Here is a 72089-nt window from a genome sequence, read left to right on the forward strand (position 1 = left end):
GCAGGCTTCATGACAACGGGCCGCAGAGCAGTTTCGAGCAGACGAAACTGAAGACTGCGCGGCGGCCCATACAGCGGCGGCGCGGTGGGGTCACGTGGTGCAGTGACGCTGGGCCGACTTCGATTTTACTTTTTATGTATAGGCTTCACGTTTCACCGGCGGCGCCGTCTCCTAACTTTCTCTTCCTCCATGACCACACGGGCTGAGGTTTTAAGTATTAAGTAACGTCACACACGCGGAAGTCTCCCGTGGAACACTGAAACTTTCTTGGCAAAAAACTCTGCAGCATTGCAACAGGTATCCCCTAATTTTTCTTCCGCCAAAGCTACGCTGTGTATCGCAGAGATGAAAAATCCCACCAGAGGGCCAGCCTTTATTCCGAAGGCCTACTTCCTCTTCCTCTTTTATTCCGAAGAGAGCATAACGAAATAAGTGCCACTGAAATGGCTGTCTGGGCGTGTTGGTTAGGCGTTGTCAGGATGAAAAGACAGCGCAGCTTGAACAGGGACGAAATGAAGACACGACACACATGAGCGCAGAAGACACTGCAGTGTTCTTCTTGTCCGCCTGAGCTACTTTTCCTTCTGGAAGATGAAGAAGTCGGGCTCGCGAGCAATAGCTGCACGTTCGCGGCCGACGGCCATTTTGAACGATTAAGGGCAATTCGTGTGGGACCACCGCCACCACCGGTCGCTATGGCCAGCAGGACGGCAGCCTCCGAGGCCCGCCTTCGAGACCCGCAGCCCACCGCCGTGGGGAGAGGCCGACGCTCGGAGCCCGAGTGCGCCCACCTGTGCCGGCGTGCCACCCAGGCCGCGCTGGGAGTGGCCGTTGTGGCGCTGGCCATGATCAACGGAGCCCTGCTCACCTCCTACTTCGCCGGTTCCGCCAGCGGGGCCGAGGCAGCCCTGCGCCACTTCAGGTATGACGCCCCTTTCCAAATGCTTCTCTCCTACAGGCAGAATTGCGCGTTAAAATGGAGCACAGTTATAACCGAAGAGCTAGGCTGCGCAAAAAAAAAAACGCAGTGTGTCGAGTGCCGACCGACAGAGCTCTAGCTCAGCGCTGCAGCCATAGGTACAATGTAGTGCCGCCCGACGACATTGGAATTCTGGAAGCTTGCCTGGCAGAAGGCTGATCCTTCCTGATGCATTTGGCGGTCGTTCGAGTCTGGCTCTTGCCCCGTTTAGTTTCGATGTTTAGTTAAATAATACATTTTATCGCTTAACTAAGGAGTTTTAGCGTTTTAAACAGTTGCTTCGTGTTCGTAAAGGTAGGTTTCGTAACGTTTCGTGAGGGAAAGCGAAGTAATTACAAACACGTTATTTATTTTTGCGAAACGCTGGTGGACGTCGCTTTAGTGGAGTACGTATTATACCGCAGTTACAAAGCTGGGCGAGTTCGGAAGGATGCATTGGGAAACGAAGCGCGAAAAAAAAAAATAACGGCAAAGCGGGAGGAACAATACAATTTCCGTCCTGTTCTCCGGGTTGTTCGTTTTTTTTTCCGCGGTTCGTTTCACCATACATGTATAGTATTGTCGGACGGCACAGTCGACACGTCCAAAAATATTTGCTATGCAGTAAAGTATTGTGCGTAGAAGACATTGCGGAATGATGTTTGAGGGACTGGAGACTAAAGCGACCTGCCGATCTGTTCACCTTGTTCTTTAGAGTTTTTGGTCGTCTGAATGCTTTCTGCGTGAACTGTGCTTCACCCTGCAAGACAGTTCTTAAAAAGATTTTTTTAAAGCGAAGCTTTGTTTGTTTAACTGATGGCCGTGTCGTAACCAAAATGCGCTGCAGAAAAGCCAACCTTCCGGAATGGGATGGCGCATGATGGTGACGACACAAGATAAGCACGCTTTTCGTGGTCAGATTCGAACCTGGGTCCCTGGTCATGAAGCCGACGGCTATTCGATTGCGACATTCTCACACGGTCAATGATGAGGGGGGAGCGGGGGGGGGGGGGGCTATTAGCTTTATCATGAGCGATCCCTTTAGTCTGAGTTTGGACTTCGACTAGCAGGCAGTTTGAACATTGATCGTTGCGCTTGGACTTCGACTATCAGGTGGTTTGCATTTTGATCGTTGACGCTTTGGCTTTGATTGCCACGGCATTGATTTTAGACTTGCGTTTCAACTTTCGTTGTCGTTAGGAGGAGGGGATTTGATTTTTGTAGAAGTTTGCAGAATTTTGTGAAATTTCAGAACTCTTTCAGTGTATACACCACTCCTCTTACATACACGTAAATGTTTTAGATATGCTACCATTCGCAAAAGAAAATTAGGAATCAAAGTATTATGAATACTTATTTCTTAACGCGCTGTCGGAGCTCCCAAGGCGAGTTCCAGCAATAAACGCAATCTGAATCTTCACTATAAAGGTTTAAGATGTTGATTTCAGCACGAACATGAGCGCAAGAACACTCCTTCAGCTTTACTTTCCCACAGAGGAGCGCATACCCGTAGTGGTATACTAGCCAACTCTTTGATGTTAGGCACAACGTAACGGTTTACAAAATTGTGGCTTCACTCTACGAAGCTGGTCATAAGGCGCGCTGCATTAGAGGACTGCAGGTCAATTTTGCCCAACTGGGGATCTTTAATGTGCGGCGACATCTCGACACACGGGCGTTTTCGCTTTTCGCCTCCATCTGAAATGCGGCCACGAAGGCCAGGAACCGAGCCCGTATCTTCGGGCTCAGCAGTACAACGCATTAGCCACAGAGCCACCATGGCGTTTATAACGTTACGGTCTACGATCTAACGCCGTTACGGGTGCGCGCTACTGTGCGTATAATCAGTGTGACGTTGCTTCGCAAGTCAAGGGACTTCAGACATCACGTTACGCCTTGAGGTTTGACGACGTTAACAACTTGAAGGGCAGCGTAGTGTAGTCGAATACACGAGAAAAGGAAGAAGACAGGACGACGTTGGACTCAAAACTAATTTTATTGACAGTATGATACATGGCATAAACACTAAGACGAAACCCACGTGCCTACACAATAAAATAGTTTTGCGTTTTCATTAAAATTAGTTGTGAGTTCAGCGTCGTGTTGTCTCCTTTGTTTTTCGTGTATTCGACTATACGCTCCCTCTCAAGATATTAAGCGGATACCAGCTTGCCCGAAGGTCCAATCTTGTGGCACTAACAGGTACCCGCACGTTCATGTGCGTGAGTTCGACGGTGCCAAAAGTTGAAGAACTGCGAAGGTAATTTTATCCCTCATTTAAGTGGGCGAGAGACAACATAGACCATCTCTAACGGAATAGGCGTCAGCCATTACTGAAATCCGGCGGTTCAAATGCAGATTGCATTTTCTCCGCACCATATACGTTCTAACGGTACATTTTGTCACGGGACGAAGATGACGAAGGGGCTGGGTCCTGCAGCGCGCTATGTTATGGCCACCATGCATGTTCTGTAAATAGATCGTTCATCATTCTTCGCTGTGGTACTTGTCATCTTTCCTGCCGCCACGTTATAATTTTATAGAAATTTTGCAACCGCGTGCTTTCTTGAGGGGTGTGTGTGGTCCTGATTTGTCGGCACGGGGGCTTCGTGGGATAGGAAAACATCACTTTCATCCCGCTTCGAGAGGTGATAAACATATACATAGAAAAATTAGTGCCCTTCCACTGTCTCAAAACGGATGACCTGCGAAGCTGGACGCAGTCCACGAAATGCACGAAACACGTTTGTTTGTGATTTTGGATTCAGCAATTGCCCTTAGCCCAATGAAACTTGGATGGATATGAGCTTCATTCTCACTCCCGCGTAGTAGGCATCTTACTGCCTGCGTAACACACCATCCTAATCCCCTCGACCACTGAGGAGATCGGACAGTTCGCATTGGGACGGTGGACGTACAAGTTTAAGCCCCCCGCCAGCCCAACCTCAGTGGAACCTATATCTTGAAACCTATATCTCCGCAATGGCTGATAACGACGGTAGCGCCCTTATCAGATGTTACCAGAGCAGCTTGCTGGCTTTGATCGCCTGAGCCGACAATTTTTTAGCATAAGGCTTTCCGCGCGATATTTTCGGTAGTGTCATCATCATTATCATCACGGGCCTGACTACGCCCACTGCAGGGCAAAGGCCTCCCCCATTATTCACCAATTACCCCCGTCCTGTGCTAATTAGTTTTATTAGCGTGAAATACACGTTAGTGTATTTGTGTATTTCACGCCTAATCACGCGTGGTTGGGGGGTGGGGGGGGGAGGGGGGCGTGCACGTGCATGCACTACCGAGCGGTCGTGCATCCGCTACCGATGACGTGCGCATTGTGCTGGCGGGAAATTTAAACGTGGAAGTCTCGCGGCTCAATGCGACCTGTCAGCTGCACTATATCATCCAGCGGTTTGGTCTTGGGTTGGTATGTTACGCACACAGTGAGATGCCTAAGACGCGGAACGTAAACGGGCAGCCAAAACGGTTCGTCCACTAGAATAGAGCTCGAGTCCTTCCAGGTTTTGACTCCCCATTGACAGACGCGTGTCGTTCAGTCGGAGATAAAACAGCGGGAATCCAAGGAGCGTCTCCCGGAAAAAAGCGCGAAAGCGAGCGAAAACAACAGAATGCCACTGCTGCTGCCGCTTCCACCACATGTTCCAGCACGCCGAGTAACTGGGAATCTCTCCCGGATGAAAAAACGTCGACGTAAGCCAATGTTTCTTGTTCAGCTTGAAGGGCCTTCAGAGAGACATTTTTGGCGGTGCCTTTCACTTCTAAGCACGCGCACATAACTGGTTATCAAGCAGGAGTAGGGAAGTGGATGGAAGGGGGGGTGCACGGGCAGATATCGGTTTCATGCTCTCACTGATGACATGTCCGTTGTGCTGGAGGGAGGTTCAAACGTGTATACGCTCACAACCCCAATGCGAACTTTCCGGTGTCGCCAGTGCTCCGCAGACGTGAGTGGTCCGTGTGTTACGCAGACACTAAGATGCCTGCGACGAGGGCGGGAAACATACAGCTCCATGTTTGTTCACTGGAATAAATTTCAAGTCCTTCAAATATTAAATGGGCTAAATGCTAATTACACGCTCGCCAATTACATACAAACGTGTTTTATTCGGCCCTCTTGGCGCGTCAAGGACACCTTGACAGCACTCTGGAGCTTCGTCTGTGCGGCCTCGATGGCTGGACATTACTAGCGTCCTTCCTGCCCTCCCCCTTCCCCTGCGGCTTCGGGCCATCTCTTCTTAATAAAGTTTTCTTCCTTCCTTCCTTCGTTTATCTCGTGTACAGCGTCCAGCTTCGCAGCTCATCCTTCTTGGCAGAGTGGAAGGGCGCTAATTTTTTAAGCGCAGAGGACTGGACCCAATTAAAGCCTGTGTTCCGTCGTAGCCGCTGTCGTCGCGGCGTAACCCAGATGCTTCGAAAGCCAAGTGGTGGTTTATGTAGTCATAAGCGTCCGAAACTCGTAGACCCCTGGCGCTTGGCATACATCTCCCCGTTGTTTAGCGCAAAGAAAACTGCAGCTTTGGTTCATTTGATGCAAAATATACGAATTAACCGGCAGAGCCCGTGTTCGTTTAGTTACGAACGCTCGTGGTGCTGGTTTTTACGATAGTACGCGAAAAAAAGTGGCAGTGTCCTACCAGCACGTGCGTAAGGGCAAGCACAAAAATACCAACTCCCGCTGGCGCTGTTTCAGGCAGGAAGCGCGCGAGCTCTGCGAGGGCGGGAAAATTGAATTGTATGGGTTGGTAGCAGTGAACGGATAACGGGGCTACAACCCAATATGGCGAATCATTGCTTTGCACTTCCTGCAGTTTTCACATTGAGTGGAACGGCTTTAATTTTTTTGTAAAGTTTCGCTGTCAGACAATCAAATCAACAGTGGAATCATTACGCGGTGATAAATATTTACGCCTAAAAAACACCGCAGTTCTGCCTTCGGTGCGTGTAAACCGTATTCGCATTCGAAAGATGCACAGGGAATACCTCAACACGAAAATTTTAGATCAGAGAGCTGGTTGTCCTGTAGTAACGCGTTTTCTTTAAAAAAAAACCTGCCTTATTCAGCCGTTTTTGGAATAACGGTGAACTGGTCTTATTGGGTCCTGCTTGTGGCTGCGCTGTCTTAATTAAAGTGTACCTTTTAAGTGCAATGCACTTCTTAAGCGACCCTGAACCTGCGTCCACCGGCGATGTCCGCGCACGTGGAGATTGGCGCGCGCAGCCTGGCCGCTGACATAGCACATACCCACCACGTGGGGGATTGGCCAGGAATCTCCTCGTCTTCCTTGGCAACGGGGGGAGATGGGCGCGCGCTGCCTTGCCGCTGACATGGCACATACCCACGTGGGGGATTGGCCAAGAATCGGGCGTGAGAAGGGCTAATGCACCTGCTTAAAGGAGTACTGACACGAAATTTCAAAGCTGGGATCCGCTCTAGCAATCAAGTACAACGACAACACAAATAGGTGTCTGTGAATAAATGCATATTTCTTTCTTTGTAGTTGTGTGTGTGTGTGTGTGATCTCTCTTTCGCGAACATTACCGAACCGCGCAAATTCAACTCGTGCATTCGCACTTTCACATTCTTCCCCTCGGGGAAATGCGGGTTTTTTTTCGAAATTAAAGAAAGTCGAGCCAGCACTGTGATTAGAAAACGATGGGGAAGTAGGAACAACACGGATGCTAAGTAAAGTATGAAGCTGTGCATTGGTTCTCTGTTTTCTAGTGTCTCTCGCGCAATGTACCTAGCCGAATTTTATTGTCCCAATTATCAGAAATTTATGCATTACAGAAGTTTTGTTTGACGCTTTCGCTATTGATAACGCAGGTGGAATTTGGGCAGTCCCGGCGTCACGACACCACATGAACCGGACCAGATTGCGGACAGCGATTCGGGACGCTTGGACGAGGAAAGCGAGCTGGTCGAGGCATTGGAAGGAGGGCCCCAGCGAAGCGCTGCAGGAGGGTTCGACACCGCGGAGGAAGGAGAAGGGCACGACGGAAACGATGGAGGTGAAACGAGAAGCACTTCTTCCGAGCAGCTTCCAAAAGTCACATCGAAGCTGCCGTTAAGGAGCCCGAGGAAACGAATCTCGAGACCCAGATCTCCGAAGTCTTTCCGAGATTCCCGACGAACCCGCTTGGAAGAGAGCAGCACGCGATGTTCGCAGCCGGAGTGCCTCTGGTACCTGCACCACATGAACACCAAGGTGGACTGGAGGGTGGATCCCTGCGACGACTTCTACGGCCACGTGTGCGCACCCCGCTGGTTCAAGCCCAACGCCAAGCCGACGTTCGAAGCAGAAAGCATCGAGAAGCTGATGAGCTGCCTCGACCTGAACTTACGTGTCGAGAAGCGCAGCCCTTTGCGCTGGGTCCGCAACGCTGTGTTCCTCTACCAGTCCTGCCTCAAGTCGAATGGCTCCCAGGCGGTGAGAGACAAGCTCTTCGCGAGGCTGCACCGCAGGCGTTCTTCTCCTGCGCCACCTCAAACGGAAGCCCCCGTGGTCATTTTCCACCTCGGGCTGCAGGAGATGATGCCGCAGCTGCAGAGCGAGTACCTGGAGCACGTGAACGTGCGCCCTCTGGCGAAGGTCTACCTCGCTCCGTCGGGAGGGAACGGTCAAGGTGCAGCTAGACGGTACGTTCCGCACGTACGCTCCCCCGAACTGCTCCTCAAGCGATTTTTCCTTCTGTACCCGGAACAATCCGAAAGGGACTACAAGCGCCTCATCGAGGAGTCCTTGAAGGACGTTCTCAACCCGTCGAAGGTCGCCGGCAAGATTGTATACATAGAGAAGCGGCTCATGAATATCGTTTCGGGAGCCGCCAACGCGCGGACGGTCACGGCGGAGGGAATGCGAAGCTTGGGGAACGCCACGCTGGGGTGGTTGTCGCACCTTTTCCCAAGCTCGTACGGGGGTCGATCGAACCTTAGAATCCTGGACCAGGACTACGTTTCGCGCATCGTCGACATGCTGAAGCAGGTGTGCACTCCGGCAGACCTGTCAGACTACTTCCGGTTCCGGGCGCTGGTGGAGTACTCGTCCTTGCTAAACATCACGCCACTGATTCCGCTCAGCTACGACACCCACGTGAGCGCCGTGCCCTTGCGGGTGGAGGGCTGTCTCCACCTGGTGGAAAACTTCTACAAGCACGGCATGCGCATCCTGGCCACAGAGGCACTCGGCGGCGACATCAGGGCCTGGCGAATCCCTCTTCGGCACGAGTTCGAGGCGCTCTTCACCGACGTTCGGCGAACTCTTCAGCGCTACGTCCGCTCCTGGTTCAGCAGCAGTTCTGTGGACGTTGCGGTGCGAAAGCTGCGCTCCATGAAGCTTGCTTACCTGGGAGCCAATGTGGCCCACCCGACGTCGTACGCCGCGTCCACGCCAGAGTTTACAAGCTTGGACCACTTCGGCGACCTGGTTTGGGACGTAGTGCGGAGAGACTTCAACAAGACTATGAACTACGACTCTCTCTTCAGGCCGTCTATTTTTACCACGTCGGTAGAGTACAACGCGGACACGAACACCCTCTACGTTCCCCACGCCCTGGTCACGATTCCCGCGCTGTTCTCGGAGACGCTGCACCCGATCTTCGTTCCAATCCTGGGTGCGAAGATGTTGCAGGCTCTCATGGCGGCCGTCGATGTACGGGGCTCCATTGTGGCTACGGACGACGGGGACTACACGAACTGGTGGCACCTGGTCGACCGGCTGAAGTACCGGAACCGGTCGGCGTGCTTCCGCAACCAGCTGGACCGCGAGATCCGGCGCGTTTCAGCACGCGCCAACTTCAGCGCCTTTCTCAACCTCTTTATTGCGGAAAACGCGGTTGTCGGGCCCCTTTTGGACCTTTACAAGCAGCGTGCTTCCGAGCGATTTCCGCAGGGCTTCGCACCATCCGGCGACAGCTTCGAGGGGGACCAGGTGTTCTACTACGTGTACGCCATGGGTCAGTGCGAGCATCCGCGCACTGAGGGCGTCCAGATCAGGTTCAGGCACGCCATTCCGGCCCGGATACGCGTCAACAGCGCCCTGGCCAACGATCCGGGATTCCAGAAAACATTTATGTGCAAGATACGCAGTCGGATGGCACCACTAAGGAGGTGCTCCTACTGGACGGCCTGAGCATAGACGACCCTGTGCACGGCCAGAACTAATTCAACACTTTAGAAATGACGCAGCAGCGAAGGTGTGCGCTTTTGGGACGCATTCATTAGGAGCAGTACCTATACGGCCATCCCTTGTTTGTGAAGATACGAGGTGCCGATTAGTGTTTTGTGATTACAAAAATACGCCGAATTTGCACTGAAACTTCGTTTTTTGTGTTTCCGGGAAGCATGCCCTCCTTTTTAGCAAAACTAGTGTAAATAGTGTCTTACACAGTGGTAATTCCACATTGTGAATTTCTACTGATTGCGTTTCTGTCTGGTCCTTTTATCTCAGGATTTTTTTTATTTCGAGCGAAACTTGTTTTTCTTTGTTTTGTTTTTTTTTGTTTTAGACCTTGAAAGCTTAGGAACGAAAATTGAGCTCATAGCGCAATAATTGATTTATAGCAATGACTGATAGGTCATTAGGAAATGAAAATTTCCCTTCGCAGTGCCTATTCTGTGGACCAGAGCGCAAAATAATATGCACTTTTATACGGTGGTCCTGACCACAGGGTTCTGTTCTGTTTTCAGGTACTGCAACAGCAGCTGCGCTCGTCGGCTTTCGTGGCGCAGTGGTTTTGGCTCTAACGCCCTGGGTTCGAGTGCCTGCAGTGCTGTTGATTTTTTTTTTTTTTTTGCCGTCCTCTCTCCCTGCTCTCTTAGGTCAATTCTACGCATTATTTATGTAAATAAGGGCGGATTGGTACCTTTGGGTTGCTTTAGAAAAATATATAAGGATCAACGTTACCATGATACGGTTCACAGAATAAATCTGAACCTTACACCATGGTCTGGACCGCAGAATTATTCTTAGCATTATCTTGGTTTTATGATAATAATAATCCACTGGTCCACAGAATTTCTTTCCTATTAGCATTCTTTCCTAATAATCTTTTCAGGTTACCAAAGTACGAGTGATCTATAAGCATGGTGAGAAAGATAATATAGGAAATTACCGCGCCGTGTCAATATTGCGTGTTTTTATAAGAGTGTGAAACCTTATTCACGGACGCATTCAGACGCTTTCTCTGCAAAATGACCCTACATCTGATTATCAGTTTACATTCATAAAAGGCCGGTCGACAGAAACAGCACTGCTAATGATATTGAACAATTTTGAGAATAAATTGCTGATACTAGAAATATATTTATATTTTAGTAAGGTATTTAACACGTCAATCGCTTAACATTGCTGGAAAAGTTACAAAAGTACGGTTTCCGCTGACCATCAAACTCATCCGATCATATTGTAACGAAGCCGTTGTTCATGGGACACGTCGTGGCGTCTTCCGCCTTCAATTTATCCGGAAGTAGTCCAAACTCCGCCCTTAGGCCTTGCTGTCGGGGCTGGCATGAGTTAGGCTTGGTTGACGGCTCGAACAGCATTCAGAGTGCATGTACCCCACACCTTCATCAGATATCACGAAGCCAAAGATGACGCAGTTGTCTTGAAACAATAAACAAGTTTATTGAAGCGCAATTGTGCTCCCCTAACAACTCGGAAAAATACACAGGCGACGACGCAGCAGTCAACAAAGTGACGTGCGCAGGCGAGTGCTCGAGAACAGAGTGCCGCGCCGTCAGCTCTACGGGCATTTATCTCAACGCGCGAGTGTTTCTCGAACCGTTCAATTACATCGAGAACACTGTAGATCAAACAAGACCATTCTACGCTAGTGGCGTTAGGGACAAACACTCGCCCTATCAAATGAGGTAACCCGTGTGGCATCAAAAATAAAGAATAGAACAAGCGCTCTACTTCGCACGCAGATAACAAAGCCCGGCGCTGCCTGGTGGTGTTGTGCCACAGCGCCTGGCCCAAATGCGTTGCACGAGCCGACGCGCTGACAGCGAGGCTGAGTCACGCCGCGCCCAACCCGCCAAGGCGCCTCTCCCTTTCTTCGCGGCGGCGCGGCCGAATCCCGCATCTGAGAACGCCCATATAAGGGCATGCCGCTACGCCTAGAGGCGAGGTCACGGAGACGGCGTGGGCGTCATCCTCCATTTCCCCATTGGCGGCGCAGCTGACTCACCGCTTCGCTACCATTCGTCGGAATTCAAACTTCAGACAGCGAGAGCCCTGATTGGAGCTATTCGAACTTCTCGAGGCCACAACGAACTTCCCGGGGTATAAAACAAGCCCGGAGGCTCTCATCGTCGGCATTCCTCTGCGGCTTCTCTCCGGCGCCACTTTTCGGAGGCTCCGCGTAAAAGGGTGCTGTCGCCTTTGTGCGAGTCATGTAGCGTTTGCTTACGCTGTACATACTGTATATAAATGTTACTTCAACTCTTCGTCGCCTCGAGGACTTCATCGCTCTGCTCTGCACCGCGTGGCTAGTCGCAACAGCGGTAAAAACAAAACGTAAACCAAAATACCTAATACATGATTCGTGCCAAGGTCTTCAAGGTAGATTTCAATTCACAGATCTAAACCAGCATTCATCATTGAAGCATTAAGTTTCTGTCACGCTACACAGGCCCATTCGTTATTGTTGATCGCTTGAGCGACGTCACGTACGTTCTGTCACGGCTCACTACGACTGGACGCCGGAGCAACAAGACGCAACTGGCTCACATCGCCCGCTTGAAGCCATTCATTCCACGCTGTGAACAGTGACTCACCCTGCGGGTTTCGTCTGTGAAGGGGGAATTGTAACGCCTCACATACATGGACATGTGCATGACGGATGGGCAATCCCTGGGCTAGAAGAGGAAGAGGAACGGTCCTCAGGCGTGTGCGTTTGGAGCCCCGCTCGTTCCTGTGAAGCTTCCCCGTCCTGCCCAGAAAATAAACCTCCCTTTTACCGTAACAATATATATATATATATATATATATATATATATATATATATATATATATATGTATATAAGAGAAGAAAAACTTCGAACAAGGTAAAAGCACGATTTGTGGCCTACGTTTCAGCAAAGAGAACTTGCTTTCCTCAGGGAAATCTCTCGCCTGGCAGGCAGGGTTTATATAGGGGTAGGACCCCAGGTGAAAGCAAGCTGATTGGTTTCGGAGTGTCTCGGGGGAGAGATTGAGGGGCCAAGAAGGTTGTCTAGTTTAAGCCGCGAAGTAGGTCACACGGAAGTCAGCTGGTGGTTGATATTCGTGGAATTTTTGGACAGAAAGGATGAGAGGGTGCTTATTGACCCGCCGCGGGGTATAGGAAAAGGATCTCAGAACCGCCGGAAGCAGACCAGGCGGTGAGGGTGGGGTCCTTATCAGAAACTATCTCCAAGCCTCAGGTCAAAAGAGACGGGGGAAAACTAACTAGGTCAAGAAAAAAATAAAAAAAGGAGAAAAAAACAGGGAGGGAAACCACATAAACCCATACACAAAAGAAAAAGCAATGGCCCGGCAACTGAAATGGCACGTGTCACCCACGGCAACATTCCTGGTACAGGCCTGTCCTGAAACTGTTGCCGTGGGTGACACGTGCCATTTCAGTTGCCGGGCCATTGCTTTTTCTTTTGTGTATGGGTTTATGTGGTTTCCCTCCCTGTTTTTTTCTCCTTTTTTATTTTTTTCTTGACCTAGTTAGTTTTCCCCCGTCTCTTTTGACCTGAGGCTTGGAGATAGTTTCTGATAAGGACCCCACCCTCCCCGCCTGGTCTGCTTCCGGCGGTTCTGAGATCCTTTTCCTATACCCCGCGGCGGGTCAATAAGCACCCTCTCATCCTTTCTGTCCAAAAATTCCACGAATATCAACCACCAGCTGACTTCCGTGTGACCTACTTCGCGGCTTAAACTAGACAACCTTCTTGGCCCCTCGATCTCTCCCCCGAGACACTCCGAAACCAATCAGCTTGCTTTCACCTGGGGTCCTACCCCTATATAAACCCTGCCTGCCAGGCGAGAGATTGCCCTGAGGAAAGCAAGTTCTCTTTGCTGAAACGTAGGCCACAATCGTGCTTTTACCTTGTTCGAAGTTTTTCTTCTCTTGTGTTCTCTACCATCTTCAAAGTTCTACTACTCCCTATATATATATATATATATATATATATATATATATATATATATATATATATATATATATATATATATATATATATATATATATATATATATATATATATATATATATATATATGTATATATATATATATGTATATATATATATATATATATATATATATATATATATATATATATATATATATATATATATATATAGGTTATTACAACTGGGTAATAACCTATAGACATATATATATATATATATATATATATGCTCATAAAACACTATTTCGGCGCACGTTAAAGATCCCCATGTGGTCGAAATTCATCCGGAGCCCTCCACTACGGCGCGCCTCATCGCCTGCGTTGCGTCGGTGCGTTAAACCTTACAATCAATCAATCTTATAAAACACTACCTAAAAATGGTTTCTTTCAGCTCACCGACTACTCCGTAAAACGTGTAAGTGTCCAAAATTTAGATTTGCTCCCTAAGGCGTTGATTAACAAAAACCCTAAAATTACGTTAAACCCGTAATTTTAGGGTTTCTCTCTAACAGCCTTACACATAAAACCCGTTACAGATCAGCAAATAGCAGTTGGTATTGTTTCGGAGAAACCAAAAAAGTTACTTTGTATACATTAACACTCGTTACACATAAGCAAAGAGCAGTTGGACATCTGCATTAGCCTGTGAGATCAAGAAGAGTTTTCGAAAGCAACGTTTTACCCTTTTTCAGGAAAACTGTATACCAATACTGCCGGTTTCATGCCGATGTCGTCCGGGGTCCCTAAAGGAAACTGGGTAATAACCTTTGTGCAAAGCCAACTCCCGCAGGAATGCTTCTTAGCTGTAAATTTATTGCAGATGCTGGAAAAGTCATACTCCAATTGTCCGCTAAAGCGATCCTATCATTACGGCTGGCTTCATTTAACCATCGTGATAAGTTCGCCGGCAATGCGTAAACAATTCGATTTTTTTGCCTCTTCTCAATGCTTGGCCATTTACGTTTCATAATTGGTTAGCCATGTAGTGGTAAACAATTAGGAATTCCCGCGATTTCTCAAATAATAAGAAAATCCGGACATAAAACGGTATTTTGCAAATTCACCATTGTGCAACAATAAAATTAACATCTGCATGCAGTTTCGCCATACGGGCTAAATGACGAAAACATTGTTTGGCACGGTTGCGCAAATAGGATCACCCTCAAATATAATTGCGCGTGAACCTAAAGATGTAGGAAAACGAGCTACCGTCAGAGTGCATACAGGAAATAAGAGCGGCTTCAGAAGCGCGTCTTTGTCGCACCCCACTTTTCTCATTCCGTTATTGGAAGTCGTTTTAAGAGCGCTGAAACAGCCACACTGATGAAGGGAAGGAAATCACCATTTCTGTTAGTTTAAATGCCGTGCTAAAAAACACGGCCGTATTTCACAATGAAGAAATAATTTTGTCGTTTCACAACATGCTCCCGGTGTACTCAGTAAGGAATGTGGTAAGCAAGCCTTGCTGGTCTTGCGAATAACCATGCAGTACTGGCCGCAAACTGCTTCATTTATCTGCCAGCCATGTCGCAGAGGTGCATGCGGGTGTTTGCCCGCTTTTTTTGTCACTTAGTCTATTATAGCGCAACGCAAAAGCTACCCAGAGTGCATTTGTATGGAAACCAGTGCAAACACGCAGTAAACAGAAAAGGAAGACACGGGCGTGAATGCGGAACTGAACATTCATTGAGAAATGGCAATTATGTAGCAAGACGCCATTAACCACGTGAAATCTTTTCGCTACCAGACTAAACTACGTTCCTATGTAAACAACAGTACATGTGCGCTGCACTGGGAATGAGGGATGAGAATCTCTATTAGCACACAATTACTCAGAGTTCTTGCTTAAAGCGACACATCCGGAATGCTTATGCGCTTCCTTTGTTTTGAACCATGACTTTGTGTAGCGCAAAAAAAAACGGACAAGGACAAAAGGAGGCGACTTGTAGCCTCCAAAATACAGGGAAGGAGCAGCCGTCTAGACATTGTTACGTGACGGGACAGTATGCCTTTCCCTGCAATCACTGTCGTACTTCACATCGTTGGTGGTGACACAACGTCCCTTCTGCCTGATAAGAAGAGAGAGACAGAGATAAAACTTTATTTAGTGGCCCGATATTGCTCAGAGGGTCAGCGGTCGAGCCCAGCTTGGACCCGACGGCGGCCGCTGTGCCGGGCCGTTAATGGAGGTGATTGCTGTGGCGGGTCTCGCTGAAGCACTGGAGGTTCCGCACGGATCGCCAGAGCCACAAGAGCCTTCTGGATGACCTTGATGAGGCTGAGCAGTGCGGCCTCCCAGTCTGATTACTCGTGAATAAAATTGTTGGTCTACATATTGGAGAAATGCCATAAGATGTGTTGCATGTTGGCCCCGACTCCGCAGGATGGACAGAACGGGCTGAATAAGGTAGGGTGTATTCTGGTGTACAGTGCTGGAGAAGGGAGGGTGTTCGTCTGTATTTGCCGTAGTATCGTCGCTTGGTATCGCGTGAGTGAGTCGTGCGGGTGTGGACAAATGCGTCTAGCGTCCTTGTAGGGAGTTAGGATATCTTAAAAACTCAGGAGGGGTGCTGAGTGAAGAGGAGCGGCAGGATGATCTGTCGCCTGGTTGGCGAGCTCGAGAAGAGAATCTCATAGCAACATCAGAACAGCGCGCCCAGATCTTCGTCTTGCACTGACTCCCCAGAAGGCAATTACGGCTGACTACTTCTAACCGCTGTTACATGCCTTATATTTATTTGGGAATACAGGCAGCAACAGTTATCACGTTGCGTTTTGGGACATATATAAGTTGTAACAACGATTAAATAGCAATTTCGCGGTTTTTCTCATTTGCCCTTGTCTGCCTGCGCTACCTTACAAACATATCTCAATGCAATCTGAAAGCGAATGTACCTAGAAAGTCTCCTTCCTGGTACAAAGACTAGTGTAAATTGTTTTTTTTTTTTGCTCACATAGTAACTTTGCGTGAAAAGCGATCTCAGTAGACAGAGGAAAAGCGTACACGTTTGAGGAATGGACAAAAATGGCAATATCCAGCCCTCATAGTGTGCAAGACACTAGTTGAAGGACCGCCTGAACAAGTAAATGTTATTCCACCGTGTGTTCGCCCTCTCGGAAAAGCCCACCGTTCGCACATTCAGCGACTACGGCCAAACTCTTTCTTAAGCGGTACCAAAAGAGGTTGGATATGTGCGTGACACAGGCCTTTTTAGGTGCTTCACGCAAGCGCATAAAATATTCGTGGCACGTATACACGCATTATAGCTAAGGTTTTGTTTGCGTAGGTTTTCCTTCTTCGCTGATACTGCTTAAAGAAAGCACAGAAGTGATTTTCCATGTGGTTCCGAAGCCAGACGTAGTTGCGTGCGCTATAAACGCGGAATCACTTACGTAAAATAAACCTTTAGCTTTACGGTTACTGAAATCTACATAATAACAGCGTGGTAAATGATGTTGGGACTTCAGAGAAGCGTTTGAAGGACCTGAGGCCCAGGCTAGGGTAATATAACACGTCCGTGCACAAAAAAAGAAGACCATGTCCCACTTTTATGCAAAAACTACTACAGTGAGCAGATTAAAAATACGAATTTCTTAAGCACGTGTATTTCTCATTATTATTCGAATAAGACCCTCCGGAAAGCAATTACTCATTTGAATGATGACGCCTGCGCTCACTTGATATTGCTACGCGGGTTACCATACCGGGCGGTAAGAAGAATAACATCGTCACAAAGCTAGCAGCGTGGTGGTAGCCGCCATGAGTAAATAGCCGACACTAAACAGCCGATACCCCTTCCCCTTTGTTCAACCACAATATTTTTTATCTCCTTCTGTAATTCCTTCCAAGCAACATTTTATTCGTGTGCCCGTGGGCCGCATTCCTTTAAGTGAACTTTTAACCCGTTCAAACGGTTTCCGTAACGCCAGGAGAGTGACGACACTGATGAAACCAAAGCTGGTGTGGCCAAAGATATTTCCTCGTGTAAGCTAAATTTAATTCCTCCAAAAGAATTCATCACTTACGAGGCTTTGTTTAGTTTGCTAGCGCCTTCTTTCCTTATTTATGAAGCTATTTTGTTAACTAACTTCTCCTTTGTGTATTTTGGCCATAGATATGTCTTCTAAGACCATTTAAAAATAAAAATAAAATAAGACACCCAGACAATCCAGTGAGATTCCTCGGGTTTCCTTTTTTCTGCCTGTAAAGCGTTCTTCCACTGGTTTGTTTATTCAACTGGCTTTAACAAGGCATTGAAGGTGGTTATAGGATGTTTAATAACTTTTGACGCTCACGATTGTAATTGTAATAGCAAACAATTTTACAGAGCTCGTGGAAGCCGAGGCAGATGATTCGATTGAGCCTGAATGTCGTACGAGGCGACAAATAAACCGAGGCGGAAGATGCACTCAAACTCAATTGTCGAAGTACACGAAATATCTCACAAGGCGAATGATTCGGTCACACGAAAAATCATGCCGTAAATGGGAAGTGAGACGTAATGTTCAGTCGAATGTCCTTCGAGGTGATGAGTACACGGAGAAAGAGGATGCAGTCACACCTAAATATAGGAGCAGATAAAATACCTAACGAGGCCAAGAATCAAACAAGACATAATATCCACAAGGCGGCAGGTTCGCCCGCGGCAAAAAAATCCAATCGAGCTTAAATGCCCAACGAGCCGGAAGATCCAACGAGACGAAAAATCAAATGCAACATGAATGTCGAACGAGATAGAAGCTCCACTGTTGGATCGTTTGTGTGCTCGTTGGAACGCGGTCACGTATAACACCAAGGAAACTCCCCGACACGCGAGCTGTGGCGAAACCTAGGACGTCTCTTAATCGGAGCCTCTGCGTTTGCTCTCAGTAACGGCGGGGATTGAAATGTGAGACTTCCCCAACTGGGCGGCAGACGGCGCACGCACTCCACGCAGTCTCGCCCCGTTTGTTTGCATTCTCCGCACCTGTCGGCTGCAAAGGAAACCGGCGGAGCGCCAACGGGCAAACTTGCTCTCTAGGAACTCACGGGGTGAACGCAAAGCGAGGAGGAACTCATCGAGAAACCTCAGACCAACACTGTGGTAACGCATTCTTCTTCTCTAAGAAATTATTCGCCCATATCGAACTTGCTTTTGATATATGGAGCTGTATGTGACTGTAGTTTCTATATGTAGCATCTTATGCAAATACCTCAAAGCTGTTTTACAAGGTTTTCCTTACACCAACCCCTGCTCGGGCCGGTACTTTGGTAAATTACCTGTTTTTACAGATTTATTAATGCATGTTGAAAGCTTTCATATATCGCATCAATTTTTGTTTTCGGGAAGTTCCCTTAAAGTACCCAAAAACCAACTCACGGATTTTGTCTTAAGAAAACTGTAAAACTGCAGACGTGTTTTTTTAACAAGTAAAGTGAATAAGATGTAATATCAACGGTCAACCCAAAGTGCTGTACATAGAGCATTCAAATTTCGAGATGTACATTCCTATCAGAGTTTCATGTTGCGTATTGCGCCTTCGCGTACGCTAAACGTTAAATATTTGCGGCTCTCTACGTTAGCACCGAGAGGGGAGTTTCAATACAGCGTTTCGTCGGCCTTGCTTTGCAATTCACTGGTGCTTACGTGGGCATCTGTTGAACCGAATGCGAAGTGACTGTTTGAGCTGTCGGCGCCATCTTCCATGTATTTTGAAGCGACCCGCCAATCTAGCCAGACGAGTACCTCGACGTTTCCACGACTACCGAAATCAGCGAAGCCAAAATCCTTGTCATTTGTACTGAGTGCCAAACGTGCATAACATAGTATTACCTTGCCCTATCTAAGCATACTTCCTTGTGAAGCATCAAAGCCCCGAGGCACTTGTTTTGCGATATAGCACACACCGTGAAAAAGGAAAAGCCACCCGCCGCGGTGGCTCAGTGGCTAAGGCGTTGCGCTGCTGAGCACGAGGTCGCGGGTTCGATTCCCGGCAGCGGTGGCCGCTTTTCTGATGGAGGCGAAAAGCAAAAACGCCCGTGTGTACGAGATTTCGGCGCACGTTAAAGATCCCCAGGTGGTCAAAATTAATCCGGAGCCCTCCACTACGGCGCGCCTCATCGCCTGCGTTGCGTCGGCGCGTTAAACCCTACAATCATCTAAAAAGGAAAAGCCAAGGTTGGACGAATACATTTTATTAAGTTCCAAAACAACCCTGAGTTTCGTTCCGAACAAGCACAACGTGATCGCTTGCAATGCCGCTGCGGATCGCAAATTAGCACGCGCTCTTCTGCCTGGTGCCCGTCGTAAAGATATACCCCGTCGCGATTTGCAGGGATGAAAAGCAAGTCATTTGTTTCAGGCGCAAGCCGAGAAAGCTATCACCCGCCAATACTGTACATACGTCGTTCAGGGTTTAGTATAGTTGTCCGAGAAAATTAATCCCAAACATTATAAGCACAGCCCAAACACTGGAGCAGACCAAGGCATTTAATTGTGAAGCCGAGGCTTCAACACCACGCATGCACTCAGCTTCTGCAGTCGGCCTGGCTGCAGGAGCTTCGTTGGGGTATCTAGCGATTCCACTTCGCATTCACGGCCCGCGAGAACAACGTGCATACCATGCGTCGATTTTAAAAAGACAGGAACGGAAAGCTTCCTCTATGCGCTTCGAGTTATTCTCCAGGAAGAGTGTATGTGTGTGCTGGGGCTCCGCGCTCCTTTAGGCCCGGTTGTAAAATCGGGATACGCAAGCGCCTAGCGTATGCGCTATGTGAGCAGTGCGAACGACTCAAAACGAACGTTAACTATTTGCGTAGGGCTGCCCACGCTACGGCTTCGTAATATTATACGTGGTTGGTTTAAGGACGTGTTCGCGTCATTTCTTGAACCACACTTGCCTTTGTACTGTAAATAACCTAGCAACCTTTTAATCTGTTATCGAGCTACCTTTTCGCTTATTACGCCTATCGACATTACACCATAATACGAGCGGGACAAAATCGCTCGCATTGTTTTTATAGTCGCTCATTAAGGCCGGTCTACGCTTTCCTTACTCTGGTGAGAGATTCCCTTTTATTATTTCGCAAGACAACTTGCTCTTTCGTACTACCGTCTCTTTTTCAACACGTTTAGCCAAGGCATTCAATTTTTGTGGGGTGCATTTAAATGAAACGTTTATAGATTGTGCTTCTACTACGGGAACACATTTAGGTGCTTGTTTTATAAAGCATAGTCCCTAACGAGGCATGCATATTGAGAACATTTAAAATGAAAGCCATTAGGACAATGAAGTGTCTATGGACACGCCTCCTTCCTAAATTGTATATTAATATTGCTCGAAATAAAGCAATATTTAGCCGAGCTGGATTTATTACCGATAGAAAAACAATATGAGGTGTAAAGGAGACTCTTGAGACCGCTAGCAGCATTATTAAAGCAAATGCCCCAAAAAGCTTTTGCAAGCAGTGATGAGTAGGATTCTATGTAGCTGGCCAATATCGGAAAAATAAGCGACAGGATAAACAGCGCGCGAACAAAGATACCCGTCAAACTCCTTTTGGACTCTTTCCTGTAATATTTCATTTTATTGTATTTTAATTGTCATTATTCCACGTTCAAAAAATCGAGGAAGCTCACACTCACACTTGAATGGAGCGAAGCTGTACGCAACTTTACCATCACGCAGGTCTAAGTCCCCGATTGCAGCCGATTTGCTTCTACTTCGCAGCCGCAGCGACCTTCACTCCACCATTCTTGCTACAAGTGTTAGTTTTTTTCTTGTTTTTTTTTTTTTTGGAAGGGATAGTCTTTGGACACAACCATGCAGAGTCGTACGCTATAACATGTCTTTGTCGCTCCGAGCAAGTGTTGCCACGATTACGGTGAACGCTGGAGTCTCTCGTTCCGACCAATTAAGAGGAGCCACGATTACGACGCACGCTGGAGTTTTTTTGGTTTTATTTTTTTTGTTAATCCTGGCCAATCTCCCTCAGTGGGTGTGCTTTGCTTGACAAACGTGCACACATCACGCTGGCCGGTCGACGCGAGGCACGCACACGTCAGCACTAGGTGTTTTCTTGGTTTGTTAGCTGCCAAGCGGTCGCCGCGATGCCCGCGCTCAGGTGCGCGCGCTCGGCAATTTCTAGGTTTTTTTTTTACCTGCGAAATCACAATTTTAAAGAAAATTCTACTAATTTCGCTTCGTTTCTTAGTACCGCATTTTCTCACTTTAGATATACTAACATTGTTTCTACTCCGCAAGCTCGGGACTGACAACCTCATTTCTTCAATTCACAACAGCAGCAAGCAACCAATTCCGTTAGCCTTGGGTCATATCCCACTGGTAAATTTGTTCGGTAGCATGAATTCCTTTCGCTAACTTTGATTATATGAACAGTTTATATTTATATGTATATGTATATATGTATATATATATATATATATATATATATATATGTATGTATGTATATATATATATATATATATATATATATATATATATATATATATATATATATATATATATATATATATATATATATATATATATATATATATATATATATATATATATCAGTGTGTCGAACCAAAAAAAAATACCGGTTCGGGAGCTTGAACCGGTTCGCGAACCGGCGGTTCGATGAGATGAATTATCACTGACATTAGAACAAAATCATTTAGCAGTTTAGAACGACAGTCAAATCAAAATACAAACAAAAATTCAAAATGCTGCTGTTCCGCAAGGGCAGCGGCGCAATTGGAAAGCAAACTTTAAGCAATTACGAGATATTAGAAAAACAGATGAAGTGGCGACGATTTACCACCTACTTTCTCGCCCAGATTTTATGATGTCCTAGCGACTATTCATAAAGCCACCGCCAAGAGATATGATGGTGGGATATATTTTCTGCCCTTCCATTTTTTGTTCAAATCGCAATCGTCCCATGGAATCGGCCATCACCCTAACCTTGAAGCCTTGATTGATTGTAGGGTTTAACGCACCGACGCAACGCAGGCGATGACGTTCGCCGTAGTAGAGGGTTCCAGATTAATTTTGACTACCCAGGGGATCTTTAACGTGCGCCCAAATCTCGTACACGCGAGCGTTTTTGCTTTTCGATCAGAGAAGCGGCCGCCGCGGCCGGGAATCGAGCCCGCGACCTCGTGCTCAGCAGCTCAACGCCTTAGCAACTGAGCCACCGCGACGGGCAACCTTGAAGCCTTAAATTTACGCCTGCGTACTGGCGCGTTCAAATACCAGCGCCTAATACCAATGGTGCACATTTTTTATATTTGTAACAAAACAGAAAAATTAGATTATCTGGTCACCCTGAATAACTTGTTAGCGGTCTTCTTATCGAATGTGTTCTCCACACTTTTGTTAAAAGTAAGTTTTAGTTAACGCTCAGTCACTGCATTATTGCTCTGACCACTGCAATTCCTTTTGCGATAGCTATACCGGATGTGTGCATTACAATCAGTATGTAATCGTACCGCCTGACCCCCGGCCATCGTTCCGTGTGCTACATTGCGGAATCTTATAACAGATTATTACAAAATCAAAGAGAAATTTGACGCGCGGAGCCCGAGATGGGACTTTTTGGGTAGGCGCTCTTTAATTCGTCCACAGCAGTACTCCCCTCAGGAACGGGTAGCATTAAGAGTAATGTAGCGAGTTGGGCAGTCAGTACAAATGCACCTTCGAAAAAAAGCAGAAAAGATGATTGCTGGGCGAATGGGGCAAACTGAGGTACTGGCCTGCCTTTTTGCAGGTGTCATCGGCTTTATTACTGTTTCTGCTTCCAAGACAAGGTCTCGGGCTGAAGTTTCTTGCCAAAGGATTAGGTGCGCACCTTAAATGTTTCCCCTGACAGATATGTTGTTATTTGTATCTGTAAAAAACGGAACTTGTCCACTGTAATGTCCTCAAAAACTGACCACGGAACTGAATTCCTTCGCATTCATAACCCGTTTGGTTGTGAAATGCGGGTGAAAGAAATGTGTAGAGCAATATCCACGTTTTGGTACTTTTTTTACTTATTCGGTTTCAGTTACTTTTTGCGTAATATTTTAAACAACGTGATTCGCCTTTTCTTTATTGTTGTTTTCCGTGTAACATATTTTTTTAAAAAAACAAACTGGCGCACCTAATGCCCCGTGCTATATTTCTGCTCCGAGGCGCAGCTTATGTTGCAGGCCGACAGACTTATTTTAACCAACTGGTAATATTAAACGTCGATCAAAATCTCGATACACGGACGTTCCCGATTTCCATCTACTTCAGAAAAAACGTCCCTGGGAAAGGGAGGTCGAGGCCACTTGTGGTCAGCAGGAAACGGCTTATTCCCTGAGCAGCTCCTGCGGTCACACTTGTCAAGTATTAACAATTTGCAGGTGTCGGGCCTTTTAAACAAATTATGAAATGCAAAATGTTTGCACTCATCGAGTGTGGGGTTTTGCTGTTGCGCAGTGGAGCACTCCTGCAGCCTGATTGCTCCAATAAAGTCGCAGTTAGGGAAGGATGGAAGGGCAAAGTCGTTTTATATCCCCTGCAAGCTGGCGAGAATGACATTTCGTTTGGTCAGCTTGCACTACGCTCGCGCTTCCAGCAGCAACAGACCATTGCTACAGTGGTGCTCGTTCATTTCCCCTGTGGTTATACAGAGCGTGATAATGTTCAATTGTCTGGAGGGGAAAGTTCGTGAGCGGGTATGAAGTTGATGGTACATGAAAGAAAAAAAACGCCGGATTGCATTGACTGTGCGATATCAACAACGGAGGGTCGAACCGTTTCACCGTTATTTCTTTTTTCGGTTCAGTTCCGGTTCGACACCCTGATATATATATATATATATATATATATATATATATATATATATATATATATATATATATATATATATATATATATATATAGGCGATGCGCAATAACATTGCCGCACACGTTTGTTCGAAATAAAATCGGTCGGAAATTGCCGAAACAGATACGCCATAGTTTACTTTTCCGGCAAAAATAATTAAATAATTTCATGTTCCTTTTGTCACGTCCGCCTCATTTATAATCGAGTTGAGCAAACGCATGTGCATCCACTTCTTTTTCTATGTGAGGTGTATTTTCGCTGGTATCCCTTACGAAAATATACACCTGTGGCCGATTGGTCCGTTCCGATTTCAAAAAACCTTGAACTTTATGCCGAAAAGCGGGCAGTTGCCCCCACCCTATCTGTCCAAACTGTACGACTGGCGTATTTATGTGCTATGACTTCTAATTTATACAGATTGGGTTATACGATATGCATGTCGATAAACTTGTCACATAAAAATACGAAGGCCTGTAAACGAAGAAGAAACCTTGATAGCGCCAAGTATTGGTACCTGCAGCCATGAAAGGATATAGTCAAGCTCCTGTTTGTCGCGCAGCACGCACGAGAAACGTGCATGTACGTGTAAAACTTCAAAACATTTCTGCGTGGAGCCGTACTCGTCATCTTAATTTAGCTACTCCCTCAAACCGCCACTGACGCAAAACAAAGAGCTCTACCCCCCTTTAGGATACTTTAAAGATACCAAAAGTAGCATGCACCAACGCTCCAGCTTGTGCATTCATCAAAGGCGAAATGCGGCGATGTTAGCATTCTCGAAAAGAATAAATCAACAAAAAGATTAACAAAATTTGGCGTTAGCGTAGTGTACAAAACAAGTAGTAGGGCATCGAGAAAATCGCTTCGGTAATGAAAGGCGAAATAAAATCACAAGAAAGCTCAAACAGCAAGCTCAACCAGCATTCCTCTCGATGAATCGATTACGCCCTAGAAGTGGCGATATCTTCTGTCACATCAGGTTTCGATAATCTCCCCCCTCACGTCGCGAAGGGTATTTCGAAAGAAAAAGAAACTGCACTTAGGAACCCAGCTGCCCATTGACGCTCCAATAAATGCTTGGTGTCCCAAAATGAACAATGGGATTACAAAAAATATAGTCCAAGGGGTTGTATTTTTTAAGGATTTCGCATTGGACCATCGCTGACTCGAATGCCGTTACATTATTGATGCAAAAGCGCATCGTATTGTATTCCTTTTTTTTTTCAGATCATGGCATTGATGCCCAATAGGTTAAGGGGCTAGAAAGGCGAAATGGAATTAGCGATTCACCGCAGCGGACGCACCGTGCGGGAGGCAGGCGGAAACCGGTTGAGAAAGGAGCGCGCGTCGCGCCGCACGGCGCAGGTAAACCACCCGGCATCGAACAAGCCAGATGCACTAGAAACGCGATGCGATACTATCACACTAGTGTAAACGACCTTTCACTTGTGGCGGCAATCACGCTTCTACCTTGGTGTCAATTATCTCTCCGCCGTGGCCAACGTTCACTTCCCAGAATAGTAGTGCGCGTAGCAATAACAGGAGATCGTGCTTCTGTCTCACTTTCAAATCAGCTACCGCTTTGTAAAAGCTCTACTTCGATCAACGTGTAGACTTTCTATCGCGGGGAGAGCGTCCTCCATGATTTTCAGAAAACGCAAGCTTAATCGTTTTCGCCGTGGGGTTCTATACGCGCGAAGGGGCATTGTGCTAGTGTAATCTCCAAATCAGGTTTTTCAGTGCGCTTTGCTAGAGTTAAAACAACCATTCCGAACGCGAAATTTACGGGGTCTCTAAGGTTGTCCCCAAAACGACTTGAAGGCGAAATCCTCAGCGGCAATGCTTTAAATACCGACACCTCATTTAAATTGACGTTCTCTTTTTCAGATTCACATCTACCGTAGACATATCCTTCTTCCCCATTCGGCTTGACTATCCGCACAAATATTGTTTGTCATGCACATTGTTCCCAACAGTCAGCCTAATTAGCGATGTTTGTTAGCTATTTATTTATTTATTCGCCTTCATTTTCAAACTTCAAGGGACTTTGAAACACTGACGATAAAGGCACGCACTCTTTCCTTCGTGCTTGGGAGCCCTGTTAAAGCTGTATCGCCAGCGCACAGCGGCACAGTGTTATTTGCTCGTCGCAGCGGATACTCCTTCAAGTTTACGCTTTGCTTTTGTTGCGATTTTATTTAAAGTGTCTATACAGCGCGTTCATTGCTGCAATAAAAGCAATCCGGCCAATAGCTGAAACACCGCTAGCATGATGTAATTAGAGCACGCAAAGAACTTCAAGACTGGGAAAGAGAGAAAAATCTTTCGAGCAAGTTTTTCAGTTATCTGGTCGGCGTAGAGCAGTACTTTTGGCTTAACTACATTGCGACAATTAGTTCTGAGTACTAGATACGTTTGTTTGCTACGTTCTGAAAGCATTTACGATTTAGAAAAAAGTCGAGAAGAAGTGTTGCAGGGTTCCTTTAGGTAGCTCACTCACACCTAATTTGCTTAATCATCTGCCACTGTGTAATCTTCACTAATCGTTTAATTATATATTTCTATAAGTCATCCGCTTCATTCGCTTAGTCGTCTATCTTACTTCGCTGATTCATCCAGTTTCTTTTTCTCTAAGTCACCCGCCTCGAATCATTTTGATTAACTTTGCACACTGTCATTCCCTGTGAATCACCTTGTTTCACTTAGATTTGGCTAATGCTCCATAATTTACATTCAGTATTCTTGATCCACTTATTAAACTTGGACTGCTCTAAAATTACATTTGATACAAGCTCTAGGCCACCCACTTTGATTCACTTTCATCCTTATTAATTCATTTGATTCCACTTAATTCACGTCCATCCCTCGTACTTTGTTCAGTCATCCTTGCAAACTCACTTTGAATCACTCTACTTACATTGATTTCTCTGAACTCACATTTATTGATATCAAATCAATTTAGTTACCGTTGATGCACTCTGGCTCCTCTGTATTGCGAATTTGCTTTGTCACTCTTCCTAATTAGTTAATTCATCCATTATTACCCTGTCATGCTTTTGCTACCTTTAATTTCCTGTAACTTACCGCAGGCGTACAGCACCTTACCGGAGTCGTACAAAACAATACTATGGGTGCAGAAGACCAGTTGTCGCTCGAGGACCTCGAAGATTGACTTAGCGACGAGACATACGTGGCTTTTACCTCAGTAACCTGATTAACATTTTGGTAAACGGTCAATGCGCAGTTTAATTTGAATGAAATTATACAGGGTTGCCGGAGTATAGCGTCACCAACTAGGTTTTGCTCGGTAATCGCAGGGCAAAACAGTTCTTTCCTTTGTTGCAACCAGTAGCAGGAAGGAACGGGCAACGTTTTAAAATAAAACCCGAGTTGCAGTGCACGTGTAGCGATTTGCGTATTTTATAAGCGGCGTTCTTTTTGCAAAGCGGAGACGTTCCCACTTGCGTAATGAACCTCCTAAAGAGACCCTTTTAAGCTCGTATTCTACTACCTTTGTCTACCACTTAGCGCAGGGCTGTACTCTATCATGTGTGCTAACACTAAATGTGGCCAAATGTGATTTTCTGCAAGCGTGCGGCGGCATGGTGTACACACTTGACTGTTCTGGTGGCTTATCAACTCTTTTCTTGTACTCTGTGAGAGTTTGACATTGCCAGCTTTGCCTTTTGATAATAGGCCTCCGCTTTCCCTTCCTGTGGTGTCATCATTGCTCTCAAAATGCTAGAGGCACGCGTTAAAAACAATTACAATCTCTGTGCAAGGAAGTGAAATTTCAGAATAATTTTGGGGGGGAATTGCACTTAAATATACTTGTAAACCACTGCAATCACGCAAAGGCAGGACAGAACAGCACTGAAATCGCAATAAAATCGTTACCAGGTGCGAACATTTCACGTGAACGTGCATTGCTCTGCCTCCAGCATATTAGTAAGGTCCTAAACACTCTTTCAAAAACAATATCATCCCGAATTGTTGTTTTACAAAGTCCTGAAATGACGTATTGAGCAAAGATGTGTTCCATGCGCGGAAGATGTGGTTATGTGGAATCTTCTTCCGGTGGTAATTGTGACATCGGGCAGACGCAACATTGTCTTACTAGCAACGAGATGAAACACAGCGGCCATTGCAGGAAAGCGCATATTCCCACATGGCCAACCACCAGCAAGCGGGTGGCTCATCCCCTGTATTTTAAGGCGCAGCAATAGTTTCAAAACAAAGGAAGCCGCGTTTCAGAGAAAAAGAAACAGGGGGAAGTGCATAGTCTGACTGTTACATTGTGACTTGTTCTTTTGTGCGGTATATAATGCCCTAATCACGTATTCACATTGCGGGGCATGGGTTCGCGAGTTCGTAGGTTTACTGTATTTTTTTCTAATGGTGAGAACAGTTCTCGTGACTAATAGCGCCTTTGTATGTAAATGTCATTCTGCGATGAACATTCATGCTGGGGCGTTCTCGGCTGTGTTGTCGTTTCCTTGTCTGCTTTGCTTGTGGACTTGCTCGTCCTCGCAAAAGTTGGACAACTGGCTAAACTTTATTATCTTCTACATACCGTGAGCAGCTTAAAAGATAACGGGCAAAAGAGAAAGAGAATATTCTTTAATGATACTGGTCAGTTTAGCGTGTGCAAGGCGCCTAGCTTGCTGCGCCAGATGTATGAACAAAAATGAAATCGATGAAGTGATGACTATGATGACAATGATGCGCTCATTAATAGAGTCCCGTTTAGAGAGTCTGGTCCAGTCCTGTGCTTCGCAGGAAAGACAATAAAGCTTTTGTCGCTCGAGATGCTCGTTTAGAGTTAGACCAAGGGCCTAACACATCACTTAGAATTAGTCCTCTAGAAAGCGGAAGTCCCAAGGACAGTAAAAGGGATGTCCTAGCTGCTCCATACCCCGTACATGTGCATAATACGTGGTGCAAGTCCTCGCGCATGCCACAAATGGTATTACATGCATCCCAGCGTCATTGAAAAAAATGCAGGGTTTCCTGGTTGGAATTGACTCAGGTTCATTTGTTTGAAAACGAGGATACTTATTACACTCTTCACTGGGTATGCCTCTATTTATTTCTTGGTTATTGACAGCCGTGTTATTCAAATTCAGCATCCACGTAAACAACAATTAATGGTCCCGTTCCCATTGCCAGCCACGGTGTCCTATTCTGTCTGTTATTAATATTGACCTGAAAGAATGCTAAAGGCCTGCCTAATCCTGGTGTACTGAGGAACACCAAATTTTGTCCTGCCGTTATCTCTGGCGCAGACTTGAGACGATAATATATTTTATTGACACTGAAGCTGCTTAGCAAAGCGTAAGTGGTTGGTGGCCGCAGTTAAAAAAACCAAGAAAATGCCGAGCGCTCGTGTGTGCGTGCCTTCCGGTGACCGCCCAGCGTCCCCGGCACACGTGTGTCAATCCAATCATACCCACTTAAGCAGATTACCCAAGATTGGCAAAAACAGACTGTCGTAACACTTACTCGGAACGAAAGAGAGTCCAGCGTTCGCCGTAATCATGGCAACACTTGCTTGGAACAAGAAAGACGCGTCATAGCGTACGCCCCTCCAAGGTGATGTCCAATGATTATCGCTTTAAAAAAAATAAAGCGAGCTCACACTCATAGCAACAATGATAAAGTAAAGGTCGTTGCGACAGCGAAGAAGAAGCAAATCGGCTGCAATCGTGGACATAAACCGTCGTGGTGGTCGTGAAGGTTGCGTACAGCTTCGCTGCCTTCAAGTCTTGCGCGTTAGCTTGAGCTACCTTCATGTTTTTTTCAGGTTTGCGGGCAAGAACAGTTGGCTTTTCTGAGGCAGTTCTCTTAAGTGCTGCTTCAAACAAGAATTGCCATACTAAACAGGCAGTTGGGCATCGTGCTGTTATGTGCCCAGAAATCCGTTTTTTTTCCTTTAAGGAGAAGCATGCCTACAAATGTTTTTTTAGAAATCTATAAAAGCAAACCTAAGGCGTTCTAGCAGTTCTAACCTAAGTTGTGAACATGGTCACAGCGAAATTACGGTCAAATTCAGCGCAATCCCAAACTTTTTCACAGGTGAGTAAATTACTGGTTTGTGCCTGTGTGTGCATCTGCTGCTGAGTCATTATATCTGAAAGTAACGGCAACATTGTATGTGGCTACAGTCAGAAGTACGCATCTGCTACTTGATAACTTTCCAGTCCTGTTATTTTAGGGAAATCAACTTAGCTGAGCTGTAACGGCAGAGTCATTTGCAATACTGGTGGCGTTTTTCACATATGGGGCAGGATAAGGTGGTGCGCGCCTTTTATGCCAGCCCTCTAGACGTGATTTGCTTGGTGCTAGTGCCTTCCTATTTTGATGGTGCTTATCCCACACGCGACCTATCAATAAAAAAATAAATAGAAAACCACCGCTTTTTTCAAAGAGCTTTCAAAGCCAACGTTTTTGCGTTGGTGTTGTGCAGGCAATCGTGCGGATGAAGATGTCATCAAAGCATTCTCGCCTTTGCATTTGTTCTGCTACCTTTACGAGCTTGTGATCACTCCGGCGAGAGAAAAGGGGAGAGTGCTGTACCAGCGTGCACAATAGTGGAGCGAAGGAACACAAAACGAACCAAGGTATAGAGGCTACAACTTCACTCGCGAGTTCTTTTCCGAAGGTGTTCGGGGCATTTCCCGCTGATGTGGGCACAACGTGCGCGAAACCGAAGCGGTAAAATAAAAATTAGCAGTGGCTTAGCTCGGCTATGCCAGGATATACGTAGCGTAAGCTAAGGTATAGCAATCCAATCCAATTCAATCCAATGCGATCCAGTCCAGTCCAGTCCAGCCCTGTCCTGTCCAATCTAATACAGTCCAGTCCAGTCCAGCCACTGCTCGTCGCGCATGCCCAGCACGGCTCTCCAGGAGCCACGCGAAACGGCTATCAAGCGGCTCCGCCACAGCGTCACACTTGGCTACTGCGCAACGGAGGCGCACAGCTGGGCGGGCGCCGGCGCCAGTGCGTCTGCCGCAGCTATGACATCACTCCTCTGGAATGCGCAGACCGGCGGATGTGTAGACCCAATTCTCTACACATCTGTTCTTCCATCCAATACAATCCAATTTAATCCAATCCAATCCAATGCTCCTCGCACTTGCGCAGCCCGGCCCTTCAAGGTCCACGCGAAACTGCTCAACCTCGGCCAGTCTAGCTTACGCTACAAAATAAAAGTGGCCGCGTGTCTACTCACTCCGCTGCAAAAGTCGAAATACGATGGTATTCTGCCACCCCTGCGACGCAAGTGCCTTTCTTCTCTCGCCGCCCACCTCTAATTGTCTTCCCCTCCCGTATCGCTGCTCCCTCGATACACACGGTCGAGGTTTGCTCTAGTCAATTTCATTTTCCCACATTCAACTGCAGGCGCGCCATCTGCTGGAACCTTTCGTTACTGTTAGACGTCTTAGAATGCCGTCAGGGGGTCTAGGGTCGGCAGCAAGCACTTTTTGCATTAAACAATGCTTTCCACGCGTATTTCTTTTATTGCGGAAGTTTGCTGCTCAGCGTAAGGTAAAATTAAATGTACAGATACACTCCGGATTCCCAAAGGAATCAGAGCAGGGGGCCATGCTGTGGACCTTGGGATACAGCTCGAAGTCAAATGACCAAGTATTTATAAATAAAAACACTGCAAATGATGTCACTTGCGTATAAGCGGTTTTTCTAATATATGCCTAATGTTTCGCTCTCCAGACATTCCATCGGAGGCGTCATGGTGTGTCGATGCTGATACTCACGGCAGCGATCTTCTTCCTGTATTAATTCAACACCAACGAATTTGCCTGACGCAGTAGCCAAGGATAGCATGCATTACAAACTGGGGTACTTTCCGCTTTCATAACGATCGTTCCAAAGGTGCCGCGGGCAAAATTGACCCCTTCGTAAAAGTGGGGAAATCTACTGTGTCAAAGGTTGCCAAGTAGGTTCCTGTTCCAAGCGCCAGTGCTGGTGTAAATGGAGAATACGCACGGCTGCGCGCAATTCGACGTCGTACTCAACGACGTTTTCGCCGCTCAGGAAAGCTAGAAGATTACCGCACCGCACAGAGAACCTTAATAAAAATGCGTAAGGAACTGCAGTCTTTAGGAAAACGTAGGTGGAGGTCATTTCGTGCCGCTTTATGTCCGAAGGCGTCAACGACCAAAGTGTGGGACACAATTCGCGCTCTTTGATCACCTGTGGCACCAAGAATGCCTTTTCAAGGATTAGTGCTATATAGAGGATTGTCCGAAACAGCTGTTGCAGATGAATTTTGTGCATGGATTACGATGCCTTTAGAGGTAATGGCCTGTGATGAGTTTATCACATCTCGCAATGCGGCTAGGTCATTCTTCCAGAAGTACACGACATCATGCCACACAGAGCTTGACGTCGCGTTCTCTCCGACTGAGCTCGAACAAGCATTGCGAAGGAGTCACCGCAATGCCGCCGCTGGACCAGACAACGTCACCTACGCTCTCCTTTGCAACCTTGGTACCCGTATGACCATCCATCGGCTACAATTTTTTCAATTAATTATAGAATTCTGAAGAGATCCCCGAGTATTGGAAGTTATCGAAGATTGTACCTCTCCTTAAAGGAGCCATGAAGACAAAATACAAGTTGGGTGTATTAGAAAGACTGCTTCGTCCCGATAACAATGATACCAATATCATCGCAATCTTCGATTAAATAACGGAGATATTAAAGAAAACGGGTGAAGCAGTCGCGACCCCGTAGCCAATTTCCCGCAACTTTTCTATGACGTCACTGAACCTTGTTTGTGCGATTGGCGGCCGGCTAACTCACCTGTCGCGACGACACATGACTGGACGTCTGTAATGGGGCCTCTAGTTCCATTTGACCGCATCACTTGAATGCTAACGTGCAGTTAACGCACTGAAAATTATGTTTTATTGTTGGCCCATATGGCGTCATTCTTGCTCATAACACGTCACTGTGGCGCAAATTTTGAAAGTTTTTAAATACTTCTTGCTTTTTTTTCGTTAAAAAAACATCTTTTGGGGCTGTAATGGAGCTGAGTGAGATACTGAATCCTAGTTCTTTCAAATTACACGAAGTTGTATTTCCTCTTCATGGCTCCTTTAAGCCAGAAAAATTACCACGAGCGATCGACTCGTTTCGGCCTGTCAGCTTGGCCAGGTGCGTAGCCAAGCTACATGAAAGGCTAATCACTGATAGATTGAATTGGTTTTTAGAAACATCTGGGCCTTTTCCATCATGTATGTCAGGATTCCAGCCACGTCGGTGCACCATGAACAGTGTCCTAGACCTGGTGACGTGCATTGAACAAGAGCGCTCTCAAAGAAACATGACAATAGCTGCTTTTTTGGATATTAGTCGAGTATTCAACAGCGCAAGTCATTACCCCATTCTTTAAGGTCTTGTCGAAATGGGAATTCGTGGCAAAATACTTCATTAGATTGAGAACTTCTTAAATAACAGAAGAATGTATATGTGCACCAGCCAAGGAGACAGCCAACATCATGCAATGGAACAATGGGTTCGTCAGGGAAGCGTGGTAAGTCCGCTGTTGTTTAATGTCGTAATGGCGAAGTTTCTAGCGTTCCTTTCCCCGCAGCTGCACGTAAGCATCTACGCTGATGACATTTGCATTTGGTGCCGCGGTGCTTGTTACTTGTCGATTCAAGCTGACCTCCAAGCCGGCATTGACAGCATTCAGAAGTATGTACGTGCGCGAGGAATCGATGTCTCTGCAACAAAATCTGGCGTGCTTGCTTTCACGCGAAAGAAGCTGCGTGGCTTATGGCTCACCATGGGTGGTCAGGAAATGTCACAAGTTTCTTGGGATATACATCGAAACATCGCTCACATGGTGCCGACATATGGATTATCTGCAGGAAAAGGCATCAAGCGTAGTGCATGCTTTGCGTTACCTCGCAGGCACTCGATGGGGTTGTTCGTCCGATTCTATGCTTCGACTGCATGCTGCACTTGTCCGTCAGGCCGTAGCATATTCTGTACCTGTTCTGCATGGTCTGTCAAATCGTCAAGATCAGCGACTGCAAGCATTGGTAACCAGAGGCCCCAGTCTCTGCCTCGGAGTGCCCAGGTCAACGTCTGGAAATATGGTCCTCGCGGAAGCAAGAGAGCCACCTTTAAATGCTTTGCGAGTGCAGGAGGTGTGCCGCCATTACCTGAGCCTGACTACGCAGCATGACTGGCAACCCTTGGGTTTCCCACCTTCAACAGCGTTCAGCCTCAAAGGTTCATAGGCCATCTTTGGTGATGTCATGGCCCTGCCCCCTGTGTTTCAATGGCAACACAGCACTGGGTTGCCTCCATGGACTGTTGTTCCCTGCATTCACACCAATGCTGATATCCCCGGGATGCCAAAAAAATTCTCTATATCTACAGTGGCAGCAAGGCAGATGACGCTCAAATACATGCATGAACGTTATGCTGATTATGTGCATATAACATCAATGAATCGTCGACAACCTCCTCGTCGTCGCCAGCTTTCACAATACCAATCCTCGATAAGGGAGTCAAGCTCTCGCACCCCGCCTCAGCGACAGCTGCAGAGATTCACGCAATATATCTTGCAATCACATTTTTCGCTACCATGACTTCACCGTATAAATGGGCACTTCTCACAGATCCAAAAGCCGCTCTTCAAGCCCTAAATCCAATTTTAGCTTGCAATCCTCACAATCTCTTGGCAAGTCACATCTGTGATGTGATTGCAACTGAAATAGGAAAAAGTCAGAGAATAACATTTCAGTTGATTCCCGGGCACATTGGAATAAGTGGCAATTCACGAGCTCACCAACTAGCAGCAACCGCTCATTCAAATTCCCCGTGTAACGTCGTGCCCTTTAACAGGGGTGATGTGAAAAATTATTTGAACAAACTGAGGACACACATTACTTTGGAAACCAGGTTGACCGATAAATATCATTCATCGCTGTTATACCAAGTGGACCCGTACCTTGCATACGCGTATGCGTCTCATTTCGGTCGTTCGGTCGTTATTACATCGCCTTCATCTTGACGTGGCTTACACCAAGCAATCCCTTTACCGTATTCGATTTGCTGATTACACCTGATGTGCTTGTGGACACCAAACTGAAGATGTGCGCCATGTCCTGCTTGAGTGCCCTTTATATGTGACCAAGCGGAAAAAATTAAGTGACAAGCTTGGCCTGCTATTTCGGACACCCCTATCTTTGCCGAAACTGTTGGGTCCGTGGGATAATGTACGCCACCAAACGAACGCCTTCCTTGCCTTAAGGGAGTTTTTTTCGAGTGACTAAGATTTGCGAACACTAATAAATGCATGTACATTCCTCTGAATAGGCGTGGAAACACACAAGGGTGTAGGTATATTGGTGAAAGTGTCTGTGTCGCATCGTGGATAGTTTGTATTGTTTGTATATACATGTATATAGGATTTTTACTATACTCCGCTGCTGTAATGAATCATGTGTATATATCTGTGTGTGCTTTTGTACTATACCGAGCAAGTAGTTACTGAGTGTACATGTGATCTTTGAGCCGCTGCTGTCTGAATGTACTAATTATAACCTTGTGGTTCCTTGGGGCAATTCTTTTGTATACTCCAGTGCCTAGAGTAGTAGCCAGCTCCTGTTTGGATTGGAGCTAAACTCTCCAATAAATAATTATTTCTCTCTCTCTCTCTCTCTCTCTCTCTCTCTCTCTCTCTCTCTCTCTCTCTCTCTCTCTCTCTCTCTCTCTCTCTCTCTCTCTCTCTCTCTCTCTTTCTGAACAATGTTGACAAGCATAAACTGTTTTTCTCAAGCTTAGTGGCTCGGACGCGTTTTCCTTATCTAAACTTCCCGTTCAAGAATTCTGTTGAATTTTGGCCGGAAGCCTGAATGGAAAGATAGACATAGAGAGACCAAAATATTCTGGTTTGTGCAGCCCAAGTAGGACTATCGTCTTTAAAACAAAAAATCCCGGGCCATCTCCAATAACGTGAATACTGGGCAGGGTCGAAGCATGCAGTGCCTAAGTGTATTCTTGACACCTTGGCTTTTTCGCCAACTGGGATGAAACCGTTTGTGGGTAGAGGTATACAGCTTTGCTCTAACTTCTCTGGACTTTGAAGCAGGAAGCTCTCTAGCGCGAGGCGGAAACGAGTGTCCCGGTTTTTTTTAGTACGCGTTACGAAGCCTTCCAGCGAGCGGCGCAAACAAGTTTCCCGATGTTTTATTACCGTGCCTACATGAGACGCTGATTACGACCGCGACGACGACAACAGGCATCAACAGCCCCAGCCCCTCAGGGGCTTCTCGCCCAAAAAGAACGCGAGATAAGCCTGGGGCCAAAATTCTCAGAGGTTGGAATACGGGACCGGTCCCGAAAGCGACAAAAACTGTTCATCTCATTTTGACATTTACGCGGCCTTAGAACGAGAGTAAGCTTGAGTAACGAGAGTAAGCTTGTCGCCACAAGATCAAGCTGCGGCTGTTTGAGAATAAAATAAGTTGGCTTTTGAAGCACTGCGTGTATTTTGTTGTTCTGGAAACTTCCGTTGCAGACAACTACGATTCAAACGGTTACTTTGGGCATGAGTGGCGCTCATTGAACTTTGAAGTCACAGCCTGCTTGAAGGCAACACAGCTCGCCACCGTTTTCCAAGAGTACTCTGATAAAAAGGGCCCTCAAGAAAATCAGAATGCCGCTGCAAATAACCGCCTTGAAAGTTCCAGACGCTCATGGGTAGAATAACGCACTCTTACCACTCCCTAGATTGTCTTGTGAATCAGTATATTCTCCTGAGCCTTAAACTCCTGAAACTGTGTTGTTTGACCGAGTTTCATACGTTAAACAGTGAATTCGAACTGATGTTAGTGAACCCGTCGAGGTCGTATGTCGTAATCTCTGCGAGTACTTTGACAATAAATGTCCTACAACCACAACAACAACGTCGTCGCAAGCAGTAAAGGCTCTCTGGATGGCTCAACTCTGACGTTTCCTCCTTTCGTATATGCGTTACTAAGAGCTTCTGAAGCTTTGTACGATTCTTCCAGTCTTCTTATTGATATTTTGACATTCCTATCAGCCGGTGCCAGCTCATATGAAGCAGCGTACTGATCCGGCATAGCGGAGCATACACTCTGTCTCCAAAAATGAACAAACACCCTCACTCGGCAGGTGCTGGCCTAGTCCGTTCTCCCCAAAGCCTGCTGCTAGGTGTTTTTTGTCACGGACCTCAGATTGCTGATACATGTTTAGCTTTTATTGTTTTTCTCGTGATTAGTCAATAGGAGCAGGCGGTGGAGTTTGCTTTTGTGGCTAGCAAAGTAGTTAAAGTAGTCGGGCACTCATTTTGCAAAGCATCGCTAAAGAAAGCAAAACTGTTCCAATTTACATTTGCAACTTCAGTCGAGATTTGATTTCTTTCTTTCAGCAAATGCTGTGTGCCGCTGAACAGTTTTTTTTTTCATTCGCAGGCCAAGGTATCGCCACCAATGACACTACAGCTCACGCTTCTCGGCCTGGCCACTTTTGGTTTTCTTCTGGCACTAGGTATGGCGCAATTGTGAAAACACAATTATATTTTAAGCGATCTCTACGCTGTCTTTAAGCGCACCACATTACAAATGCTTTTTGGAGGGAAAGATTTATTTGTTTTTTATATGAACTCATAACAAGCCCAACACAGCAAAATTAGTCAATATGCTCCACGGTTGACGAGGTCGCTTAGTGATAGTGTGACACTGTTGGAGTGACAGAAGGGCTTGACCTATATCTGTATCAGTACAGTATTATTATTTTGGAAAAATAATGTAAGTGCGGACTCCAGAATGGAAATATTCAATATGCTAGAGGAAGAGGAGGGTGTGGAAAAATCCTAGCTGTCGTGCACGGTGTACACATTTCTTTTTAAACCACTGAAGACTCCTCTGTGAGCAAACAAATGGTTCCTTAAACTGGCCAAGGTTTTTGCATACCGCGGTGTGGGTACATAGGCCAGGTTAGCTGCTAAGATGTAAGAAAGCATTGTAATTCATGCGATCAGTAGAAGCTTTTTATGAAAATTGTTATGAATAAATTTTTATTAAATGTACGCTGTGTGATCTATACACTACATTTACACCCTTCATTTACATAGCAAATGAATTTGTCGAATAAATTTTTGCGTGTCTTGAAAGGCAAGCTTTTTTTTTAAATGTGGAAAACTTCTCTTGGGCGTTGTAACATACTTCGAGGTCCACAAAGCATTGTGAGAAACGAGGGGGTCGTTTTGTTCTTGGTCTTGCAAGAAAGTACCACACTCCGGTACTAGTTAAAGACGAAAATAGCTAATGTAGCTTAGCACTCCCCCAAAGCGACGGACCCGGATGTCAACACGCGCGGTCGTTTTTAAAGGAGATTGCGGTTAATGCGTAACATTGTTTACCCTTTCTCATCTAGTTTCTTTTTTGTCGCCGCGGTAAGTTATAACCACATTAAATGTGAGGCGCTCAAGATGCCCGCATTTAGGCACTCTTATCCCTGTGCAGATGGACAGCCGGTGCAATTGCAAGGCGAAGGGGCGACTACCGTTGTACCCGAGTATATTCCAGCATGTCTTGCCTTGCAACGCTTGCTTAAAGGTGCTCTGGGGCACTAATTTCTTAAGCCTAATACTGAACGCTAAAACCAGATCTCCTAAAATCATATGTGGCGTGGGTCCAGCTTCTTCGCCACCCAATTAGTGACTCCCAGTTTGCTAGTATGTTCAAAGGAGGTTCATAGCTCGCCTTTCATTTCATTTCATTTCATTTATTAGTTCCTTAAGGACCCGAAGGCATTACATAAGGGGGGGGGGGGCAAATACATATAGGGAAGACAACCAAAAAGAAAGAAAAAAAAGAAAAATAGTGACTGACATGCATCAGTCAGCACAACTAACAACAACAACAACAAAGCAAAAAAAAGCAGATCAGAGAAAACTAATACCAAATTACCAAATACACATGTTCAGTTATAAGAAAAAAAAGCACAGGAAAAGAAAAGACAAGCAAGAGCAATTGTGCAGGTTCCAATTAGTAAGGATCTATATTGCCGCGAACCATACATTGGGTTTGTTTATTTGTGTTTTGCTTTTACCGCCGGCTGCGCCGGTCTGTGTTATCTCTGCGCCAAGGGAAGCGCGTGTTCCATTCTTTCTTTCTGTGCCGCATGTGTTATCTGTTGTGATAGGGAGAGCATTCCGATCTAACGTGAACAGCCCAGAATAATCTTCTTGGATCTACTATGTTCTCGATGCGAATCGACGTTTCGAGAACCACGCGCGCCAAAAGATAAAAAGCCTGCAGTGCGGACGCCGGGGCATTCGATTCTGCGACGCTCTCCGACGCACGTAACGTCACTTTGTTGACCACTGCTTCGCCGCCTCTGTATTCTTTTCAGTTGTTAGGGGAGCACAAGTTCGCTCCAATAAACTTGTTTCTTTTCCAAACAACTGCTTCCTCCTTGGCTACGTGACATCTGGTGGAGGTGCTGGGTACGCACCCTTCATGCCCACTACAACCTCTGGAAGCCGCCAAGCCAGTCCAACAAGAGCCAGCCTCCGCGTGCAAGATTTACCACCCGAGTTCGGTCTACTGCCGGAGAAGACGAAGAAGAAAAACGTCGCAACCAGCACCATGCTCAACCAAGCCAATCCTCCTGTCGTTCTGCAGCAGCCACGGGAACCGCCATCATTCCGAGGAGCCCCCGCAGAAGACCCAGAAGAATGGTTGGAGAAACTGGAGCGCGTCCGGAAATTCAACAGGTGGGACGACGCAGAAACGTTCCGGCACGTTTTCTTTTACTTGGAAGATTCGGCTCGCACTTGGTTCGAGAATCACGAGAGCTCCTTGACAAACTGGGCTCAGTTCAAAAGCGAGTTCACTAAGACCTTCACTACCGTCGTGCGGAAAGAAAGAGCCGCCCTTTTGTTGGAAACGCGCACGCAACACCCCAATGAAGGCGTCTTGATCTTCGTTGAGGAGATGAAGCAGCTATTTCGCCGCGCGGATCCCGAAATGACGGAAGAAAAGAAGTTGCGCTTCTTAATGCGCGGAGTGAAGGAGGAACTGTTTGCCGGACTTGTCCGAAATCCGCCCAAAACCGTCGCCGAATTCGTGACCGAAGCCAGCACCATTGAGAAAGCCCTCGAAATGCGTGCTAAGCAGTATGACCGCAACTTTGTTGGCGCGGCCAATGCGAACGACTTTGGCAGCACGCGGATCCCGGCCGACAGCCTACGCGAGACTATCCGCGCAATAGTGAGAGAGGAGCTGCGGAAACTTCTCCCAACGCCGCCGCAGGCCCAAGTCGCTTCTCTCACCGACGTCATTAGAGAAGAAGTGCAACAAGCGTTGGGAACTTCTACGCCATCCGAGGTACCCCAAGAGCTACAAGCTATGACATACTCCGCGGCTGTTCGTCGACCCCGCCCTGCTCCAACACGCCGTCAAGAGGCCCCGCCGTACCGCCGCCCACTGTCACCCGCCCGACCCCCGGTAGCCCGAAACCAGACGCCGAGGAAGATGGACGTATGGCGAACTCCCGATAACCGTCCTCTGTGCTACCACTGCGGAGAGGCCGACCACATTTACCGTCGCTGCCCATACAAGAGGCTCGGTTTGCGAGGGTTCTCCGTCGACGCCCCACGCCCCCGATACGGCCAGCGCCCTGCTGAGATCGAAGAATACCTCTCCAACACCAACCGAGGACCAGCCCGCTTCAACCGTTCACCGTCGCCCTACCCGTATCAGTCACCGAACCGCCGCAGCACTGCTGACTTCTCACGTGGAAGGTCCCCCAGCCCACGCGGGGGAAACTAAAAGCAGCAACTTCGGGAGGTAAAGTTGCACAACGGCGGAAAAATGAAAACCCTCCAACGACGCAAGGACTCGCCGAAGACAGTGATTCACGACATGCCTTCATCCCGACGACCCGACCTAACCCTGACGAGACTCCCGAACACGACGACAGCTATACGCCGCGACGCTTACCCGACCTGACCGAGACGTCCGCTGAGAAGATGTGGACAACGACGACGCACAGTGCCCGACCGTCAACACGCACAAGCCGAGATGCGACGCCCCGACGCACCCGGAACTCGAGGAAGGCGGCATCCGACGTCAAGGTGTCCATCGACGGTTTTGATGTAGTCGCCCTCGTAGACACGGGAGCCGACTACTCCGTAATGAGCGGACCATTTGCGTCTAAGCTGAAGAAAGTTATGACCAGATGGGACGGTCCGCACATACGCACAGCAGGAGGCCACCTCGTGACGCCAAGTGGAACGTGCACATCGCGCGTCACCATAGACGGCACAACGTACCCTGCGGCGTTCGTCGTTCTGCCTAACTGCTCCCGCGACGTGATTCTCGGAATGGACTTTTTGACGGACAACGGCGCAATAATTGACCTGCAGACCAAGTCGATAACATTTTCCTCCGATCACTCCACGACGCCGCAGCCGAACCCCGATCACCGTGCTGCTGTCAGGATCGCCGACGATCACATCACCCTGCCACCCCGCGCAAGCTTGATGATCGCCGTCTACTGTGAGGATGCTGCTTCTGACATCGACGCTATCGTAGAGAGTGATCGAAAGTTGCTTCTCGACCGCGGTGTCTCCGTCGCAAGAGGCATTGCGCACTTTAAGCAACGCCAATCTCACGTTTTGGTCACTAATTTCACCGAAGAGTACCAGCATTTAAACAAGGGAGCTGCAGTTGCGTTCCTCGAAGAAACGCAAGAAGCAAGTGATGTGATCGCGGTCGCCGACTTTGAACGCACACCCGTAGAAAGCTTCAAGCTCCCGCAGCCATTCGACGTGAATCCGGCGCTACCGCAAGAACAACGGAAAAAATTATTGGCTTTGCTGCGTCGCTATAGCGAATGTTTTTCGTCGAGCGCAAAACTACGTCAGACCCCTCTAGCGAAGCACCGAATAATAATCGAAGACGGAGCCCGACCTACCCGACAGTCACCGTACCGCGTCTCTTCACACGAACGGGAAGCCATCCGGACTCAAGTCGACGACATGCTCAGCGACGACATTATACAGCCATCGAAAAGCCCCTGGGCTGCGCCCGTCGTACTCGTAAAGAAAAAAGACGGCACATTAAGGTTTTGTGTTGACTACCGGCGACTCAACAAAATCACGAAAAAGGACGTGTACCCCCTCCCCCGAATCGACGACGCCCTCGACCACCTCTGCCACGCGAAGTACTTCTCATCGATGGACCTGAAGACCGGCTACTGGCAAATTGAAGTGGACGAGAGAGACCGAGAGAAGACTGCATTTATAACCCCAGACGGCCTATACGAGTTCAAGGTGATGCCGTTTGGGCTGTGCACAGCACCAGCGACGTTTCAAAGAGTCATGGACACTGTGCTAGCTGGCCTTAAGTGGCACACCTGCCTCGTATACCTCGACGACGTAGTGGTATTCGCCCGGACTTTCGACGAACACCTTGCAAGGTTGGAGTCTGTACTCGAGGCCATTCGTACGTCGGGGTTGACGCTGAAGCCTGAAAAGTGCCGTTTCGCATACGGGGAACTCAAGTTCTTGGGCCACGTCGTCAACGCCGCGGGAGTCCTACCTGACCCGGCAAAAACATCAGCCATTGCGAACTTCGCAAGGCCGAAAGACAAGAAGGGCGTGCGAAGATTTCTCGGGCTGTGCGCATACTACCGGCGCTTCGTCGCAAACTTCGCACGAATTGCAGAGCCACTCACGCGCTTGACGAAAGATAGCACCCCTTTCAGCTGGGAAAACGACCAAGAAAAAGCATTCAGCGAGCTGCAAAAACGCCTGCAAAGCCCGCCCGTGCTCGCTCATTTCGACGAAAATGCCGAAACGGAAATGCACACCGACGCCAGTGATATAGGCTTGGGTGCCGTCCTTGTCCAAAAGCAAAGCGGCTGCGAAAGGGTAATCGCCTATGCCAGCCGTGGTCTGTCGAAGGAGGAGAAAAACTATTCTGCCTCTGAGAAAGAGTGCCTGGCTATTATATGGGCGATTTCAAAATTTCGCCCATACGTGTATGGAAGGCCATTCAAGGTTGTAACAGACCACCATGCGCTGTGTTGGCTCGCCAATTTGAAGGACCCCTCTGGCCGTCTTGGGCGGTGGAGCTTGCGCCTGCAGGAGTTCGACGTTACAGTCGTTTATAAGTCCGGCAGGAAACACTCCGACGCCGACTGCCTGTCCCGCGCCCCCGTCGACCCACCACCACAAGACTCTGATGAAGACAGCGCGTTCTTCGGGATTGTGACGGAGAGCGACCTAGCCGCCCAGCAGCGTGCTGACCCCGACTTACGCGTCATAATCGAGTACCTCGAGGGATGCAACGTTGCCGTTCCTAGGACCTTCAAACGCAGCTTACCAGCATTCAGCCTGAGAAACTCCGTCCTTGTGAAGAAGAATTTCAGCCCCGGAACAAGAGCGAATTACCTTCTCGTCATCCCCGCGGACCTTCGTGACGAAATTTTGGAAGCGTGCCACGACGACCCGTCTTCCGGACATCTGGGCACAGCCCGCTCGATTGGAAAAATCAAGGCGAGGTACTACTGGCCCGGCCTTACCTCTGACGTCACCCACTACGTCCGGAGCTGCCGTGACTGCCAGCGACGAAAAACGCCGCCGACAAGACCCGCCGGACTTCTGCAACCGATCGCCGTCCCATCGAGACCATTTCAACAGATTGGAATGGACCTTTTAGGCCCGTTCCCTACGTCACGATCACAGAACAAGTGGATTGTCGTAGCGACAGACTACATGACGCGCTACGCAGAGACCGCCGCTCTTCCGAGGGGGACTGCACAAGAAGTGGCGAAGTTCTTTGTAAGCCAAGTTGTGCTGCGGCATGGAGCCCCGGAAGTCCTAATCACAGTCCGTGGAACGGCATTTACTGCGGAGCTGATGCAAGGAGTATTACGCTACAGCAACACGGATCACCGAAGAACGACGGCGTACCACCCCCAAACGAACGGACTAACAGAACGTCTGAACAAGACAATCGCAGATATGCTGTCAATGTACGTTGACGTTGAACATAAGACTTGGGACGAAGTGCTCCCGTATGTCACGTTTGCGTACAACACGGCTATCCAGGAGACGACGCAGCTGACGCCGTTCGAGCTTGTCTACGGTAGAAGGCCGACTACGATGCTCGACGCCATGCTTCCGCACGTAGAAGACGACGACCTCAACGCCGACGTCCACGGATATCTTCAACGTGCGGAGGAGGCCCGCCAGCTCGCTCGAGTTCGTATAACGAACCAGCAGCTGGTGGATGCGGGCCGCTACAACCTCCGACGCCGAGACGCCGAGTACCAACCAGGGGATCGTGTGTGGGTTTGGACTCCCATCCGACGACGCGGACTCAGTGAGAAGCTCCTGCGACGGTATTTCGGACCCTACCAGATTCTACGACGTGTTGGCCAACTTTCCTACGAAGTGATCCCCGATGGTGACTCCGGCACATCACGACAACGCACGCGGCCTGAAGTCGTCCACGTGGTTCGCTTAAAACCTTTCTACGGACGATGACGAACTTTTATTTTCATTTGTTCGGACTGTCGCTTATGTTAGCATCGGGTCGATGCACTCTTAGAGGGGGGGTAATGCCGCGAACCATACATTGGGTTTGTTTATTTGTGTTTTGCTTTTACCGCCGGCTGCGCCGGTCTGTGTTATCTCTGCGCCAAGGGAAGCGCGTGTTCCATTCTTTCTTTCTGTGCCGCATGTGTTATCTGTTGTGATAGGGAGAGCATTCCGATCTAACGTGAACAGCCCAGAATAATCTTCTTGGATCTACTATGTTCTCGATGCGAATCGACGTTTCGAGAACCACGCGCGCCAAAAGATAAAAAGCCTGCAGTGCGGACGCCGGGGCATTCGATTCTGCGACGCTCTCCGACGCACGTAACGTCACTTTGTTGACCACTGCTTCGCCGCCTCTGTATTCTTTTCAGTTGTTAGGGGAGCACAAGTTCGCTCCAATAAACTTGTTTCTTTTCCAAACAACTGCTTCCTCCTTGGCTACGTGACAATATTATGAATCAGCATTGATGTTCGGAGTGGTGATAATGATCGTCCAATTTTTTTTTCGAAAATATGCGCGGTCAGTGCATGATACTATATTGTCGGGTAGCGAATTCCAAAGGGTTATTGCATTGGGAAAGAATGAACTTGTGAATGCTGATGTTCGACCGGGTAACTGTGCTATTGGCTGGGTGTAATTTAGGCGCCCTGACGTGCGGTGGGATGGTTTTAATAATTTATGCCTGGATTTTGAATGATAGTACGCCCCATGAAGGAGGCATAAACGTGCGATATACTGGGCTTTGTACAAAGTCTGGAAATGTCAGGGGTAGTAACCACCCGCCGCGGTGGCTCAGTGGCTAAGGCGTTGCGCTGCTGAGCACGAGGATGCCGGTTCGATTCCCGGCCACACCGGCCGCTCTTCTGATGAAGGCGAAAAGCAAAAACACCCGTTTGTACGAGATTTCGGCGCACGTTAATGATCCCCAGGTGGTCGAAATTAAGCCGGAGCCCTCCACTACGGCGCCCCTCATCGCCTGTAGAGTGTCAGCACATTAAACCCTACAATCAATCAAGGGATAGTAACCGTTTGGCGTTAAAGGTAAAAATGGCGTTTTGAGTCCCCTCAAAGTGACAGTGTTATCAAAGCTCACCTATAGAATCAGTACGCTGCCACTGTTTGAATCTGAGCCATTTTGTACTTATTCCCTTTCTTAATTATGTGGCGCCAGCCAACATTAGTGATACTTTCAAAGAAATATAACGCAGTTTCTTGCTGACTAAAATCACTGACCCACTACTGTAAAATATACCACGTTACTTAATAACTTGTCGAAGATAGGAGGGATGCAAAATATTTAATCTCAATTTAGCGAAACTGGCGTCATCACGTTGTGGCTTAGCCTTGAATCTGTCTTTTGAAAATCCGCCTTATAAAACATCGTATGGAGAGGATCCAGTTCGCCAACTGAGTCAAGTATTCTTCCAGGCATCACCTTTTATTGGGCGGCACAATCAGAGAATTAACTCGGTCGAAATCGTGCTCAGGAACAACTGTGCCTCATGTAGCAGATTGTCGGCCCCAGAACATGGTGTCGGTGGCAGGACGCACGCAATTTAAACATCCTCTATCTTTTTGAAGTCGATCCGTTCTTTTTAGACAGCCGAAGAAGTTACAATGTGATTTAATTGTTTATAAAAGCGTGAATTTTGTCTTTACATGCCCCACTGTGATTACGAATTGCAGGAAGACATTTTCTGCAATTGTTCAGTGGTCCACAACTTCGTTGCCCTATGTATGAAAAGACTTAAATTACTCCAAACTGTAGCATGTACGTTCATCAAGATTTGTACTTAATCCTGCAATTGTTGAGTGCTCCACAACATGGTTGCTCTATGTACCAAAAGGCTTAAATTGCTCCAAACTGTAGCATATACGTTGATCAAGAATTGTTCCGTGCTCCACAACTTGGTTGCTCTATGTACAAAAAGACTTAAATTGCTCCAAACTGTAACAGGTACGTTGATCAAGAATTGTACTTATCAATAATTGTACTACATCCTAATCCCTTCGTAGTTCTTACATAGAACACCTGGTGCGATGGCATCACGAGTCAAAGTTCTTTCGTACGCTTCCTGTCGCACCAATCGTAAAGAATATGGAGTGACGTGGGAAGAGCGTAAGTAAACCAAGTGAAAGAAAAGGAAGCGCTAGCCGCGGTGTCAGGAAACTTGCGGGTGTCTCTTCTAGGAACTTCCTTGTTCTCTTCTTCTGATTGCTCACTTTGACAAACTGCGCCTCGCGTACTTGTTACATACCGCGGCGCTGCCGCCTAGAGCTTTCGGGAAATCACGTAATGCAAGAGAGTGGCCATGGGGGCTTTTCAAAGTCAGGACACACTCAAATTTTATGTGTCAGCGTATGGCCTCTCCCCTCCCGCGGCCTTCTCTTCTGAGTTATAAAACAGCGCTAGAAACAGGACTACAGAAAGGGCACTAAGACAGCGCCCTGTCTGTGTGCCCTTTCTGTAGTCCTGTTTCGTGCGCTGTTTTGTAAGTCAGTTATGTACCAACTGGCCCGACTTCAATCTGTGTTGAAGGCCTTCTCTTCGCTCGTGTTATCTGCACACGCCATAAATTAAAAGCCGAGAACGACGATAAAGAATGAGTGACATGGCCATAAGAGAGAGAGAGACAACCTTTAATAGAAAAGGATGACCACTGGTCACGATGGGGGAAAGGAATGGGGAGGGAGGGCAAGAGAAAATAAACAAATTAATGCTGGTCGTTCTCAGTACAGTCAATAACTGGGCCAGTTCTTGGAACCTGCAATTCATGGGCCAGTTCATGGTGATCGCAATGGGGTTTGTGCACATACACCAGTTTGTTCGGGGGAGGACCCGCTCAAACAACCCGTGCCAGACCGCTTTTAATTGAATAAACCGCTATTTCATATAATAGTTGTGCATCAGTTTGTTGGGGATCGGGATGGGGTTGGGGAGATTGAAATGTACGGTGCGTGGCGAAAGCTGGGCACCACCAAACTAGGTGTGTGAGGTCTGATGGAGTGGTGGTACGGCAGTAAGGACATCGAGGGGGCAGGTGAGGGGTATACCACTTGCGAAGTGTTTCAGGTGTGTACGCTGAATTTGCAATATATTTGTTAATAAAAATTTCGCCTGAGCGGGGAATAGGAGGTAGGCGACTGAGGTAGCCAGCTGGAGTTAGGGCTTTTAGACGTGTGCGTCGGTCCTTCTTGTGCTGGTGAACACGCATCGCTGGGGAGGGAGAGGGGGACCGCGACGGCCTTACCCCAGGCACCAGTGGAGGATAAGAGGGGGAACTCTCCTGAGCGGCCATATGAGCCGCCTGGTTGCCTGAAGAAAATGGTTCGTGGCCAGGTACCCAGTCGACGCGGATGTTGGTGTTGTTCCGTTTGAGGAGTTGAATTTGAAATAGAATTTCGTGGACGACAGGGTGGGTCGAATCATATGATCGCAAAGCTGTGAGGGCCTCGTACGAATCTGTGAGTATGCGTATGGAGGGCGGTAGAGGTGGGTCACAGTCAAAGGTGATAGCTGACACTGCGTTGTTAATAGCGTACAGCTCCGCATCGAGGCTGGAAAGTTCTTTGCCAAGTATGGTAGTGTACCCTGAGAGAACCGGTGCCTCAGGGCATGTCCAAGCAAGGCCCGCGCCGTACTGGTTTACGCTTGCGTCCGTGAAAATGTCCAGTTCGTTCTGAAGGCGATCCCTTTGGAGGCGTCGGATTCGCCGCTGTCGCAATAGAGTATTAGTACGCTCTATAGGTCTGGTATGCGTAGAAGTATCAATTGCTGGATGCTGCCAGGGTGCTAAAAGTGACTTAGACAGTGTTTGGGCTCAGACTCTCTTTTTATCTTTTTTTTAGAACGGGCGTACAACAATCCCCCAAAATATTTCGGATGTAATGATATAGTTTAGAATTTCTTAATCCGCATTATAAGCCCCGGCGACATTTAGTTATGGACAGGTTAATAAATTTATCAGTAAATCACAGTGTCACAATTAACCAAGTGAAGTCCGCCGTACAGTTTGCGTATATAATGTTTTAGCGTTGTTTTCGGGCAAGCGTTCCATCCACACAACCTGAGATTTAATTGTAAAATTTATGGTTAGAAAAAGAGAGCCTGATTACGCAAAATCAGCCGGCACGTTAAACCCTGCAATCAATCATAAACGCCCGAGCGTCAGGATTTGCCGGAAGTTACAGTTGTTAAGGCCGTGAAAATATTCCGGGGTGCCTTACAGCCCCTGTGAACTTGCGGCACGAAAAACCACTATTCTTTTTTTTTTAAGCAGGAACGTGTACAACCCACGTCTTCTTTCAATTTGTGCAGCCAGTTTCCAGTATTTGCAAACCGCCACTAGCCAACGCTCGTGTGTGCATGGCGCAATAAAAAAGAAATTGTGCAAACATTTTGAGACGTCTCGAGCAATGCGTAAGCCAGGTGCAGCCGCATGGCTTCCCCAGCTCAGCCCCATTGTAAAGCATTGAGTGAGAAGCCACGTGATGCCCTAGTGTTTGTGTTTGCCGCTGGTTTTAGCGAAAAATGGCGGCCAAATGGAGATATGTGAGGAGTTTCATCAATGTAGAAGAAGAGTATGCCGGTGTTTTGCGGTGTATCGGTGCTTGATTTCTCGTGTTCCTTATTCTTTGCGTCGAATCAGTGAATGAACTGCCGGACAGCCTCAAGCGTCGAGAAGAAAGAGCTAAAAAACCTCACTTGGTGGTCAATGTTCGGTGCCGTCATGGCATTCACAACGCATTCTGAAAATGAAAAGTCCAACATAATTTCTGATGTAGATATTAGTTTCTGTGCCAAGTATATTGTGTTCATGACTGCTAACCCATTTTTAATCACAGCGAGCAGTGCACGAGCTTTCTTCTTTGGACGTTGGACAATTCAGCAATATCTTTTACTTCGTAGTCAGCCGTTTGGCAACTGAACCGAACCGGGTGGGACAGCAGGGCTGTATTCAGGGGGGGGGGGGGGCATTTGTTACGGTTTCAGAACCACCTCCCCCCCCCACAAATTTTATGGGAGCTCTATCCCCCCATGACCCTTTCCTTTTGGCCCTTTTTTTTTTCGCCCGTGCTATTTACACAATGACGGCTGTCGGCTTTCGAGTGAATGTGCGTCTAAACTCGAGCAGTGCCACTCAATTTCTATAGTTCATTCATTTGGATTACCAGCCGCGGTGGCTCAGTGGCTAAGGCGCTGCGCTGCTGAGCACGAGGTCGCGGGTTCGATTCCCGGCCGCGGCGGCCGCTTTTCTGATTGAGGCGAAAAGCAAAAACGCCCTTGTGTACGAGATTTCTGCACACGTTGAAGATCCCCAGGTGGTCAAAATTAATCCGGAGTCCTCCACTACGGCGAGCCTCATCGCCTGCGTGGCGTCGGCGCGTTAAACCCCACAATCAATCAATCATTTCGATGCTGAGGTGAACGGACAATTTTGCGCGATGTTTGTGGTATAACCGGGCCCATATTTTATAGGTGCTGTATTTCCTCGCCAAGAAGTTTGGCATTCGATTTCACAGAGGGCGTTGTTTTTGTTTCAGTAAATATTTATAAATGTTCTGCTTCAATCGCGTTCTTCTTCGTAGGAATTCTTTTTTTTTCTACATTAACTTTCCTTACATATTAGGTCTTCCAATTACTGTGTGCACTGATATTTTTATGTGGATATTACCGTAAACAAAGCAGCTAACCATTCAGTAATATTAATGGAGTAAAATGACTACGTTATTATTTGAGAGCAGGGCCTTCTAATTGATTTTTTACCGGTGGCGTATAACACCTCCAGCACAATATTTATGCGTATGCCACTTTGTGACAATCTGGCAAAATTAAAATTTTGACATCCCTTTCTGCAGCTGTTGTCTGCGAGTGTTCCGAAAAGTTGTCAGCAGGGTTAGCAACATATTGTCGGTGCTAGCTACCAGTTCATGCACTTAGAAAAATAGGAATTTTTTCCGGGAAATTTAGACAGTGCGAAATCACACTTTAAAACTCTGCGTTACCGCTGAACGTCATCAACTTGCTGGAAAGCTTGGTATGCACCGAAATACGTTATTCCCTCGATGCCAAAAAGTCTGTATTTTACGGCCGATTTTGCTAGTGGGAGGCTTGATTACAAAGTAGCATACACCCAAAATTTTCCCGTACAATTTGGTGAATACCAGTGCTACAGAGCCCTAACTTTTTGGCAGTGCTGCTTCGTGTTTTGAAGGCATATCGTTTTTGCTGAACGTCAGCAGGAATGATTACAAAATTCCCTTGAGTCTGTTTAGATCTGAATCTTCCTCGTTGTTTAACGGTTCCGCACGTCTGAGAACGGCACGCCTTTCTTGCAATTGAAGGCTTATCGGCTTATCAGTATATTTTGCGGCTTTTAGGCACTCCTTCTATTGGTATGAATGACCACATGAGCCGCAGAGCCGCCATTTGCCTTCTAATCTACCATTATCACAGCCGGGTTAAACGTAACTCTTAACAAGGCAAAGGGGCAAGGAAGCAAAACACATCGACGCTAGCAACCGCAGTAGCGGCATTATTACTTAAGAAATTATGGGAGGAGATGAGAATGACGTACACTGACATCCAGAAATACAGTTTTATTTACGCAGTCTCCGTCTCCGAAAGCACTGCCAAATAATAGCCAGCATTGGTGTTTTTCTTATGGTGATGTCGGGAATAGCTAGCATGGGTCGCTGGCGTGGGTTCGAGAAAATAACAAAACCGTTCCCGCAATGAGGCGAAAGCATAATTTCCCATACTGATGTTGCAGGTCTGTTGCAAAAGCCCCGAAACGGATCCCATGGCATTATGAGAGAGCGAGAAAAAACTTTATTCGAAAACCTATCCCCTTCCTATATTTCGCAACCCACCTGGGCCATGAGCGGCCTCGTTAGTACAAACTATCATCATCATCAGTCTCAGAACCGGGTTAGTTCCGCCGCGACCTCCAGACCAGCACTCGGCTGGACTCCTCGGAGCTGCCCTGGGCTTGCTCCCATTGGGATCTGGAGGAAGAAAGTGGGGAGTGAGGGTCACCAGGACTCTCGCACATATATAGTGACAGGCACAGGCCCAGCTGACCAGACACAAAGTGTGTCCAGACAATGTTTCGCACAGAGAGTGTCCAGATGACCGCAGCTTGGGCAGCGGGGTGTGTGCAGTTGATGCGGATGCGTATTCATTAGCGCTCCAGAGCATGAGCTCCACAAATATTGAAACAGCAACGGACGGTGCTGCTAGACAACCCCTGTAGCTGTGAAAATCCACGACGCTAGCGCAGAATGCAGCTCTGGCTGCGGTGTTCGGTGGCAGCGACACGTCACATGTAGCACGAACACCACCTGGCGCCACAGCCGGTGGGGCCACAGCCACCGTTACTGGAAGGAACACTCAGTACTGGAAAGAGCATGGAAGGAGCACTCAGGGGCGTTTAATAACAGATCACTGCGCGTTCCCAACTCACATGTGGTGAGGTACCCTCAAAGCTCTTTAATTCCTATGTACTATTCTTTCCCGATACTCCGCCGCCCTTCCCCAACCATGTAACTCCCTGCATTAGCTCAAGAGGGCATAATTGGTTGATTTAACCCATGTAATCGTCAACATACCACAATTGAGGTAGTTGGTACAATACAATTTATATAGAAATTAAAATAAAAATAAAAAGTATAACGTGTACACACGAAATCAAAAATATGTATTTTTTTACATTCCCCTTGAAGAAACGACGACAAAAACAATAAAAGCTCGGCAAAAAAAACCACGGACACACGAATAAAGATTCATGAAAACGGACCAACTGTGGAACGCCCTGCATCTGCTTAGAAATAATTTCTTACCGCAGTTAACGCTATTATTTCGTATAAAAACGTAAATTGAAAAAGTATGTTCCAGAAAATTTCTGATAAAAAGGCATACCGAAAATAGAAAAAGCACAAACTTAAAAATGTGAGCTCATGTCAGAATACAAAGGCACTACGTCCTATTTTTATCCCATGTGATTGTTTTCCGTAAAGTGTAAATTGTTCGTCTACACGTTCGGTCTGTCGCCGGAGACGATCTGCTGGGTCGTAGCCGTAGTCAGCTCCGGTGTTGTAATATTTTTCATTTATTCAACATCGTCATAATCACCGTCACCATCATGATTGCCATCCTCGTCAGAATAGCCAATTGTCTTGTTCTCCCCACCTTCCATATTCCTAAGCCTCCGCTCTGGCTACCCCAAGAACGCGTCTCCCTGACTGGTTGGTTTGAAAGGTTGAAAAGCTCTGCGCGACGACTGCATCCGACGCTGGCTTTCCAGTGCGCTGAATCTTGCACTGTGTGAGATTACAGAGACCCGCAACGCTACGCTATGCTTTGTGGGAGGAGAAAACGCTAAGGCACATGTTGCTAGAAGGCTGTGGCAGCGAAAGAGCCCCAAAGCTATTTTTGAGTACGTTCAACGCAATTTCGCAGGCGATGGTACTGCATTTTTCTCCAGACGCTTGTTGACTACACAGAATATCTCTCTAGCAGCGCAACGATAGGGTACGCCTTGAAACTGAAGGCAACAATAAAAATGGGGACTAGATGTATGACTTAAGCGGAGAATCTCTCTTTTGTCTGGAAGGCTATAATTAGGACATGTCAGTTATAAGCAGGGTGTCGAACCGGAACCGAACCGAACCGAAAGTTGGAACTGAACCGGTATTTTTGCCGGAACTGAACCCGAACCGTTATTTTTTGAGCACGCATAACCCGAACCGGCACTGAACCGAAAAAAGAAATAACGGTTACCGGTTCATGCCGAAACGGTTCGACCCTCCGTTCTTGATATTGCACAGTCAATGCAATTCAGGTCTTTTTTCTTTCACGTACCATCAACTTCGTAAACGCTCGCGCACATTCCACGCCAGACAGTTGAACACTATCACGCTCTATGAAACAATGTAGCAATGGTTTGTTGCTGCTAAAACCACGAGCATAGTGCAAGCTGACCAAACGAAATTTCATTCTCGGCAGCTTGCAGGGGATATAAAACGACTTTGCCCTTCCCTAGCTGCGACTTTATTGGACCAATCAGGCTGCAGGAGTGTTCCACTGCGCAACAGCTAAAGCACACCGATGTGTGCAAACCTTTTGCATTTCATAATTTGTTTAAAAGGTCCAACACCTGCAAATTGTTAATACTTGACAAGTGTGACCGCAGGAGCTGCTCAGTGGCTAAGCCGTTTGCTGCTGAACACAAGTGGCCTCGATCTCCCTTCCCCACGACCGTTTTTCTGAAGTAGATGGAAATCGAGAACGTCGGTGTATCCAGATTTTGATCCACGTATAATATCACCAGCTGGTTAAAATAAGTCTGCTGGCCTGCAACATAAGCTGCGCCTCGCAGCAGAGATATAGCACGGGGCATCAAATGCGCCAGTTTTTTTAATGTGTTTACACGGAAAACAACAAAAAGGAAAAGGCGAATCACGTTGTTTTAAAATATTAAGCAAAAAGTAAGTAAGGCCGAATATGTAAAAAAAAACCTCCAAAACGTGGATATTGCTCTATACTTTTCATTGCCCTGCCTTTCACAAGCAAACGTGTCATCAATGCGAAGGACGTGAGTTCCGTGGTCAGTTTTTGGGGACAGTACAGAGGACAAGTCCCGTTTTTTTACAGATACAAATAAAAACAGATATGCCAGGGAAAACTGCTAAGGTGCGCCCTTAATCCCTTGGCCAGAAACTGCAGCCCACGACCTTGTCTTGGAAGCAGAAACACTAACAAAGCAGATGACACGTCCAGAAAGGCAGGCTGGTACCTCACACTGTGCCATTCGCCCAGCGATCATCTTTTCTGCTTGTTCTGCAGTTTTTTCTCTTTCAGATCTGCTTTTTTCGAAGGTGCACTTGTATTGACTGCCCAACTTGCTATATTACTTCTACTGCTACTCGTTCCGGAGGGGAGTACTGCTGTGCGCGAATTAAAGAGCGCCTAACCAAAAAAGTTCCATCTCATACTCCGCGCGTCAAATTTCCCTTTCAGTTTGTAACAGCATAATCTGTTATAAGATTCCGCAATGTAGCACACGGAACGATGGCGGGGGTCAGGCGGTACGATGACATACAGATTGTAATGCGCGCATCCGGTATAGCTATCGAAAAAAGAATTGCAGTGGTCAGAGCAATAATGCAGGGACTGAGCGTTAACTAAAGCTTACTTTTAACAAAAGTGTGGCTAACACATTCGATAAGGTGACAGCTAACAAATTATTCAGGGTGACCAAATAATCTAATTCATTAGTAGTATTTATGTGCCTGTTGTAGGATTTTTCTGTTTTGTTGGAAATATAAAAAATGTGCGTCATTGGTATTCAGCACGCACTGGCATTTAAACGAACCAGTACGCAGGCCTAAATTTAAGGCTTCAAGGTTAGCGTGATGGGCAGTTTCATAGTGACGATTGCGATTTCAAGAAAAAAGGAAAGGGCAGAAAATATATCCCACCGTCATATCTCTTGGCGGTGGCCTTATGAATAGTCGCTAGGACAACATAAAGTCTGAGCGAGAAAGTAGGGGGTGAATCGTCGCCGCTTCATCTTTTAAAGACGATAGTCTTTCTTGGGCTACTTAAACCCAGAAATTTTGGTCTGTCTGTATGTCTGTCTGTCTGTCCGTCTGTCTGTCTGTGAGTCGATTCAGCCACCCGGCCAAAGTAAAACAATGCCTGCGCAATAGTCATATATAGTCACAGCTAAATCTACCCGTCTAAGTCCGGTGTAATGTTCATACCTGTCAACATTGTGGAAGAAGAACAAGACATTACGCAAATATAAGACAACAAATTAATACAGAAGTGATGTCTGCAGTGTTCCTTTATAAAAAATCATACATGCTTGACTTTGGCGAAATTAAATACTTCATCAACTCCAGGAAAAAAATTCACTTCGCTGTCCCCTGCTGTCGCCCGCGCCACTATAGCTTCTTGCGGCATTTTAAGGAATCAACTTGCAACAGTTACGAAAGGTTCCACTAGATAGGTTCCACGTTCGGCTTGCAACGCACTTGGAGTAGGGTAACGCGGTTCTATAAACGTTGAAGTAGGGCGCCTCGATTCACGCGCGTCTTCGCCGTACGGCGGCGATGGCATCGAGACACCCGGTTTGGAGCAGTGGAACGCGGCAAATTTAAAATGATTTAAGCAAACCTTTGGCGTCTTTACCTTGGGAGGAGCGCGACGCAAGAGAAACAACATGAGAGGTGAGCGGGAAAGCGAAGGGAGGCATTTACTTGGCAAAAGTCAATAAAGACTATCGTCTTTTGACGACATCTGCAACGAAAGAAGCAGATACGCGGCCAATTTTTTTTTTTCTAATATATCGTGATTGTTTAAAGTTTGCTTTGCAATTGCGCCACTGCCTTTGGGGAACAGCAGCATTTTGAATTTTTATTTGTGTTTTGATTTGACTGTCGTTTTAAACTACTAAGTGATTTTTTCTAATTTCAGTGATAATTCAACTCATCGAACCGGTTCGCGAACCGGTTCGGTACGTGATTTTGTCGAACCGGAACTGAACCGGAACGAAATTATTTCACCCGAACCCGAACCGTAACCAAACCGGTATTTTTTTCGGTTCGGCACCCTGGTTATAAGTAAACCGTTAGGTCTTGTTTTGGAAAACGCGAAAATATGGAACATGTTTTATTAACCAGTACAAAATAAGGGTCAGTAGTAAGTACTTTTTATTCTGCCCAAACTACAGGTTGAGCATATCGACCGCCTGCAGGTCGACCAGTCTGCGCTGTTCTTCTGCTTCAAATCCAAGCCAGTCGAGCCAGGTTGCGATTGGAAGGGAAGGTGCGGCATACCAGCATGACAGCTGAGCCGCAGGGCAGTAGTAAAGGCAATAATGAAAATCAGCTCAATACCGAATGTTACAACATATTTATTTAGCGCAGATTATACTTCATTTTATCTCCCTTAATCTCCCTCTCCGTATTGAACATAATGATAAAGCGCACCATATCCCGTGAAACCTGGTGTTTCTTTTCTCCTTTCTGCTTTCAGTATCTAGTGATAGGCTCGCTGACGGAAAACAATATAACTCAGCAATGATCTCAGATCTGAACATCTTCCTGTGAAGTAAATGCATGGATTTCGGGCCATCAGGCAGGAAGTAAGCCTGTTTTATGGTGAATGCCTGATAATTTTCTTACAGCCGAACAATCTCCGTCGAGTGCTTCGCGGTGAAGCTCAACGTCCGAATTGCGTAAGAACGCGCTGAAGGCAAGCATAACGATATCAGCAACGCGATATGAAAGCATGCGAGAGAAAATTTATCCTAAAAATGAATTGCACTCTTTCCAGAACAAGTCCCCCCAAAAATTAGCAGTGGCTTAGCACGGTTATGCCTGGATATACCTAGCGTAAGTTAAGGTTCAACTGGTTATTCTTAGCTTTCGTGGTTGTCTAAGATTAGCTTGATTATCATGCTTACTGCTGCTTCAATGACGCACACCCGGTATACGCATTATGTGACACATGTGTATTTATCAAGCGGCCCCGACGCAGCGTCACCAATCTCCCCAGAGCTAAGCTGGTTCCATAGGCGCACGCCGGTGTTGCTGCGACGCACGAGCCATCGGTTCCACACCCGGCCACCCCTCGCATGATCATCAAGTGGACCGGGCCGTCACGTGCCGCACTTGTGCAGCACGGCTCTCCAGGAGCCACGTGAAACTGCCCATCCTCGGCCAGTGTAGCTCACGCTACATGATACTCATCCGTGAAAGGGCTCATTTTATTAAACCTGATAGTTTATTTGCGCTTTCGCGAAAGTAATTGCGCCTTATTGTACAAGGTTGCCTTTAAATAACGGCTGAAACGTTATTATATCAGGCGTTATATGTTAAGACCAAATGTGCGTGTGCAACATCTGACGATCGAAGGCCTCCGAAAGCATTGATTTATGACTTTTTCGTGCAATACAGCGCGACAGAAACAAAGACTTAAGCGAGGCACACAGGACGAGCGCTGCCTCGTCCTGTCTGCCTCGTCCTGTGTGCCTCGCTTAAGTCTTTGTTTCTGTCGCGCTGTATTGTTAAGATGAATCACCAACTAGCCCAATACCACACTTTTTCGTGAACTCACTGCGTACTCTTGCAGGAATTGCAGGTGGATCTGGAACAGAAACTGGAGATGCAGACTGTCGAAGTTTTCATGACGATGCTAACAAGGAGAGCTCCGATGTCGAGACAAGAGCCGGCGAAGAATATACTGTGCTCCTTCGCGGCTAACGACTCCAATGGATCATTGTTCAAGACAGCCTCCGAACATGCATTGCTCAAGAATGATGTAAAAATGCCACTTGTCATAAACTCAGAATAAACGTTATTCAACAACTCATGGATAACACCTTTCACGGTGAATTGAACGAACGTAAAATGTAATCACCAGGATGAAATTCTCCTGCTCGAGAATGTATAACTTCTAGTATTCGCTAGAATTTCGCCATACACTACAAATATCGGCACGATCCTCCAACAGTATCTGCCGCTTCTGGCCCTAGCCGCAACACCACCCCGGCGAACCACATCATGTCCGTTCATATGCACGCATCTGTCACTCAATTTCTTTATGAAAAAAAAAAAGATTAATCAGATACGTATCCGAGAAAAATGGGCACCATTAGTTCATCCTACGGCAGAAAAAATTGTATCGCAAGTTAAGAGGGGGAAGATAATGTTTCGGTGAAAATATTACACTAGACGATACTGGCGGGTCCGCAACAACGTGAGAGCACATACTTTCTTGCGAACCTGAGACGCGGTCCGATGTGCGCGCGTTCCTCCGGCTTTCCCGCTTTATAAGCACGGAACACGGTGTTCTTGCAACGCTCCTTCCACACTGTGCCGATCGTAATTTGCCCTTTTACCGTCTCAGGGGTCATGTGTGCTGGCTTTAGCAGCCGCACTGGCTCCGCGTCGCCGTCATTTATGTTAACCGATACCGATGGTGTACGAGCATTCAAGACAAGGTATTGCGGTAAATAACTTCTTCGGCGGATCTCCCTGAACTGCATGTCCTTGCGAACCCCAGGAGGGGCGATTGGCGTCGAAAAAGTCGCATACAAGATGGGTACTAGAGTGTGAAGACTGGCTAGTTGGTTCATACTGATGGTAAAAACAGCACAAAGAAACGGCACTGAAGACGAGAAAGCGACAAACACGGGCGCTGTTCTTTTTTGTTTTTGAGAGAATTCTTGGTGGAGTACGAGTACAGGCGGGAACGGCATGTCGCTGAAACCAGGAGACTGAAGCAAGACGAGGGGTCATGAAGGCACGGAGGGTTAAGAGAGTCCGATGTAGAAGAAACAAACTGTATACTAGAGTGTGAAGACTGGCTAGTTGGTTCATACCGATGGCAAAAACATCCCAAATAAACGGCACAGAAAACGAGAAGCAGACAAACAGCATCGTCTTCCGTGGTGTTTATTTGCGGTGTTTTTGCCACAAGATGGGTGTCTCGCATAAAATTGGGAGCGCGGGAAAGGGGGGGGGGGGGCATATTTTTGCTGGGAATTAGGCGAAGACGCCTTCACAGCTTCCTTTAGCTGCATGTCGACAGTAACGAGAGTAAATTTAACGTTGCACGTCGCACTTTCGCCGCCGCGTGCTTTGGTGTGGGGGCTTCGAGAGGCATGGGATGAGGGTTTTTTGTGCACGCCCGAATAAAGGAACCAAGTTCACTTGGTCTCTTTGCACAACACTATCCCAAGGTTGGTCTCTTTGCACAACACTACCCAAAGGTTAAAGTAGAGACTGGTCATTTTTTTACGTTTCACGAAAGTGTAAAATTTCGAAGTCATTACATACGCACAGGTTTACGGAAACCGCTTGCTTTGTTGAACGGTCCATTAGTGTTGAGCTGGAAAGTTTCTTTTCATTTCTTTGTGCCTGATATAAGTTGGACCCCCATAACGCGGAAATAAGCGACCTTGTGAGATTGATAAAATGGCCTTGGAATAGGTAAGCAAACGTGCTTGCGGAAGGGATGCGGAAGGGGACTCATAATAAAACGAAGAACTGAAAGAAGAATTTGTGTAAGGGTAATTCATTAATGTCTTCTTCCCACTGGAGCACTGGTGACCTCTCCGGTCGCCCAAAAATGCCTCGAGACTGCCTTCTATGCCTGGGAAAAGAGTCATCATACTGAAAGGTTTCGCATAGGCACCCAAATTGTATTTTTTTCGATTGAAGAACCAAATTATTTTAACGGGATGCCCGGCGGGGTGCCCGTCGCAGTTATCCTGAGGCGACGTCGGCATTGTTGTGCCAGAGCGCCTGGCCCAAAGGCGTTGCACGAGGCGACGCGCCGACAGCGAGGCTGAGTCACGCCTCTCCCTTTCGTCGCTGCGGCGCGGCCGAATCCTGCATCTCGAAACACTGCGGCGCGGCCGAATCCCGCATCCCAGAACGCTGCGGCGCGGCCGAATCCCGCATCGGCGAACGACCAAGCAAGGGCATGTCGCTACGCCCGGAGGCGAGGTCACGGAGACGGCGGGCGCATCGCCCTCCCTTTCCCCATTGGCGGCGCAGCTGACTCACCGCTTCGCTACCATTCGTCGGAATTCAAACTTCAGGCAGCGAGAGCTCTGATTGGAGCTATTTGAACTTCTCGGGGCCCCAACGAACTTCCCGGGCTATAAAAGAAGCCCGGAGGCTCTCATCGTCGGCTTTCCTCGGCGGCTTCTCTCCGGCACCAATCTCTTCGGAAGCACCGAGTGAAAAGGGTGCTGTCGCCTTTGTGCGAGTTATGTAACGTTTGCTTACCTTGTACATACTGTATATAAATGTTACTTTAAGTTTTCGTTGGCTCGAGAACTTCTTCGCTCGGCTCTGCGCCGCGTCGATAGCGGACGGAGCAAGGCAACATCGCTACACCGGTGACTGCGCTCGGGTGGCCAGTCGCAACAGCGGAGACAGCGTCGGGATGGCTGATTCCCAACCTCGGTGACGAGCAGGAAGGCGAGTCACAACCTTGGCGACCGCCCTGGGATAGTCATTCCCAAGAGTGGTGCCAGCGGTGGGATCGTCTTTCCCAACAGCATATGAAACTGTACATGACGACGGCTGCTCTTCAAATAGACCCATGGGATTAAAGCGTCGCCATGTTCAAGATTTGTAGCTGTTAATTTCCGTGATATTAACTACCCTACCATCAATGAAAAAGCCCATATATCGCCCATCTTCGGTTTATTTCTGTCATACAAGTAACAAAAAAACCGGGGTACACGTGAAATGCCGGTGAAATCCCCTGCCACGTTCTGCAATCCAAGATTACTCATGCGCGCCCATGATCTTAAGAATCCAGTAGGCAGTGGCTATGCCCATCTCCTTGGTCAGTGGAATGTGGTCCATGATGCAAGTCTGAAAAAAAAATTACATGTGTTGTAATATTGCTCGACCAATTGGCACAAAGTTTTAGTGGCATTTCCTGTTTAGTCTGTACGCTGCGTTATAACGGGAGCGCCATTACTTGGCACAGCTCATCCAGAACCCGGAAAATATTTTACTAAATGCAAAGCGTTCCACTGCTCCTTTATTCTTTCCCAAGACAAGAACAATTACAAGGCTCGTTCAAAATATATTTAATCAATATGCGGTTTATCTGCTTATGCGAAGCCCGACAGCTCGTACTCACGGCATTTCTGCCCACACACTCGCTCGCACACTTATACCCGTGCCACACGTACATGAAAAATGACATTAAGTGCTAAATGCTTTAGGTTTTAATGCCATTAATTCGCTGCCACACGCAAAAGTCTAATGCCATTTGCTTTAATGTCATTTCTGGTTTAAGGAGTTCCGCAGAACTCAATCGCCGTTATGAACGCCTTAAAGCTGCCTACTCTCGAACGCGATAAGCACCAAATGAAATTAACGAAACTCTCAGCACCAGAGTTTGGACGCGGAAACGTAGCTAAACTTCGAAATAGGGCGCTTTTTTGTGTGCGCTTGGTGGTGACGTTTTTTAAAAGACGAAGTTTATTAAAACACCTGCAAAAGGCAAAATATCGTGTTACTCGTCGTTTTGAATTACCGCTGGCAGGCGACGACAGCTGCTTAAGCCCCTTTTAGAAACGGCTCACGTACACCATTGTTTAGAAAACACTTTTTCTCATTACGCTTTCTTTCGCAAAAAAAACATTTTTATCCTTGGAAGACGTTTTTCTTTATGTTAAAAACTTCTAATATATGAGCGCATTTATCCTTGTCGTTATTATCATCATCATACCTAACAAATTTAATACCTTTGTGTTTTCGCGTGTAGCACGGCCCGCCCAAATAATGTCATTAAGGCCTTACTAATAATATCTTAATTCAAATATATATTAATATCACATAATATCTTAAGGCCTTAGACACTTTATGTCATTTTTTTTTTCATTTTTAGTGTACGTGTGTCACGGGTAATACACACGGGCGCGTATGTGTGCGTGTGTGGTGGGGGGTGCCTGCGTGCGTGCGTGCGTTTGAGTGAAGAGTGAAAAACTTTATTAGACGAGAGGCCATGGGGCCCTGGGGGGAGCAAGGATGAGGGAAAAAGGGGAAGGTCACAACTCGCACAATGAACACAGTTGCAGTCTTGGCTTCCTAATCACAAAATGAACACATAAAAGTCAGTCAGTGGCACTAAAATGCACAGCTCACACTTAAATGTACAGTTCACACTGTAGACAACGCGGTTCACACTGAAAACAGTGCACGCTGCAGTCAGTTCACATTGTAGGTAGAACGGGAAAGCATACCAGGCCGTTACACTAATTTGTAGAGTCCGTTTTCAAGGGCGTACTCGGTGATTGCTTCTAGTGTGGTGGGATCGTCGCGGACCGGACTAACATGTTCCTGTTCAGTCGCAGGGGCGGGACCTGGAGTTAAAAGCTGGTGGCGATTACGGTCGAATAATGGACAAAGCCAAATTAAATGATAAAAATTTGGTGTGCCTTCACGAGGGCATCGGCGCAATTCGGATCCTGCTGGAGCTGCCCAGTTATAAATAATGGGGGGGGGGGGGGGGGGGGTATGTACGTAACATTCGCATACACTTTATTGGCGAATACTTCCACCGGACGCGAGAAGCGCTGGAGAGGGGCAAGGATGCCAACAGGAGTTTCTGCCTGTAAGCGCTTGCAGCTTTCCTTTTTGAGGTGACGAAGCTGGAGTTGCCAGTCTGCCTGGAGAGGGGGGACGGGCGTGGCGGGCACCGCGGGAGGTGATTGTAGCCTCTCCCTGGCACCGTCGTGTGCCATATGGTTGCCTTCTGCGCCTGTAGTGTGTCCTGGAGTCCAAACAATTCTAACTTTGAAGCCTTCAATTTGTAGGTCTCTTATCAAGGTGAGGATGTTTGTTGCCGTATTGTTCGGTGAAAACGGACGATTTAACTTTTGGACAGCAACATAGGAATCCGTGATGATGCGAAATTTCTTCGTGGATAGATGGCCGGAATGGTTATAAATTTGCTGCGCGGCTCCCAGAATTCGTAGACGTTCTACCTCTTCTACGAGACCGTATGTGTTAGAAATGTCCGTGCGTTTGTGCGCGCTTTACTCGGCCTTTGTACAATTTGGACCTCTAAAAAGTGCACGTTTAATGCCAAAAGCAAGGGCGAGATACCTAGCAAATGCTTCGAGATTTGCGGGCCCGTGCTGAGTTTGCGTCCTGAATTATGTGCGGCCGCGTAAGTAAGTTCCGCGTTTCACTCCCAAACTCCTTTATAGCCAGTGAGGAATGAAATCCAAAAACTGGTCTGCTATGAACAGAGCGAACGGGTAATCGTTATCACCCACCTAATTCCTTTTCTAACGCTCGAGAGGAATATCATCACGCGCAACCCTTGATTATGAACAACTGCGTGCTTATCGTTGTCACGCTAATAAGGACCGTAACTAAACCCATCTCCTCCCACACCAGAAGACGCGATTTTTTTAACAAACACGCTTATCATTCTTAGTGCATTGCGTAGCCACATTGATTTTATATACACCATGCTTACGGTCATACTTATGGCCGTCAACTGTTAGGGCTCGAGAGGTGGTTCTCGGCTAAGAAACACTGGTTTGAGGGTTTGAATGGAGCTAAACTTCGGTATTTCGTTTTATGTAGATGTGACCTAAGTTGCAATGGTCTAAATTCGCTTTATAGCAAACAATATTCCACAACAGGGAATTTCGTATTCTTATAATTGCTTTATTACGTACCTGGAATCTTCCACGGACGAGGGCGGAAAGATTGACTGTTCGTTTCACCCCACGCATGTACTGCTTTGCTGATCTATTGTTCATAATTTTGCCGTGCACATAGCGGGCCATTTCAATGTGACACTAAATGTTCCGTATATTTGTTTGTTGCGATGCTTTATATACGCGCATAATGCATACATGGAAACAGAAACGTTACACTTACGCCAATTGCAGTCGAAACAACTTCTGGGTCATGCTTGAACTCGGCTTGGCCTTTCTGCAAAAGAAGTGCATAACAACCGACGTTGGTTAGTATAAGATGTGTGCGAGCCTGGAAAGTGCGTAATTCCAACCAAAATTGGTGTTGATAGAGCCCCGCAATTGTATATTATACATGGTATAAAGGAGAACAAATCAAGCTTCGTGCACTTACGAAGAAATTTACGAGATGTGGGTGGCCACAGCTGATGAGCAGCTTTCTGTACTCGTCCGGTTTCTGTTATAAGATAGCGGAAAGAACACAAGTGTGGAACGGGACATAAAACAAAAAGCAGTCTGACGGTATATTTGAGCCGATTAGGTTCTCAGGTTGCTGTTTTACGTTTTTCATCACCCACAGCTTTAGTTTCGGGGTGTAAAAACCATTTCATTTTTGCATTCAATTCAAATCAGTTCATCTTTTCAAGTTTTGTCAAGGTACGTGAAGACCTTAGCGCTAGTACATTTACTCCAAACAATAAAAGCATTACAAAGCCTGGCAGGGAAAAAAAACGTTTTTTTTTCTGGTTTGTTGCATTGGCTCTCAAAAATGAGAAAATCGGAAAGTGAAGGTAATATTCAGTACAGTCAATGGCCTCCCTTGTTTTGAAAGAGGTAGGTATCAGCTAACGCAAATAACCCGCAAGCAGCAAAAATTGTAATAAAATTGATATTACTCCTATTTTATAAAATCTTAAAAAATATCATTCAAAATGAATGCCCATGTCAACTTTACCTGCGTATTGTCGTTCACCTTGTTCCATCTACATGCAGGTAATTATGAAAGCTGGCTGAATAACAAATTATAGGCTTAGAATTCCCTTGCTGTCTTAAAATTGTCATGGTAAATAACAAGGTTGGGTTTTATTTAGCAAAACCTCGAACACTTAAAATATTTTCCCAATGACCTAACTTAACTGAAACCCTTAACTTAAAAGTGATTAAACATTTACTATAAACGCAATTGACTTTGCTCGCAGGTCGCATCGAAAAGTGTGAACTCAAAGCGTTGGAATCGATCGGTTTATTTGCGTCGGTTAATTGTATGTTCGCAAAAGTGCTTGGTGACGTGATTTCACGTACGTTGGCGCTTGCTTCATGTTTGTCGTGACAGGCAGCGTAGTCCACACACAGCGTCTTCATTGCCTGAAAAGCGTTTTGCCACAAAGGTATTAGAACAAGCTTTATTTCAATTTTAATCAGTACAGTCCTTGAGAAAGCTGAAAAAAAAGTAGCAGTTCCCTGTGAGTTGTGCATTAAAAGTGGGGTAAGTTATATATGTCGATGCCGCGTTTCAAAGTATTTTGTGTTTTTTTGTGTGTGAATTCATTCCTAGTCAAACTGTCAGCATCCCCTACCCTCTAATGCCGGAGCTTGGTGTCAAAAAGCTATGTAAAAAAGTTGAAGAGGGAAGTACCTTGTCGTAGTAGTTCTGAAGTGAAACTTTGTATCACAAAAGAGTAATGAATGGCCCGGCTTGCAGTTGTATTTGGTATTTGTTGTATGCAGTTGAAGCAGACGAAGGGCACCGCATTGGCCTTTGATCTCTTCTTTTACGTTATTCAACCCCACTTTCTGTTTGTAAATAATACGATAACATCTTTTTCGCGCACTTTCCCAGCATGTGTACTACATAAAAGGAGCGAATGAGTCCACAGTACGCGGCAGATGGAACACCAGGGGAACGCCGACAACGTCGTCCTGTGGCTGCACCCGTTTACCATCGTGCACCGAGTGCATTCGCAAGCCAGGTGAGAATAGGGCGTTCCACAGATGAAACTACTCGTGCACCGTACGTATGCGTAAGGCAGGCATGATCCGGACATAACTTTGATGCGGAAGCATTAGTTGACGTGAGACAGGAAATCCGCCACTCTGCGCGGTAGAAAGAATGACACGGCATATGGCTGACGGCGCAACGACAATAAAACTACTCCCCTTGAAATGAAAATTGAATAAATTCGGGTCCTCTGGGGGATCCAGATCAGAGCTTCCGGAACACAACGCGAGCCCAATTTCCAACGAAGCCACATATATCTGACTTAGCTGACTAAAGGTAGACCCAGCGACTGCGTTGGAGCCTTGGATTTAGAAGCCGGTTTAAAGGACATCTGCTGAGGTGTATTTTAGCAATTTGTGCATGCTAATTTCAGTAGCAGGAATTGCGCGAGTCCGGAAGCACGTTCGAGGTAAATGTCCTCTTTGGTGACGCGGAAGCAAGTATCTGCTGCTGTGACGTGAGTAGCACCTACGTGAAACCTTTGGCGTTGCCTCAACAGATGGCGAGCGAGCAGTCCGAACGCGGTTATGCCCCTACCTGACGCAAAGTACAGCTTGACGCTATGAGTTGTAACGTTGCCTGTGGGTACCTGCATTTTTCCGTACAACGAATTTGGCGTTGCTTGGTACATCGTAAGAATTAATGTTACCACAAAGTAATGTTAAGACTAGGTACAGTAGAACATTGCTGATTGTTTAAAAAAAATCGCGAGGGAGAAAAGTGCTATCTGGGAAAACGTACATTCTTCCGCACTAGAAAAAGCGATCGAGAGACGAACATGAGCACTTTTCAATTGCCTGTCAGCGTCTGCTGGCGCATGCTGCGGCCCTATGAGAGCAAGGGCTCCTTTTCTACCCATTGCAGACTTTTGTCCGCACTGGGATTGTCTTTCGCGCGAAAGTAACTCTGAACCGCTTCCAAGCCTATACTACGGCCTGAGCATATGTGGCCGACTAATGAGCTCATACTTCTAGCGAACTAAAGCACAGGACGAAGAAAGAAATAAAAGACGAAACACACGCTAGTCTTTCTATTTTTCTTCGTCCTGTGCTTTAGTTCGCTAGAAGTATGAGTTCATTAGTCAGCACCAACCAACTCGCCCAACTACCCGCTTTAATTGTCCATATGTGGCCGCCGGAGGCGCCACCTCTTTTTCCTCCCCGTCGTCGCCGCCACCTTCCTTGGAGACTTCGTCCAGCGCCGCCGCTGCTTCACGGCGTGATTCCGCCACGATTTCTTCCATGGTTAACGGTTTACACGGCGGGACTTCGTTATACAGGCGACTTTGGCTAAAGGCAGCCGCGTTAACAAGTTACTGCGGCAAGCGCAACACTGCCGGAAAGCCGTCACGGTGACCCAGGCGGCCCTGCCGCTGCGTGCGCTGAGGCTCGGTCAGCACGCAGGTCAGCACGTTTGTTGTTTAGCGTAAAACAAATCAAGCGGTCGTAGCTGGGCACAATTTTTCAAAATTTGAACGTACTTACTGAGAAATCAGGTTATCCAGGAACTTACTAAACGGGAAAGAAACACCGGTAAGCTATGCGACATTTTTAGTGTTCACAATTGAAAGCGTAGTAATCGAGAAACCGTACGAACCGGGAACGTACCAACGGGGTTCTTCTGTATAGTCCTAACAAGTTTAGGCGGGTAATACTTATTCATAGTAACGCAGTAAAAAAAAAATACGCACAGGTAAAGTAATGGTAATTACACTGGCAGGGCACGTTCACCCATTAAACACTAAAGATTTCGCATTCATTACATCGTGAGCGCTTAGGTGTCCTCGCAATTTTCTGCGTGATGCGCAACATGAAATATCGCGTCATCTGAGGCATTTACTGCTTCACATTAAGAAAGAGCATGGAATGGTGTTCTAGGCTCCTAGACAAGGCCTCTTGTGGGAGGCACCCGCTGTCCAATTCATTGTTCATGGACTGCTGTGGTGATTGCTGGATATTGAACAGCTATTCTGCAAAAAAACCCACGTTTATCACCCACCAAAGGATGTTAAAGCGAAACCAAATTTAATTTAATTACTTAATCAGAACAATGCGATGAGCTAATTAGAATGTGCTGTCACATTCATTTCGCGCAGCGCTATCAACCATCCGTTCGTCTTAAAACGAGTGAGTCGCAGCCCTTGCGCGCAAGGCGTGCAATGTGGTGTCACCACTCCCTAAGAAAGCGGAGAAGCACGCAGTGGGGATAGGTTTGCTTGATTTCAATAGTATGTGCATAGTTTCTTCAACATCAGCAACTGCAGGCGAAAAGCAAAAACGCCCATGTGTGCGAGATTTCGGCGCATGTTAAAAATCCCCCGGCGGTCAAAATTAATCTGGGGTTCCTCACTACGGTTCGCCTCATCGCCTGCGTTGCGTCGGCGCGTTAAACCCTACAATCAATAAATCAATCAATGTCAGCAACAAAGGGCAAGGAATATTCTTGCTGACTCACCACTAACAGCCGCGCGATAAAAAATGTTTTTACCTAATTTAAAGCTAACAATATTTCAATATGTTTTACTAACTACGTGTTTCCGTCTGCGCACGGAGCACCTCGTTATCACGGGTAAACCACGACAGATAAGTTAGGCAGGTCCCGGGCACCCCCATATCCTGTCAAAAAGGGTTATTACGCAGTGTTATCCTGAACCTACACACCCCCTCTCATGTCCCAGATTGTGCAAACAATTCATTCCTGCCGGAATACCGCAATTACTAAATTACCCGAAACTACCATTAACATCCCTCAATGAAAACGTGATGGCTTTGAATATTCAGATCGATGGCTACGAGTCTCTCGTAGAGCGAATGCTAAAGAGGCGGCTGATTAGCGATAAACGCACATTTGTGCCCCAAAAAGGAGCTCACATAAGACAGCTTACTTTCGTATCTGTTATTCTAAATGACTAAAGGGCAACACAGGCTACGCATTCACACAACATACCCTTAATATTTTTATGGGGCCTCTTTCTTGTCATGGTCTAAACACTTTTCGGGGAATGGGTTTGTGGTGACGTTGTAAATTGGGCGCATAGATAAAACGCGCGTCATGCAATAAGAAATACTACTAAACGCCGTGTTTTTAGTCCATCCTCTGCCCGGCTTACGTCTGCGATCATGCTGAGCGGCATAGGGTAGGTGTCCAACAGGCTGACGCAGTGCTTCATAAGTTCGCCAGCAATCTGTCCCGCTTGCTTCATAATTTCATCACCTGGAAAGAAGGAAAACACCCCGTCAAGTCCTCTTACGACGCCAGTGCGTGGCACTTTTTAAGTGAGGCTATAATGTTTTAAGAAAAATGTGGCAAACTACAAGTCAGATGCCAGCACACACGCAAACTTCGAGCTAGTTTAAATTCAATGGGGCATATTCATTATATGCACCTCACAATAAAATTGCGCCCACCTCCCCGCGAGGGGAACCCTGTGTAGATGCGACGCATCGTGGGGTTCACTTGGTGTTTCCGTTCGATTGATTCTGAAATCGCGTGAAACGTGTCGGGAACGCGCATGATTATTATGTCTTATGATTATTAGTATGCTTTATTGGCCAATCTAGGTCAATCTCTCTCAGTGGTATGCTTGGGGTTTCGCTGTCGCAGCGACCTTTGCTCCATCATTGTTGCTGTAAGTGGGAGCTTATTTTCTTTTATTGCAAGTGTTAATCATTGCCCCATCATGCGTTGTATCAGTATCATCTTGACGTAGTTTGAATGAGTCAAGGATATAAGGCGCGTTCGTAGCATTTGATTCTGTCTTGGTTTTGTGGCGCAGTGGGAAGAGCACCGTGTACCTCGCGTTCCGCCCACAGGGTCGTGGGATCGAAACCGGGCGCCGCTAAGTATTATTTTTTTTATAGTGTAGCGGGAGGTGCGGACAACGCCGTATGGAGGGACAAGGCGAGTGATTGAGATGCAGTCGCATCTAAAATCGAAACGACAGGTGTAGCAAACTGGAATAATGTACTATAACCTCTTGTTGCAGATAATATGTGGCGTCAACCCTGTTCACCAAGGTTTTATTTTCGCCAAGTAAACAGTCTACTCTTTTACCCGCCTCTGGAGTCGCACCAAGAATCCAGACAGCACGTTAGCGGCCATATCCGAAAGTTTGTTGCTTCAACGGGTGACAGGAAAGAAGAAGCGACCGTCACCAGCGTGGAACGCACAAAAGGCAACACCACAGTGATTCCCTACGTGCATGGCCTGACGCACAGACTTAAGAAGATTGCGGCCAGACAAGGTGTTTTCGTGCGGTGCACCGAACAAGGCCTATACGTTGTGCCGGCGCGTAAACGACCAACCCAAAGGGGAGCAATGTGATAAGAACCATCGCATCAGGTACGCAGATTACAACACCGATATCATTTATACTATCCCATTATCATGTGGAGAAGTTACCATTGGACAAACCTGCGGGTGCATAAATGACAGAGCCCGAGAACACGCCGCATCACTCAAGACAACGCCATTCGGCCACTTTCCATTCCAATGCCGCGATTGCAAATGCACCGCACGTATCGACGAGATCGACATTACTTGACGGAAACAATCACCTGGCACGAGAAATTATTGATCGACAAGACGGGCGACACGTGGGTAAGCACCGCTTACGTCACAATAACCGATAAAGAAAAGGACGTGCTCCGGGTGTATCCAGTGGACTGATTGTGCCGAATTTTCACCAAGTTCTGCAATGTTTCTCAGTATATACGTGTGCGCAGGAGGACACGTATATCCGAGGCATTCAGACAAACACATTTCCCCACCCCACTAGAGCCCACATTCTGGCCCCCACCCTGTACTCCTCGCAATGCCGCTTCTGCGAGGCTCCGGGCACCCTCTACCATATCATGTGGGGCTGTGATAAGAACCCCCATCTACCCCCCCTGCCTTTCCCCTCCCCTGAGCACTGGGAGAGAGCACTGTTCCGCTCGGACCCTGACGACCAGCTTTGGCTGGTGCAGCGAGCCCAAGAAGCCGGACGGACTCAAGGGGTCCTGGAATGAGGACTCTTACCCAGGGCTGACAGCTTCAGATACACGTTTATTCCTCCTCCTCCTCAGTATATACGTGTGTTTTCTTCAGTAAACTTCAGTTCTTAGTGAGCATTGTGTCTGTGTTTCTCTCGACCGACCTTCGTTTCCGTACGTTCCAACTGAAGGTTTTCCAGTGATCAAGAATCCCTTTCCCTGTTCTTTTTCGCCGTTCTGTATGGTGCATTATATAAAAAGGCGTTGCAACGGCCGATTTGACAAATTACATTCCTGTTTGATCTTCTACTTTGCTGCTGCTCTTTTTTGCAGTTCTCTCGTAGTTTTCGGCACGTTGCTTCTCCAAACATTTGAATGATGTATCCTGACTAAAAGTATATCGTCTCGGAAGCGTAAAATACGAAGTATCTTTTAATTAATTTTCTTGTCACCGTTTATACAGCAGTCGTTCACTATCATCGTTTGTTTATTTGCGGCGTTATTCTGCGCCCGAAGAATTCGATTACCTTTTAGCCTTCTACTGTATGTTTCATTGGTACCCCATCCCCCCCCCCCCCCCTTCGTCCAGGATAGAGGGGACGGGGAAAGCGAGGAAGATTAGGAGGACCATGAGATAGGATGAAATGAAGTTTCCCTTCCATCTTTGTATGTGTTCGAATTTTTCAGAATTATCTTTTGAAGTTGCGAGGAAACCCCCCTTGAAACACTTCGACGCGGAATAACCAGCCGTTCATGTTTTTTTTTCCTCCAATGGTAGTTGCTCCGTCCCGTCTCTGATTTTCTTTGTACGCTTCAGAGGGCGGCTAAGCGGCTAAATAGACTAGCGAGAATTACCGTGGTCATCTTGATAAGCACAATGCTTATGCTTACCTGCAGTGCTTTTTACAGCTTCTGAACATTTATCCTGTTTCTTCAACAACCCTTCTTTGTGGGGAATCGCTTCGCGACAATTTTTATGCGACAAAGAATAATGCCCAACAAGTGTCGGAATGTCTTCAGTCCTACTCCCCGTCACGCTGGGGAGTAGGACTCCCAGTCAACAAGTACTGAGATTATCTTCATCCTTGCCGTAAACTTATTCACATCCGACAAGCAGGTCCCCGCATCTACAGCTACTATGCAGCAAATGTTTAATGCTTTTTCAATCAGGACATTTTTGAAAATGTCGGAGCTTGTAAATTTTTACTACGCTTTTCCCAAGTTTACTTGATGATCGCGGGGCCTTTGAAG

At 46.9% G+C, this 72089-nt stretch overlaps 2 protein-coding genes and 1 long non-coding RNA gene across 3 annotated transcripts in view; 2 read left to right on the top strand and 1 right to left on the bottom strand.

Annotated features, from left to right (window-relative positions):
• The first annotated feature begins 695 nt into the window (after positions 1-695).
• Positions 696-9108, top strand: LOC144146669 (phosphate-regulating neutral endopeptidase PHEX-like). Its single transcript, XM_077678599.1, has 2 exons — positions 696-922; positions 6804-9108. Exons 1-2 carry the CDS (start codon positions 696-698, stop codon positions 9106-9108), a joined length of 2532 nt encoding a protein of 843 aa, XP_077534725.1.
• An 8951-nt stretch (positions 9109-18059) lies between these two features.
• Positions 18060-57988, top strand: LOC144145547 (uncharacterized). The gene is made up of 3 exons (XR_013317527.1): positions 18060-18224; positions 37465-37540; positions 57752-57988. It is a non-coding gene; the product is annotated as an uncharacterized LOC144145547 (long non-coding RNA).
• A 2835-nt stretch (positions 57989-60823) lies between these two features.
• Positions 60824-72089, bottom strand: part of LOC144145548 (uncharacterized) — an 11921-nt gene continuing 655 nt past the window's right edge. The window contains exons 2-6 of the mRNA XM_077677194.1: positions 68975-69078; positions 65169-65231; positions 64261-64323; positions 64051-64104; positions 60824-61014 (exon numbers count right to left, since the gene is read on the bottom strand). Of these exons, the coding sequence (XP_077533320.1) occupies positions 60925-61014; positions 64051-64104; positions 64261-64323; positions 65169-65231; positions 68975-69078 (374 nt within the window). The 3' untranslated portion in view covers positions 60824-60924. The remainder of the gene's footprint in view (positions 61015-64050; positions 64105-64260; positions 64324-65168; positions 65232-68974; positions 69079-72089) is intronic.

Source organism: Haemaphysalis longicornis, unplaced genomic scaffold (genome assembly GCF_048455015.1).
Source record: "Haemaphysalis longicornis isolate Haplotype H1 unplaced genomic scaffold, Haemaphysalis longicornis Haplotype H1 scaffold_7, whole genome shotgun sequence".
NCBI classification, from domain to species: domain Eukaryota; kingdom Metazoa; phylum Arthropoda; class Arachnida; order Ixodida; family Ixodidae; genus Haemaphysalis; species Haemaphysalis longicornis.

What these genes read in the sequence shown, in the direction of transcription:
- LOC144146669 (XM_077678599.1), top strand. Translation starts at nt 696, where the DNA reads ATGGCCAGCAGGACGGCAGCCTCCGAGGCCCGCCTTCGAGACCCGCAG. An exon ending in GCAGCCCTGCGCCACTTCAG is followed by an intron (nt 923 to 6,803) that starts GTATGACGCCCC and finishes TTGATAACGCAG; the next exon opens with GTGGAATTTGGGCAGTCCCG.